The sequence below is a fragment of the Cyanistes caeruleus genome, unplaced genomic scaffold (genome assembly GCF_971803275.1).
Source record: "Cyanistes caeruleus unplaced genomic scaffold, bCyaCae1.hap1.1 HAP1_SCAFFOLD_65, whole genome shotgun sequence".
In the NCBI taxonomy this organism is placed as follows: Eukaryota; Metazoa; Chordata; class Aves; order Passeriformes; family Paridae; genus Cyanistes; species Cyanistes caeruleus.
Window position 1 is genome coordinate 4,350,534 of NW_028255884.1, and position 66,164 is coordinate 4,416,697.

Here is a 66,164-nt window from a genome sequence, read left to right on the forward strand (position 1 = left end):
GCTTAACTCCCTTCTACCTATTAGAAAGTGGGTGAGTAAAGGAAATTACCCTGGAGGAAGGAGACCAGAAATGGGGAAAAGGATGAAACATGTCTGAATTACAAATGAAATCTATTTCAATTTATTTCTTTACTACTAATCTATTACAAATAAAAACATGTTTCTGAGCTGATTGTTTGGATTCAGAAGAATTATTATTCAAGAAATAAACTTGTTCTTGTTGTTATTATTATTTATTAATATTACTTTTCACTGTCAAGACTTTTAAATCTTGGACATGAATAAAAATGGCTGGATGTCTCTCACTGGGAAAATTCCCTTGCTTTTCCCACTGGGTTTAAACTGTACAGTCATTTCCAAGTTGCCAGTGGATTCTAAAGATGGAAAATCCTTTTAATGGTGGGTTGGGGGTGGTTTGGAGCTGGGGAAGGGTCTCATCCCTTCCCAGAGGTGCCCCAAGCCTGCTCTGCTGCCACATCTGCACTCGCGGCCCCTCACGGCTGCTCTGCCCTGGGGACATGGTGGGACCCCCTCCTGCCAGGGCTGAGGCTCCTCATGGCCCCTCACAGCCCCTCATGACCCCACAGAACCTCTCATGGCCCCTCACAGCCCCTCATGGCCCCACAGAACCTCTCATGGCCCCATAGAACCTCTCATGGCCCCATAGAACATCTCTTGGCCCCTCACAGCCCCTCATGGCCCCTCACTACCCCTCATGGCCCCACAGAACCTCTCATGGCCCCATAGAACATCTCTTGGCCGCTCACAGCCCCTCATGGCCCCATAGAACATCTCTCATGGCCCCACAGAACCTCTCACAGCCCTTCATGTCCCTTCATGGCCCCTCATTTCCCCTCACGGCCCCTCACAGCCCCAGGGGCTCCTCCCAAAGGAGAAGGGGTCGGGCCCTGCTCACTCTCCTTTTATTTCAGTCCCTTCACAGCGCCGAGTAAAGAAAGGCTGAATGGAGCCTTTCCCCAGCGTTTCCCTCGGGGTTCATTGCGGGCTGAAGCTCTGTGCTGGCGCTGGCCCCAGCACCAACATCCCTGCAGCCCCCAAGGCCTTTGCTGTCCCCCCGTGTCCATTCCCTGTCCCCGAGTCCCGCCCGGCTCTGGCAGCAGCAGCAGCCGCAGCGCAGCGGGCGCAGGCCCGGCCCGGCCGGGGCTCCCGGCCAGGAGCAGCAGCAGCGCCGGCCCTTCCCACCTGCTCCTGCCTCGGCTTCCCAGGGCTTTTGCCAGGGCAATGCTGGACTACAGCAACAATCCCCCACAAACAGCCCTGATTCCTCAGGGCCCGCCTCTGCTGCCCTCAGCCAGCCCTCAGAGGAAGAAAGGATCGGGTTCCAGCGCTGTTTTCAGCCCTGTTTTACTCACCCTGAGGTGACAGCAGGAGGCTGTTGGTGCCTTGGCCTTGGCAATTGTAGATCCCGGCTGCTCTTGCCCCTCTTCTGCTTGCCACAAGAATTTTAGCAGTACAGCTGCAATTGCCTCTTTCAATCAGTGCTACCCACTGTGCTTTTGTCACAGGGAACTCAGGATTTTTGTTTCAGGCATCATGATCAGTAGAGATCAAAATGCTCCCAAGTCCCTGAGCACTAAGTCGAGGGGAATTAAAGCCACACAGGTCACATTTGCAGTGCTCAAACACAGCCCTGTTGCTGCTGCTGCTGCTGCTGAAATAGAATCAACTGACAGAGGCCATCACAGAAATTGCCTCTGCAGTGGCAAATAAAATGAAAAAATCCACCAGGAGAAAGAAAAACCAGAACTTCCCAACTCGCTTCATTGTTTCTTCTGAGCAGCAGAAGAAAAAGGAACAGGGCACCTTTCAGGCAGCTCCACAAGCTCAGGGTTCTCATTTCCTGGGGAATCTGAGATGCAATTGGCCTTGTTAAAAGGATAAAAGCAAAGGGAATGAATTGGGAATTATTAGGAAAAAATGACCCTTCTTACACACAAAGTTCACCAAGTCATTCCCTGCATTTCTCCTTTTCACATTCTTTCTCTCATCCACTGAGAGGTCCAGCTTATCATGTTCTGCTGCTTATCATCACCTGATTGTGCTCTTGATTTCTCCCAGTGCAAGAGATGTAGAATCATCTCAACTGAACACAGCAACAAACTCCCTCTGTCAGCCCATCTTCATGTTCCAGATCACTTTCCAGATGTCCATGGGGCTGTTGGAATGATGAGCTCTCCACTGCTGGCTGCAGGCTCTGGAGATTCTTTCTCCACATTCAGCCAGGCTTGTATTCCCTAACAATTCCTGGTAGCCCATCATGTTTTCTTTGGGTAGAAGAGGAACAATGAAAACCTCACCAATGGCACAACTCCCCTGTGCACAAGGAAAAGAGAGAACAAGTTGTCAAGTCCTTCAAATATTTGTCCTGCTTTGCTGCAAGAGTTGTGCTGCACTCACAGTGTGGGAAGCCAAGAGAAGCTGCAGCTGGGGGCACATCTTGTGACAGGAGCTGCGCCTTGTTCTCCAGGACAGGTTTTTGGAAAGAACAGATGGGAATGGGGAGAAGATTCTGGGAAAATGGAAACAGCTTTTTTAAGAAATGAAAATAAAATCCAAAGAAACAACCAATATGCTTTTCTCTATTTTTCTCTATTCTCTATTTTTATGTTCCCCTTTTCCATCTTGCACTGTTTCTCCATCCCATTCATTCCAAATGGCTCTCACCTCTAAGATCTGAGACTTGGCAAGTTTTAGACACTGTAAAATACCCTGAGCTATAGCCAGTTTGCCTTGCCCTGTTTTCCTTGGAAAGCAATGCTGGAGACACAAGTGCAGTGCTTGGCTCAGGTACAAATTCTGCATTCAGGGAATGTGCTCAGACGGTGTCTGAGCCTCAGCAGGGACAAGGCACAGCAGCAGCCAAGGGCATTGCTGTGCCCCTGTGCAGGAGTCCAGACTCTGGCTCTTGGCTCAGCAGGGCAAAGTTGCCGTGTTTGGCCAGGCTCAGGGGCTGCCCGGGGAGCGCGGGGCTCGGGGCGGGGCCGAGCGGGCAACGGACAAACGGACACGGGGACAAACGGCCCCGGGGCTTCAGTTGCAGCGGCAGCGGCGGCAGCAGCAGCAGCGGCAGCAGTGGAAGCAGACAAAAAGACAATTTCCTGACTCCGTCGATTCTCCTCTCCCTCTCCCACTGTCCCGCACCCCATCCCCGTCGCGCTTTTCCTGTGTCCCCTCCTCTTCCAGGTTCTCTCTCCCCGTGCCCGCCCGGGCCATGCCCCCGGTCCGCCCCCGGCCCCGGGTGGGGCTGCCCCGGCCCCGGCCCCGTCCCCGCCCATCCCGCCGAGGTCTCCTCTTCGCCTGGCTCTGGCTGTGCTGGGCGGGCATCAGTGCCTGGGGCTGGGGCGGCATCGCTGCCCTTTGGCTCCGCCTGGCCCGACCCCGGCCCCGGCCCCGGCCCCGGCCCCGGCCCCGGCCCCGGCCCCGGCCCCGGCCCCGGCCCCGGCCCCGGCTCCTCCCGGGGCCCGCGGAGGACACAGGCGGTGCGGCCGCTGCCGCCGCCTCCGCTGCGGCTTCCCCGGCCCGAGCTCCGCCGCTGTCGCGTTCCAATGAGGGAACGCCTGCGGGTGCCCGGCCCGGGGAGCTCGGGGAGCGCTCGGGGGCCGTTCCTGGCCCCGGGCCGAGCACTGACGGCCGCGTATCTTCCCCAGGGAAGGCGCAGCAGGCCCTGCAGCAGCGCTACCGAGTGGGTTCACTGCTGGGGCGCGGCGGCTTTGGCAGAGTTTTTGCGGCCACTCGGCTCTCGGACGGACTCCCGGTGAGCAGAGGGGCCGGCGGCGGGCGGAGGAGGAGGAGGGGGCGGAGGAGGAGGATGGGGCTGGACACGGTGGGCGGTGAGCTGAATCCGCTGTTCCCTTTGGCTTGCAGGTGGCCATCAAAAAGGTGCCACGGAACCGCGTCCGGCACTGGGGCGAGCTGGTGAGTGAGCGGGGCCAGCGGCAGAAGCCGGGCCGTGCCGGGCGGGGATGAGCCGGGGCCCGGCAGGGTGGGAGCCGCCAGGACACCTGGAGGGAGAGCGGGCGTGGGGCCAGCGGAGGGCACAGAGCATCCCGGGCTGGCTGAGGGCTTCCCGAGCCCTGGCACGGCCTCAGCCCCACTGACGGCACCGTGCTCCTCCCGCAGCCCGACGGCACCAGCGCACCCCTGGAGATAGTGCTGCTGGACAAGGTGTCCACAGGCTTCCCCGGCGTGGTGCAGCTGCTGGAATGGTTTGAGCTCCCCAACACCATCGTGATGGTGCTGGAGCGCCCGGAGCGGTGTCAGGACCTGCGGCGTTTCATTCGGGCACGGAGGTTCCTGTCCGAGGAAGAGGCGCGGGAGCTGTTCCAGCAGGTGCTGGCGGCCGTGCGGCACTGCACCAGCTGCGGGGTCCTGCACCGAGATATAAAACCTGAGAATGTCTTGGTAGACCTGGACACCGGCGAGGCAAAACTGATTGACTTCGGCTGTGGCACCTACCTGCAGGACACAGCCTACACTCAATTTGCAGGTGAGCCCACACAGGGGTGGTGATCCTGGTCCTGGCATCTCCTGGCCCAACCTGGGTGTGGCAGGAGGGATTCTCCCTTTGGCTGCCAGTCACAGCATTGAGTCTTCAGCCAAGTTGCTTCTGAGCAGAGCTGGGTGGGGACCCATCTTCCAGTCCTGCTGGCAGCCTTTGCCTGCCACTCTGCCCAGGACTGGGGCTGGGGCTGGGGCAGCCAGCCTGACAAAATCCCCCGTGGGTGGGAGTAACAGAGAGGGGGAACCAGAACCTGTGCACCTGCTGGTTTGGTGTGCAGGTGAGAATGGGCTTGGACTGCTCTGCTCACCTGATTTGCCTTGGTTCAAGATATTTTTTGGGCAATGCCAGCAGGGAGGATGTGGGTGTGGTTTTTCCCCAGCACTGAGTGGGTATTTCCCTTTGTGTGTCATGGTCGGGCCTTGCCAGGGTTTCTGCTGCCCTCTTCCAGCACCAGTGGCTTCTTTTCCAACCCCAAGTTTGTACCCAAGTCCCAGGTGCTGGTGAGAGGGCAGCAGGTCACCCCGTGTGCCACTGGGGCAGCCCCCACATGCCCAGGGATGCTGGGGCCAGGCTCTGGGAGCAGCAGCATCCCCCTGATGAGCTCCATCCATATTCCATAGGAACACCGTCATACAGCCCCCCGGAATGGAACGACTTCGGCTGGTACCATGGCGAGGCAGCGACCGTCTGGTCCCTGGGCATCCTGCTGCACGAGATGGTCTGCGGGGAGCACCCTTTCAGGAGGGGCAGGAACATCAGATGGGGCCAGCTCCCGCTGCCACAACGGCTCTCCCAAGGTGGATCCTCATCTCTGGGCACGGGGGGAACACCAGTGTTGGGAGACAGCAGCGGGCTCGTGAGCATCCCGCTCTGGCAGCTGCTGAGGAGGTGGCACATGTCCTGCTCTCCTGCTCTCCTCCAAAACAAAGAATTGATGGGAAAGTTTAGGCCCAGCTCAGCACATCCAGCGTGGCCTGGGCACGGGAATAGTGGGGCAAAGCAGACAGGAGCCTTCTCCAACTGACCAGTGGTTTGTGGTTTCTCTCCCCAGACTGCCAGATTCTGATCAGGTGGTGTTTATCCCTGAACTCCTTGGACAGGCCCTCATTAGAAGACCTGTCCTGTGATCCCTGGATGCAGGATATTCATCAGCCCTAGAAGAAGGGAGAGAGCCACAGGCACAGTGATGCAGGGACCTGGTAAGTTACAGCTCCACACATGCCCTGGCAATCAGCAGCAAAGAAACCCAGACTTTTTTGTCCTGCCTGTGTCACTGCACTGGGGTCATGGAATGGGAACACACAGCCCTTGTGCTGGAGCTGAGCTGCTCTGCCCAGCACTGGTGGGCACCATCTGAGCTGGTTTTGCTTGTCCTGCTTCACTGACAGCCGGGCCCTGGGCAGAACCCTGACAGCCTGGTGTCACCCCAGGGAAGAAGGAGCCCCTGGAGAAGCTGTACCAGGTGGGGCTGCTGCTGCTGCTGGAGACGTGGAGGACAGCAGCAAGGATGACAACCTCTTCCTCCACCTGGCCAGCAGGAGCTGGCGATGATGGACTTTGATTCTGGCACCTTCTTCAAAGCCAGGCTCCACAGTGAATTTTCAGGTAAGTCCAGACCCAGGGGGATGCTCCCAGATTTGTGCATTGGCCGGGAACCAAAGGTTTCCCCTTTGCTGGGGCAGATGCAGCTGATTCCTCAGTGGCTGCCCAGCTGGTTTTTGGCAGGGCTGGGGGCGTGGGCTGGGGTGGTTACGAAATGGGAGTGGGATCCTGGCCCTGCCAACAGCCCCCAGCACCCACCGTGCCCCGGGCTGGGGCTGGGGCAGCCAGCCCGACACAAACAAACCCCCATGGCAGGAGCACAGGTGGGACTCCAGAACCTGAGCACGGCTGCTTTGCTGTGCAGCCAAGGAAGGGCTTGGGCTGCTCCACTCCCCTGCTTTGCTTTGGGATCACCATGATTTTGGGGGACAGTGCAGGGGGAAAGGGAGAAAGCATGGGCTTCCCTCACCCGTGGGTGGGTTTTTCCCCAGAATGTAGGGGTTGGGCCTACCTCAAGCTCCAGTCAGAGATAAGATTTTTTACCATTTTTCTTGTTCCCCCTTTTTGTCTGTAACCTATTTTCATTAATTTGTTGTTTGTTTTTCTAAAGGAAGCGTTCCAGGTGGGGTCCAGTCTGGATCAGGAAGTGCTTGGGACCAGCTGTGGCGTGGATGGGCCGTGCCCTTGGAGAAGACTGAGGACATCGTTTGGGACCAGCTTTTCTTGTGGCAGCGGATGGTGTGAGGTGGGTCCTCATCTCCTTGGCATGGGTGGGACAAGAGCTTTTGGGAGATGGCAGCGGGCACAGGAGCATCCCGCTCTGGGCAGCTGCTGAGGGGCTGGATCTGCCGTGGCTGGCTGCAGGCTGGGCACATGTCCTGCCCTCCTGCTCTGCTCCCCAAGGCAGCAGTGAGGGGCAGCTTTGGGCCCAGCTCTGAGCACGGCCAGCATGGCCTGGGCACCGTGGCTGGCTGGGACAAGGGGACAGGAGCCTTCAGCTGACGGGCGGTTTCTGCTTTCTCTCCTTGCAGCCGGGCTCTGCGGATGCTGAGGCTGCTCTGGGCTCTGCCAGGGCTCTGCTGGGCTCAGCACCGGGCCGGGATCAGCCAAAGAAGAAACGCTGTGACCTGCAGCAGAGACTTGAGCATTTTGGCAATGCAGCTCAAGTCTGCAGAGTGTCCACCTCCAAGGGAAAACATGACACCCCCAAAAATTAAACTTGTTCCATGACTTCTGAAATGAAATCAATCTGGGATGACCCCAAATGACATTTTTCAGCTTGCTCAAGCTGTAGCTCAGCTCTTCTCTGAACACTTCTCTCCCCCACCTGCCTTTTACTTCACAACTGCTCCCTCCTTTCCCCCAGTGAGTTCCCAGCCCATCACAGTCTCCATCACACTGCAGCCTTCCTTGATGCCCCTCTCCACGAGGAAGGCCAAGCCCCAGTCTCAGGGACTGTTGGGGGTTAGGTGTCGTTGTTTTTTATTTCTGGCTTGCCCATAGGATTTTTACCCATTAGTTTGGGGTAAAACCTAACTGTGGGTACTTGGTGGGTGCTTGAAAAAAGACAAAGAGTTTGGCCGGGACCAAGGAGGGAAGGGGGCAGGAAAAAAAGGAGGGTGGCGACAGTTTGGTGGGCTTTCTTCAGTTTTGGAGAAGGACACTTCGGGCGCAGAGTTGTTGTGGTGGGGAGAAGGGAATTTCACCATCATCCAGATGGAGCTGCTGCTGCTTCTCCTCCTCCCCTCTTTGTTGGTGGCCTCACACCCCCTGTCCTGCCGGGATGTGTGGCAGTGCCAGGCACCGCCGTGGAGCTGCTGATCCACCTCAGCCACCGGCCCAGGATCTCAGCTCATCCCTGCTGTTCCAGCTGAGTGTTCCTCAGAGCCCTGCAGGAGCACCGGGACTGCCCGCCCGAGGGGGTTTGTGAAACAAAGCCTCTCCTCCATCCCGTCTCAGCCGAGAAAGCTGTCACGGGCCCCTGGTTCTGTTTTCTTGTTAATGCTGTAGTTATTGTTGCTTGTTTGCCTGGTTATAAATTCTAATAAAGAACTGTTATTCCTATCCTCAGATCTCTGCCTGAAAGCCCCTTGATTTCAGAATTATAATAATTCAGAGGGAGGGGGTCTACGTTTTCATTCCAGGGGAGGCCCCTGCCCTCCCTAGCTGACACCTGTCTTCCAAAACAAAGACAGATGGGGAGTTTCTCCATCCTCCTTACCCTTGTGGGGCCAGCAGTGCTCTTGGTTCCTCATGCTCTTTTTGTGGGGCCTTTTGTGTCTGTGCCCCTCCAACTTAGGGGGACAGGGGATATTTGCTGCCCCCTTTCTGCTTCTGGGAAGCCTGTGCGGGCTCTTTGTCCCTCTCTGATTTGGGGGGTGCCAGTGTTGTCACCATCCCAGCAGCCCCCGTCTGCTCTTTGCCATCTGCCAGGCCAGGGGTGTTCTCTGTCCCCTTGCAATTTGTGGGGCTGGCACAGGCACAATTCCCCTCCTCTTTGGGGGGGCTGGCAGTCTCCTCTTCCCCCTCTGACTTGGGGGATGCTCTGGGCTACATCCATCTCTTAGTTTGGGGGGGGCAGGTATTTATCTCCCTTCATTTTGGGGGGCCCGGGGATTGTCTCCATCCTCCTCCAGTTTTGAGGGACCTGGGAGAAGTCTCTGCCTCCAAGCAATTTGGGGGGACTGGTGCAGGCTCCACCCCCCTCTGATTTTGAGGGACAACCTGGAGGAAAGGCACCAAAATCTTGACAAAGGCTGAAGAGAACACTCTGATTACCCCTTTTGCCCAGAGGTTCCCTTAGCTGAAGTTGCTAACAAGGACCAGACTCGCCAGCCCGCCATGGGTTTCGAGTTCTTTTATTTCCTGGGCCCTCAGTCCTGCATGGGACACGGGAACTGGGTGCTGCAGAGGCTGCGCCAAGGCATCAGAAATGCCCGCCCAGCACCCAAGGGTGGTAGAAGATCTGCTCCAGCACCGGCCGGTCCATGGGGTGCTTGGACAAACAGCAGCGGATCAGATGTTGGCACTCTGGGGAGAGAAGGCAGAAAGCGGCGCTCACTTGCAGAAGGCTCCTGCCCAGCTGCTCCCGGCGCCTGCAGAAGCCGGGCCACGTTGCGTGTGCTGGGAGCTGCCCTTGGCGGGAGAGCGGCACGGCAGGACAAGCGTCCCCTCCTTCAGCCAAGCGTGCCACACCCAGCCTGCCACGGGCCACCTGCTGCAGCCGGCCCTTGAGGACACATGGACGTCCCGCGCAGCTGCGGGAGGGCCGGGCTGGGCTGCGCGGTGCCACCTGCCAAAGCCTGCCTGCTTCAGGCCGCGTACCAACCTGGAGAGACCTCCTGCGGGAAGAAGAGCTGCCCCAACACGGTGTCACACTCGTTCTCGAAGGGCAGGAACCCGCACACCATCTCCAACAGCAGCATGCCCAGGGACCAGATGGTCGCTCCATCGCCGTGGTAGCAGCGCAGGCCAATCCACTCGGGCGGGCAGTACGTGCGTGTTCCTAGGGGAGACGGGCGGCGCTGCTCAGGCGCAGGCTGCTGCCTTCCAGAGCCTGGTGCCAGCCTCCTGCCAGAGGCAGGGACTGCAGCCATGGCCACAACTTCCCCCCAAGGCCTGCCTGCCTCCCCCTGACAATGGGCCAAAGCCAAGAAACCATTCTGCAAGGCTGAGAACGCCAGTGGAGCAGCCCAAGGCCTTGTGGGCCTGCCAAGCCGAGGAGCCGGGGCCCGGCTTTTGCAGCCCCTTTCTGCCGGCAGGGCCTGCAGCCGGCTCCTGGGGCACAGCACCTGCCCCGTGCCACAGGGCAGCCGGCAGCCGGCTGAATGCCGCACCCCACGGCCCAGGAGGGAATGGGGCTGTGCAGTGCCTGGCACTGGGAGCAGGGCCCGCGCTCTGGGCTCACTGGCAAACTGTGTGAAGGCCCGCTCCTGGAGGAAGGTGCCACAACCAAAGCCGATCAGCTTCAGGTCGCCAGTCTCCGGGTTGACGAGGAGGTTCTCTGTCTTGATGTCCCGGTGCAGGACACCACAGGCGATGCAGTGCCACACGGCCTCCAGCACCTGCCAGAAAAGCCAGCGTGCCACCTCCTCGCTCAGGAACTCTTGCTCCAGCAGGATGTGCAAGAGATCCCGAGATTGCTCTGGACGCTCCATCACCAGAACGAAGCTGTCAGGCAGCTCGAACCAGTCGAGGAGCTGGATAATTCTGCGGCAGCCAAAGCCTACCTTTTCCATTAGCACGATCTCCAGTGGAACACAGGTGCCATCGGGCTGTGAGGAGAAGACAATGCCTCCATCACAGGGCCTGATGCTGCCAGGAACCCCCCAAGTGCCCGCCAGTGCAGTGGCCACAGCCAGCGCCGGCCACCTTGCTCTGACCTGCTTCTAGGCTGCTCTCAGAAGCCCTGGCCTGGCCTGCGAATGCCCCTCCAGAGCCCCATGGGAGCCTCAGACAGCTCCTCAGGTCTCACCTGCCGGTACAGAAGCCTTGTTGGTATTTGGTGGCTCTATGGGAGCAGCTTCCTGGAGATGGAGGAAACTCCCTGTTCCCTCGAGAATTGTCTCCTCTACCAGGCACGGGCTGTTGCCAGCTGGCACATCCAGCACCGTCACCTGGGAGCTGTGGTCCTGCAGCTGCTGGTTCCAGGACACTTGCTGCTCCTCCACCTGCTCCTGAGACGGCTCCCCTGGATCAGGCTGGGCTCCCACTTGGACCTGGGGGCTTTCCCTGGCCATGTCAGTGCTCAGGGTCACGCCCATGTTGTTGAAGTCCAAGGGTCCAAGGAAGCTGGGAGACCTGTCCCTGGGCTCTGCACCTTCTGCAGGCTGACAGGTCTGGCTGAGCCACTCCGAGGGATGGAGGCTGTCAGAGATAGCGGAGGCTCCTGGCACCATGGACGTTCTCTGACAGCCTGAGCTCCTTGCATGGATGGCGGGTCTTCTCTGCTGTGCCATCCTTGCAAGGCTTGAGGCTCTCCCAAGGATGGCCAGTCTTGCTGGGAGCAGCCTCCTAAAGGGATGGCGGCTTCTGGAGAAGCTGGGCGAGCCACAGCAGGGCAGGTGGCCTCACCTCATCAGCTTCTCCAGTTCTTTCCACAACGCCAGCCACATCCCAAAGAAGAGCGGCACAGATGTCCCATTGTGTGCCCAGTGCCGGATCATCACTTCCTGCAGCTCTTGGGCCACTGCCATGCAGGGACCGCAGCTGCTGGAGCTCTCCAGAGGGCTTCCGGGAGCACCTGGCCGCCGGCGAGGGGTGGCCCGAGGCCTGGAGAACCTGGGAGCCTCAGGGGCTGCTCGGTTCCTCCATGGGCCTCTGGGCCTAACCCTGGGGCACTTCCTCGTCTGCCGCCTCCGTGGTTGCCGGTGGCCACCGGCCCAGCAGACAGCCACAGCGGCCAGCAGCAGGACAAGGGCAGCCATCAGGACACCACCGTCACCCATGGCTACGGCACGTCCCATGGCGACTGCACTGGCAGCTGCGGGGGCTGGCCTGGTTTATATAGGGCTGGAGCAGTGATGTCACAGTGCTATGGCCAGCACAGCTGTGTGACATCACGGCCCTGCATCACCCCAGCGCTCAGCCCCTTTGTGACATCACGGCCCCACCCAATTCAGGGATCACAGCCCTGGCTCATCCCTGAAGATGAACATGGCCTGGAAAAGCCTGGAAATCAGAACCGGACCTCAGCCCCTTGCAATGAATCCTCCCCAGGAGCAAGCGGCAGCACATCAGGAAGAGTGCTGCTGTGTCAAGCCCTGGCTCCCAGGACGCTGCAGCGGCACCAACTTCAAACAATCACTACCCTGTGCCAGAGAAGATCCCCAAGAGGCAAAGGGAGGAGAAGTTCCTCTGTCTCTGGGGAGCTCTCCTGAAATGGCTGGCGAGGACAGCAAGAGTTTTCTCATAGCAGCTCACCAACTTCTGCAGAGCCTCCATTCTAAATAAATCAGGATTTTCCAAAGAGCGCTCATGCTTGTCCCACTGCTCTGGTTTTGACTGCCATGGGGTTCCTCTCTTCCCAAGAGCTGGCACATGCTGGGTTTGGATTCAAGATGGGAATGCTGTGGTTCAGTCAGGAGTGGTTTGGTTTCTGCTGAGCAGGGCTTGCCCTCTTCAAGGACTTTGCAGTGTGCCTTGGTACAATGCGTGTTTTCCTCTGGGAAGGGAGAGGTGAGTGTTGAAGACAGAGGCAATAAATGCATTAGAAAACCTGCACTGTGTCTGTGTCCATGTTTGTCAGGGGACCATCCACATCCTGGAAGGGGATGATGTAATTTCTAATTTATTTTTTTTTTATTAATGGATTTAACAAGTCAATTTTTATTGTGCCTCACATTTTTGGCCACCTTCATCTCCAGCTGAGCTTTCAGTGCACCAGATTTCTTGCTGCAGTGGCCAGAAGCATCTCTGTACTCTTCTCCTGACCTTCATTCCTTGTCCTCTACCCATCCCATCCCGCCCCAGGGAGCAGGGACCTTCCTGGGGCAGATCCAGGAAGATATCCAGGACCATCCCTGCCTGGGACGGGTGCCAAGGAGATCCAGGAGGGTTCAGTGTCCAGCTCTAAGTCCTGGGACACCCTGTGCCGTGCTCCCAACAGCCCAGATTTTCAGGAAGGAGCCACAGCAGTCACCTGACCATCCATGGATTTTTCTTCCAGGAATTCACTGTGGAGCTTGTTTCTGTTTTCCTGCTCTTTCTGAGCTCCTGTCAACATGGCATGGAGCTGGAAGAGGTGGAGAGGAGAAACGTCGGTAATGGGAAGACAGAGGGAAATTGCTGGGAAAAGGGAGAGACACACCCCTAACGGTGGCTGCGGAAAGCTCCACACGCTCCAGCCTGCCCCAAAACCAGGGAAGCCCTGGCTAAAATCCAGGAAAACACTGCTGAGGATCCAAGGAATCCGAGCCATGATCTGTGTGGAGAGTGTCCCTGACAGGAGGAACGTGAATGGAACCGAGCGAGGCTGGGGCAGGAGGGTCAGAGCGAGCAGAGAAGGGGGGCCCATCAACATCCTAATTTACTGCTCCAGAGAAAGAAAAATTCCCAGCTTTAATTCCAAGGAGGATAATTTAATATCTCCTTGGCATCTGCAGATCTATGACCTGAATCCAGTCATGAGTTTCCTTCAGGTCTCCACCCTTGGGACCAGTTAAACAGATAGTGGGGTTAAACTCTTTCCCACTTCTTAAATCTGGATCCTCCTGTTCCATGAGAGACTTTTAATTGTGTCCCTCACAGAATCCTTCTGGAGCAGAATTCCCAGTGTGAAATGAACGGGGACAGGGAGTGTTGGGTGAAGAACTGATTAATGTGATATGGGAATGTGCCTCGCTGGGGATCCAAGCCAGCCGAATTTCACCCAGGGAAAAAAAGAGGGATTAAGTTCAAGCCTTGGGAAGCATTTGTTTAAGTTATGGCAAAGAGAAAGGGATTATGGCAGTTAATATGTTAATCGACTCACCCCTTATAAGGTTATGTTTCTAGAATGTTCCTGGTTCTCTCCCCTGATTGGTTGTTATTTGTTGCAGTATTTTGCATATTTCTAACCCCAGTTTGTGGTTGGACCCATGCCCTCAGACTCTGCCCTCAGACCTACCCTGTATATTTCTGTGTCTGCCCATAGTCCTGGTCTTTGGAGTTTGTCCCTATACTGCGCACGGTTTATGGGAGTTGTGCTTATTTTATTTCTCATAAAAAGTGTTAATTTTAGGTGGACACAAACTCCATCATACCCTTTCATTTTATTTTCACCTCAATTCCCTGAAGTCAGAGATCCCTAAAGTATTAAAGGTACTGGTTTTCAATAGGATAACATCCATTTAATTCCCAGAAAGAGGCACAGAATTAGATTTGAATCCAAGTTCGGATTCAGCATGGGAATGTAGGGGACAGCACACCGATGGTTTCCATGTTGCTGAGCAGGGCTTGTCCTGTCCATTGACTTTGCAATCCCCGACTGGACAATCCATGTCCCATGCTCTGCCAGCAAGGAGGTGACACCATCACCGTTCCCCTCCTCATCCCCGTGTCCTATTTAGACAAGGATCTTCCTTCTCCTCTGCTCCAGAGGGTGCTCGAGTGCCCACAGGGAGCCCCTTCCTCGCTCCCGTGGAACTGGTGAGGGCTGGGGTGACGCAGGGCTGTGATGTCACAAAGGGGTTAAGCTCTGGTGTGATGCAGGGCCGTGATGTCACACAGCTGTCCTGGCCACAGCACTGTGACATCACCGCGCCAGCCCTATATAAACCGGGCCAGCCCCCGCAGCTGCCAGTGCAGTCGCCATGGGACGTGCCGTAGCCATGGGTGACGGTGGTGTCCTGATGGCTGCCCTTGTCCTGCTGCTGGCTGCTGTGGCTGTCTGCTGGGCCGGTGGCCACTGGCAACCATGGAGGCGGCAGACGAGGAAGCACCCCAGGGTTAGGCCCAGAGGCCCATGGAGGAACCGAGCAGCCCCTGCGGCTCCCAGGTTCTCCAGGCCTCGGGCCACCCCTCGCCGGCGGCCAGGTGCTCCCGCAAGCCCTCTGGAGAGCTCCTGCAGCTGCGGTCCCTGCATGGCAGTGGCCCAAGAGCTGCAGGAAGTGATGATCCGGCACTGGGCACACAATGGGACATCTGTGCCGCTCTTCTTTGGGATGTGGCTGGCGTTGTGGAAAGAACTGGAGAAGCTGATGAGGTGAGGCCACCTGCCCTGCTGTGGCTCGTCCAGCTTCTCCAGAAGCCGCCATCCCTTCAGGAGGCTGCTCCCAGCAAGATTGACCATCCTTGGGAGAGCCTCAAGCCTTGCAAGGATGGCACAGCAGAGAAGACCCGCCATCCGTGCAAGAAGCTCAGGTGGTCAGAGAACGTCCATGGTGCCAGGAGCCTCCACTATCTCTGACAGCCTCCATCCCTAAGAGAGGCTGTATGGCACTGCACGGCTTGCGGCGTCCTGCACCGGGACATCAAGCCAGAGAACCTCCTCGTCAACCCAGACACTGGGGACCTGAAGCTGATGGACTTCGGTTGTGGCACCTTCCTCCAGGAGCGGGCCTTCACACAGTTTGCCAGTGAGCCCAGAGCGCGGGCCCTGCTCCCAGTGCCAGGCACTGCACGGCCCCATTCCCTCCTGGGCCGTGGGGTGCAGCGTTCAGCTGGCTGTTGGAGAGGGTGTGCGGGTTCCTGCCCTTCGAGAACGAGTGTGACACCGTGTTGGGGCAGCTCTTCTTCCCGCAGGAGGTCTCTCCAGGTTGGTACGCGGCCTGAAGAAGGCAGGCTTTGGCAGGTGGCACCGCACAGCCCAGCCCGGCCCTCCCGCAGCTGCACGGGACGTCCATGTGTCCTCAAGGGCCGGCTGCAGCAGGTGGCCCGTAGCAGGCTGGGTGTGGCACGCTTGGCTGAAGGAGGGGACGCTTGTCCTGCCGTGCCGCTCTCCCGCCAAGGGCAGCTCCCAGCACACGCAGCATGGCCCGGCTTCTGCAGGCGCCGGGAGCAGCTGGGCAGGAGCCTTCTGCAAGTGAGCGCCGCTTTCTGCCTTCTCTCCCCAGAGTGCCAACATCTGATCCGCTGCTGTTTGTCCAAGCACCCCATGGACCGGCCAGTGCTGGAGCAGATCTTCTACCACCCTTGGGTGTTGGGCGGGCATTTCTGATGCCTTGGCGCAGCCTCTGCAGCACCCAGTTCCCGTGTCCCACGCAGGACTGAGGGCCCAGGAAATAAAACAACCCAACCCAAAACCCACTGCGGGCCTGGAAGTCTTGTCCATGTTAGCAACTTCAGCTAAGGGAACCTTTGGGCAAAAGGGGTAATCAGAGTGTTCTCTTCAGCCTTTGTCAAGATTTTGGTGCCTTTCCTCCAGGTTGTCCCTCAAAATCAGAGGGGGGTGGAGCCTGCACCAGTCCCCCCAAATCGGTGGGAGACAGAGACTACTCCCAGGCCCCTCAAGACTGGAGGAGGATGGAGACTATCCCTGGGCCTCCCAAACTGAAGGGAGATAAATACCTGGCAACACAAAATAAGAGATGGATGGAGCCCAGAGCATCCCCCAAGTCAGAGGGGGAAGAGGAGACTGCCAGCCCCCGCAAAAGAGGAGGGGAATTGTGCCTGTGCCAGCCCCACAAATTGCAAGGGGACAGAGAACACCCCTGGCCTGGCAGAGGGCAAAGAGCGGCCGGGGGCTGCTGGGATGGTGACAACACTGGCACCCCCCAAATCAGAGAGGGACAAAGAGCCCACACAGGCTTCCCAGAAGCAGAAAGGGGGCAGCAAATATCCCCTGTCCCCCTAAGTCGGAGGGGCACAGACACAAAAGGCCCCACAAAAAGAGCATGAGGAACCAAGAGCACTGCTGGCCCCACAAGGGTAAGGAGGATGGAGAAACTCCCCATCTGTCTTTGTTTTGGAAGACAGGTGTCTGCTAGGGAGGGCAGGGGCCTCCCCTGGAATGAAAACGTAGACCCCCCTCCCTCTATATTATTATAATTCTGAAATCAAGGGGCTTTCAGGCAGAGATCTGAGGATAGGAATAACAGTTCTTTATTAGAATTTATAACCAGGCAAACAAACAACAATAACTACAGCATTAGCAAGAAAACAGAACCAGGGACCCCGTGACAGCTTTCTCAGCTGAGACGGGAAGGGATGGAGGAGAGGCTTTGTTTCACAAACCCCCTCGGGCGGGCAGTCCCGGTGCTCCTGCAGGGCTCTGAGGAACACTCAGCTGGAACAGCAGGGATGAGCTGAGATCCTGGGCCGGTGGCTGAGGTGGATCAGCAGCTCCGCGGCGGTGCCTGGCACTGCCACACGTCCCGGCAGGACAGGGGGTGCGAGGCCACCAACAAAGAGGGGAGAAGGAGTAGCAGCAGCAGCTCCGTGTGAGTGACGGTGAAATTCTCTTGTGCCCACCGCAGCATCTCTGCACCCAACGTGTCCTTCTCCCAAGCTGAAGAAAGCCCCCCAAACTGTCCCCATCCTCCTTTTTCCTGTCCCCTTCCCCCCCTGGGACCGGCCAAACTCTTTGTCTTTTTTCAAGCACCCACCAAGTACCCACAGTTAGGTTTTCCCCACAACTAATGGGTAAAAATTCCACAGGCAAGCCAGAACTAAAAAAAAAAAGGGACACCTAACCCCCAACAGTGTGTCTTAATCCCTCTTAGAGTAAATATTATCAATTAAATGCAACTTCCTGTTTAATTGCAGAAGTGGAAAAAATGTTCCAGAATTCTAAAACTACTTTGAAAAATATGTTATTAATATGGAAAAAGGGAAGAAACATTTGGGGATTACTTCCTACTAAAAATAATTCTAAATATTTCAAAAATATTCTAATTTTTAAAAATAAAAAATAAAGATAACAAGGTGGGTTCCCCAAGTCTGTCTGCTGCCTGCCCAGCCAAGGCTGTGGCCAGCCAAGCAGCTGTGCCAGTGCTGCTGGTACCAGCCAGACCCCAGAGCAGAAGCCCAAAGGTGTTGCTCAAGCTCTGCCTTGGCAGGAGGGTCCTGCCTTCAGTCCTGTCCAGACACCAGGGCCAGCACTTTCAGGGACAGAGGGTCCTGTTCTGGGTGGTGGCCGCACAGCGATAAGCTGATAACGCAGCTTTGGCAAGGAAAACAGACACGGGCTTGGAGACTCAGGAAGAGAGGTGCAGTTCTCCCTGACCGAATGTAGTGCTTTACATTCACACTGTTATAAATGCATATCATATTATTGGCTTTTCTCAAATATTAAAAGGAATCTTATATGTATAAGATTAGAAAATTTTTTTGTATTAATATGGTTTCCTTTATTTCTGTTATTGATGAAACTTTGAAATAGTGGTATAATACATATATGTTAAGCTTTGGCATAGTACTAAAACAAAAACTACTTTAGTTTGTATAACCCAAAGACTGCAAAAGATAGCTGGAGATGCCCCCTACATTCAGAAACTACCTTATCCAGATGAAGACAGCAGTGACCAGAACTCTGGGGGAGGAATTTATTGCATTTCTGTTATCAGGAAATGTAAATCTCATTGGCGCCAAGAAGATTGATCTATTGGGAAGGGGGCAAGAGAAAACTAAACAGAAGAACACCAAAGATCCTAAGAAGAATGTATGAATATGCATGAGAATTTATGGATATGTAGTAGGATTCTGTTTTTAAGGGACAAATCCTTTGTTAGTAAGGTGTGCTCTCTTGGCTGAATGCAGAGACACCTGGCTGTATCTCTGTACTTAACTTTATTTTTAGATCCGAATTATCTTTTCATTAAACCTTTAAATTCTATAAGAAAAATATGTGAACCTCGTTTTTCACAACACTGAGCTGTTTGGCCGGACATCTGAAGCTGCAGAGGCGCTCCTGTAGAGAAAGAAAGTGGCTGAGGCCCCCAGCTGCCGCTGGCACACAGGGACCCTCCTGCACAGCAGGGCCCAGAGCTGCCAAGGCTCCCCAGCACGGCTGGAGCTGCTGGCACAGCTTGGCCCAGCTGGACAGCTGCCCCTCAAGGCCCTGGCGAGCAGGGGATGGCTCTGGGCAGGGTCCCTGGCCAGGAGCGGGCCCCAGAGCACCTCTGCCTTTCAAGGGCAATCTCGTCCCCGCTCTTTCTCCTGCCCACCTTGCTTTGCCTCTGCCCGCTGCTCCTGGGGCTGCTCTTGGCCAGGCAGCCTCAGTGGCAGCCAGCACTGGCTGCAGCCCCAGCGGGCTCCCCAGGACAAGGCCCAGCAATTAAGAGGCCAATGAAAGCCCTGGGCAGCAGCAGAACTCTCAGCAGAGTGTTTTGGGCAACCAAGGACTAGCCACAAGTCCACAGCAGCTTCACTGGGAATGTTTCTATTCTACAATAACTTTCAAAAGAAGCTGTTTGAGGGAAAAATGAACGAAACACTCACCGTTTTGTCTTCCAGACATACCAGATTCCAACACAGCATAAAATGAAGACAAGCACCAAACAAAGCAGGCCTGCCATTAATTCTAGCCAACAGTGTGTTCCCTGACAGAAACCTCTTCCGATGCCCTTCTGGGAATTGGGAACACGTGTTGTGCCGGCTGCATCTGTGGGAGCAATGGGCAGCGTGAGGCCTGTGCTGTGCTCCACTGCTGAGCTGGCAGCACCGTGGGTATGTCCAGGATATTCCCTGTTTCCCCCAGAGCTGGGGCCTGCAGGCACCTTGCCAGCCCTTGGCACAGGCTGTGCCACACAATAAAACCCAGAAAGCTGAGAGGGGGACCTAGGGACAGCACAGCTGCTTGGGCAGTGACTCCTTCCAGGGACACGGGCCAAACCCATCCCTGAGCAGCCACTGCCACCCCTGACCCTCCCTGCTCTATGACAGCTCCCCCAGCCCAAGGGGACAGAGCCAGGCCCTGTCAGGGGCCAGTGCAGCCCCTGCCCAGTTGGGAGCCAGGGCTGGCTGTGGCCCTGGGATCGCAGCAGGGCTCCCACTTGGGGCTGCTCCTGTGCCTTGGGCCTCTGGATGCTTAGGGCCAACTCTGGGAGCAGCTGCAGTGGGATGGACACTGGTGCAGGAATCCCGATTCCCAGGGGCTGGGAATGAGCTCCAGAGGCCTGGAAGCCGAGGCACCTCCAGCTTTGGCTGCTGCTCAGCCATGCAAGGAGAGGCCCTGTGGGAAGAGCTGCTGGCACACAGCCCCACGGAGGGCTGAGCCCAGCACAGCAATTACCTCCTGTGCCTGGGCCCGTGCCTGCAATTGCCTCCCTTCCTTCAGGAAATGCCGCCTTCCATAGAGCCTCTCTGTCCATCCCTTGAGAAAGGAAGAGGCACAGCTGGATCAGATGGAACCATTACATAGCAGGGAAGTGGCCTCTTCAGGAGGCAGTGCTTGTCAAAGACATGGAAGAGGATCAGGAAAAGGCCCAGGCTCTCTCTTGTCCAAACCACCACCTCTCCTGATCTGCTCAGAGACCAGGAAGTTGCAGAGGATCTCAAGGTGTGCATGGGCCATGGTGCAGTTTGGGCAGCCTGCCTGCTGATGCCAAATGCCTTCCTGCAGAGGCTGGGCAGAAACTGCATCCGGGCCAGGCTGGGAAACAGCCCTGCAGGGCTTGAAAGCAGCAGCAGGGCAGCGAGGCTGCCATGGATCCCTTCCCATGGTGCAGGGCATGGCATGTCCAGAGAAAGCCCCTGACTGCTGCATCTCAGGAAAGGCTGAGGGAAATGCACCCACCACGCCCTTTGAGCAGTTCCTTCTCTATTTCTTTCAGGATGTGGTGTGACTCAAGTGATTCTTTCTGTCCTGTGGCTTTGTTCTTCCCTCTCGGAGGACCTTAACAAAAAATAGTTCCATTTCTCAGGAATGGATCCCAGAAAAGCAATGCTCAGCCTGTGGGTACGGCAGGGACACACCACTCACCCCTGCGATGGGAGCCGGGCTTGCGGGCAGTGATCAGCAAAGGAGCTGGGAAAGTCCTCGCTGCAGACACACCTGTAACTCAACAGCCACAGAAGCTTCTGTCACCTGGTTCCTACCAGGTTGTCAATGATTATTCCTTGATGGGACACTGAGAACATACCTGCAGGAGGCTCCAAGGGCTTCAAAACTTTATCCAGCCAATCTAATGGAGAAGCCATCCTAGGAAACTCATCTGGAAGGGAGCACAGATGAGAACCTTTTTCGGGGTGTGCTGGGATCGCCTTCAGCCTTAGGGAACTGGGCACTGCCAGGGGGTTGGGTAAGACCATGGGAGCCAGATGTCAATGGACATGGCCAAAGCTGTAGAGGGGCCTGGAATGCTCTGGGCTGGCTCCTGGTCACTCTCAACACTCTTTCCATGCCCTGTGCAACATCCCTGAAGGGTGGGCGCTCCCCAGCAGCAGAGATGGCAGCTCAAGCCTCAGCAGGGCTCAGGCCCAGAGGCACAGCAATTACCTCCTGTGACTGTGCCTGGCATGGCCTCCCTTCCTGCAGCAGAGGCTGCCCATGAGCCACTGCTTCCTCCGGGAAACGCTGCCTTCAGCACAGCCTCTCCATCCACTTCTGCAGAAAGGGACAGTTGGATCAGATGGCAGCATTCCCCACTGGGGAGGTGGCATCTTCAGAAGGGAATGCTTGCCAAAGACTTGGTTAAGGACCAGGATATCATAGAAACTTTTGGGGTTGGCCAGGGCCCTCCCTTCTCCAAACAGCTGCCATTTTTGGTCTACCCGGACACTGGGGAATACTACAAGATCTCAGTGTGGGCATGGCCTATGCTGCACTTTGGGAACCCTGTCAGCTGATGACAAATGCCTTCCTGCAGAGGCTGGGGAGAAGCTGCAGCCAGGCCAGGCTGGGAAACAGCCCTGCAGGGCTTGAAAACAGTAGCAGGGCAGCAAGGCTGCCATGGATCCCTTCCTGCTGTGTTGGGCACTGCGTGTGCAGATGTGCAGAGAAAGCCCCTGGCTGCTGAGTCTCAGGAGAAGGCTGAGGGACATGGACCCACCTTGTCCTTCCTGCAGAATTTTCTTCAGCATTTGCCTCATGGGTTTGGATGGCTCATGGGGTTTCATAACTCCTGTAGCTTTGGTATTTCCTCTTGAAGGACCTTAGAGGAAAATAATTCCATTTCCCAGGAATGGATCCCAGAATGCCAATGCTCAGCCTGTGGGGTCAGCAGGGACACACCACTCACCCCTGTGACGGGAGCTGGGCTTGTGTGCAGCAACCAACCCAGGAGCTGGGAAAGTCCTCCCTGCAGACACACCTGTAACTCAACAGCCACAGAAGCTTCTGTCATCTCTTCTGATCTGAACAGGCAGCACTGAGCCACAGGAGCAGTGAGAGGATCACACAGGGCGAGGGCACACATGTGCATGGCTCTGTCCTGGCACATGCAGCGATGCTCTCCTGGCCAAGCCTTGGGCTCTGAGCTGGCAGCTCTCCCAGGGGGAAAGGCCTTCACCTACCCTCACCATCTTCCAGAGCCTCAGTCCTGGGTGTGGGTTGGGAAGCCAGATCACCTTCAGCAAGAGGTTTGGCTGAAAAAGAGGTAGGACAGAACAGCTCTCGTGGCTCTGTAGGAGACCCTCAGGCTCCCTGGGGCTGGCAAAGGAGCCATGCAAGGCACAGCCCCGGGACACAGCCCTGGGCCCGGCCCCTTCCCTCTCTGCTCTTCTCCGTGGCTGCACAGAGCACATGGAAGGAGACACTGGCATTGTACACGGGAAGAAGATTGACAGCTAAATGCTCCTTCTTCCCACTGGTAGTGACCTGTGGGATCCCTCAGGGCTCTAGAAGGGAGCAGGGCGAGGTTTCCAGAGCCCATCAAGCCTGAGATTATGTTAAGAGATATGGCAAATGCTCTTGCCACCTTGTCATTTTGTGTTCTGTCAGTAAAGGGAATAGAAGAACTTGCCTCCAGCATTCTCCAAGATATTCAAAGTATCATTCAGTAGCACTTCCAAATAATTGAGGTTGAGTTCCAAATCTAGAAGGGAGCACAGATCAGAACAGTTTCCATGGTGTGCTGAGATCCCCTTCTACCTTAGGGAACGGGGCAGTGCAAGGGAGTCGCACTAAGGCTGTGGGTGCCAGATGTCAGTGGACATGGCCACAGCTGCAGAGGGGCCTGGGGGCTCTGGGCTGGCTCCTGGTCACTCTCCACCCTCTTTGCAGGCCCAGTGCAGCATCCCTGGGAGAGGTGGCTGGAGCAGCCCAGGCCCCACTGGGGCCCTCTCTCTGCCACAGCTGAAAGAATTGTAAAAGCAATGGGGAAGAACTACAGCAGGCAGTGCCACAACTGTCCCTCAGGCCCTCCCTCCCTCCTGCCCACGTTCTGCTGGGACAGCTCTCCCATCCCATAGGGATAGAGCCAGGTTCTTTCAGGATACAGTGGAGCCTTGCCCTCCCCCTCTGCCTATTCCCCACCATGGGCACCCGTTTGCAGCTGCTGCCAGGATTTGGGACCTGTCTCCCATGGAGGGACCCCAGCAGGACTGCTCAGTAGCCGAGTGCCCTGAGCCTGCTGGGGATAATTCCACTGGGCTGTGCCGGTCTTGTCTGGGCTGTGCCTGCACTGCCAAGCAGCAGAGATGGCAGCTCGAGCCTCAGCAGGGCTCAGGCCCAGAGGCACAGCAATTACCTCCTGGGACTGTGCCTGGCATGGCCTCCCTTCCTGCAGCAGAGGCTGCCCATGGGCCACTGCTTCCTCTGGGAAACGCTGCCTTCAGCACAGCCTTTGGGTTCATCTCTGGAGAAAGGAAGAGGGATACATGCATCAGGTGGGGCTGTTTGTTCCCCAACATGAAGGTGGCATCTTCAGGAGGCAATAGTTGTCAAAGATATGGATAAGTTTCAGGAAGGCATCCAAACTTTGGAGCCAGGCCAGCCACATCTACCACAAGACTGGGAAATTGCAGGGGATTTCAGGGTGTGCATGGCCCGTGCTGCAGTTTGGGCTCCCTGTCAGCTGATGCCAAATGCCTTCCTGCAGAGGCTGGGGAGAAGCTGCAGCCAGGCCAGGCTGGGAAACAGCCCTGCAGGCTGTGAAAGCAGCAGAGGGGCAGTGAGGCTGACATGGATCCCTTCCTGCTGTGCCGGGCATGGCGTGTCCAGATGTGCAGAGAAAGCCCCCGGCTGTTGAGTCTCAGGAGAAGGCTGAGGGACATGGACCCACCACGGCGTCTCTCCAGATCACTCAACATCTTGTGTCCTGTAGGTTTGTTCCTCCCTCTAGGAGGATCTTAACAGAAAGTATTTCCATTTCAGATGAATGGATCCCACAGAACCAGGGCTCAGCCTGTGGGATCAGCAGGGACACACCACTTACCCCTGTGATGGGAGCTGGGCTTGCGTGCAGCAACCAGAAAAGGAGCTTGAAATGTCCTCGCTGCAGACACACCTGTAACTCAACAGCCACAGCAGCTTCTGTCACCTGCTTCCTGCCAGGGTGTCAGTGTTTATTCCTTGTTGGGACAGTGAGAACATACCTGCATGGGGCTCCAGAGGCAGAAAATCTTCATGAAGCCAAGCTGCTGGAGAAGCCTTCCTACCACCCTCATCTGGAAGGAAGCACAGATCAGAACCATTCCATGGTGTGCTGGGATCCCATTCTGTTTTAGGGAACTGGGCGCTGCAAGGGGGTCAGGTAAGGCTGTGGGTGTCAGATGTCAATGGACATGGCCAAAGCTGCAGAGGGGCCTGGGGAGCTCTGGGCTGGCTCTGGTCACTCTCCACCCTCTTTGCAGGCCCTGTGCAACATCCCTGGAAGGGCAGTGGGACCAGCCCAGGGCCCCTGAGGCCTCTGTCCCTCCCATAGAGAAAACCCTCCCTAAAGCCCTGGGGAAAACCATCCCCAACACTTCCCAGGGAGAAGGGAGCACTGTCCCAGGAAAGGGAAGCCAGGCCGCCGGCTCACCTGCTCGCCGTGCTCGCCACGGAGCAGCCTGGGCAGCCCTGTCAGGCAGGGCCACTGCCAGGAGGAGCAGGAGGAAGAGGCGCAGAGCAAAGGCCATGGTGCCTTGCCCACTGCCAGTCCTGCAGCTCTTGCTGCCACCACTGTCCTGACACCGCTGTCCCAATGTCAGCACCGCTGCTGCCGCCGCCGCTGCTGCCACAACAGTCGTGGTCAAGGACTGACTGCTCGGTCCTTGTGGTGCTGGGCAACCACGGGGCTCTGGGACCTCTGTGACCTCAGAGCCTGCTGTCACCTCAGCCTGCTGTCACCCCAGAGCCTTCTGTGACCTCATGGCCTTAAGTGTCCGCCCCAAGTGTACTCCCATCTGTACTAGAGGACTGCTCTGACTGTGAATCTTTGACTTCATCAAAGGGTTATTGCTAAACAAAACCTTGGTTTTGCCTGCTGACATTGCTGGACAGGCAGTGTCCCAGGAGATGCTCTTGATGGTTGCCTCTTTTCCTGGGCATGGCACTGGAGGAGGTCCAGGCCCAGGTGATGCCACTGAAGGAAATGTGCCCTCAGCCCAGGGACGCTCAACACAGACTCCCCCAGCCCCTCGGGGCCCTGCCTCTGGTCACAGCAGCCCCTGCCTGGCTCCTGCCTGCCCACACCAGGGTCAGCCCTGCCTGCTCCTGGACATGGAGCTCAGCCAGGGCTGGTGCTGTGTGGGCTTTGCTGGTGGTACCAGCCAGACACTGGGGTGAGAGCTCCATCTCTTTATTGGAACAGAAGAGCTGTGCTGGGCCCTGCCCTGGCAGGAGGGACCCACCTTCAGTCCAGGCCGCAGAGCAGGGCGGGTCCCTTCAGGGACACAGGGCCTTGCTTTGGGTGGTGGCAGCATCTGCACAGCAGCAAGCTGGTAATGCAGTGTCGTGGTTTTAAACCAGTAACTAACAAAAAAATGACTTCTTTTTTGCTGTGAGATATGGATTAGAACAAGAGCAAAACAGGCTTAAAACTTAAAAGGAATAAAGAAAGATTATTGACAAAATATAAGAATAAGAACACCAGAATAAACTTCCAGAAAACTCTTTTTATCCCCTACTACCCACCATTCTTTTGTTCACATGACAACACGGAGAACAAAGAACCTTGGAACTTTGGTGTCCAGAACAGTCCCTATTCTCGCTAGAGTCTTCTAATCAGTCTTTGTAGAGGAACAGAAGTCTCTTTCTGCTAATCTATAGAGTTTCTCACAAGAAAACTATTTCTGCTATAGTTTTCTATTGCCCTGATGTCAGCTGCCCAGAAATGATGCTACCAGAGCTCACTCCTCCCATTTCACATCACTCTGAGATGTGTATGGGCCATGAGTCTAGGGATGGCATTTAAAGGATGAGTTATTCAAAGGCAAAAGTCTTCTTCATCTGTCTTTGTGAGCTCTACTGGAAAACAGTTTTCTCATTGGCTCTCAAGGCCTCAAATTTTCACTTCACCCTGTTCCAGCACCTCACTGCACCACAATCACTCTATATCCAATCATAGTAATAGAATACTAGTACTATATACTCTAGGAGTGGCTCAGAAGAAGGGGCTGCAATCCCCCAAGGCCTGGGCTGCTCCAGGCCGCTCCTGGTGCCTTGGGCTGTTGAAGGGGTGCCGGGGTGGCCTTTGTGACACAGGCACAGGGTGCCGGGGTGGCCTTTGTGACACAGGCACGGGGTGCTGGGGTGCCCTTTGTGACACAGGCACAGGGTGCCGGGGTGGCCTTTGTGACACAGGCACGGTGTGTCAGGGGCCGTGGTGACACGGGACCTTGCGGTGCCCAAAGTCCATTGTGACATGGCAGAGCCCCGCCCCGGCTGGGGGGTATATAAAGGGCTTGTGGGGCCTGGGTCAGTCCCAGGACAGTGGCTGTGTCCAGGTACCTGTGTGCGCCAGAGGACTGCAGGCAAGGAGGAGGAGAAGGCGAAGCCCAAGTCCCAGCCCCCCAGGCCCTGGCCCGGCTCACAGAGAGCCCAGGCCTTGAGGGAGCAGCAGGAGGAGGCTGAGAGGGCAAGCAGAGGGAGGAGAGGAGCCGTGGAGTCCTGCGCTGAGGAAGAGCCAGAGCTCTGCCGAGGAGAAATGAACAAGTTCCAGCAAGGGACGCCAGGGGAAGCCTGCACTGAGCCACAGCTGTCCCCAGGAGAAGCCCAGAGCTGCCAGGAGCTCTCTGAGTGGGATGAAGGCCTTGAGCAAGAGCTGGTCCAAGTATGGGGGAGCTACTGGCATTTGTGGGACTGGGATGAGGGCAGGGAGCAAGAGCCCTCCCCAGTTGTCTCCGAGTGGGGCGAGTGCAGGGAGCAGGAGCCGTGGCAGGCGGACAGCGATCACTGTCAGGAATTCTCAGATTGGGAAGAATCTCCTGAGCAGCGGCTGTCCCCAGGAGAAGGCACGAGCCGCCGGGCACTCTTGGACTGGGAAGCTTGCCGCAAGCAAGAGCTGTGCCAGGATGGCCAGGAGGTGACTGGAGGCAAAGCAAAGAGAAAATCCTCCAGGTCCAGCTGGGATGATGACAGTGATGGAGAGCTGGCTCAGGACAGCAGGGAATACTGTGACATCCTGTGCAGCCAGCTCAAGGCCTGGCAGCGGGAGGATGATGACTGGGATGAGGTGAGCGTCCTGGAGCTGCACGAGGAAGGAGAAGAGGCCAGGCAGCAGAGACTGGCAGATTTAGCCCAGGAGGGAATCCTGCTGCCTGTCCCTCGAGAAGCTTGGGTGGAGTGCCAGGAGCCCAAGCTGTGCCCACAAGAGCAACTGTGTGCCGGGCCTGGCCCTCTGGCAGCCCAAGCCACGGTGGAAGATGTCTCTTCTCCTGGGCAGCTGCTTCCCCACAGGAAAGGCCGCTCGCTCTTGAGGTGGGCGCTGCAGGTGCTGCGGGGGCTGCGGGGGCTGCAGGGGCTGCGGGGGCTGTTCCGCTGCCCCTGCCTGGCGGCACAGCCACAGGATCAGCGCCCGCTGCCAGCAGCGCCGGGCTGCAGATGGCGGCTGCCCCGCGGCCTGCCCGGCGCCCCGAGGGAGCCGCACGGGCTGCCCCGGCCTGCGCTGGCCCTGTGGGCCGAGCCGGCCCCAGCCGCTCTGCAGCACCCCTGGGGCAGCTCCCCGAGGGCACACGGCAGCCCAAAGCGGCACCCGAAGGGGGACCCTCGCTGCCGAGGCTCAGCGCCGCATCCCGGCCCATCGTCCGGCCGGGAAGGCACCTGGAAAGTCATCGGCTCCCAGCGGCAGCCTGGCACCGCCAGTGGCACCCCTGCACCGGGTCCCCGAGGGCCACAGCCACACGGCTCTTGGCCCTTTGCAGGGACACTGGCTCCAGCTCCTCCCTGCTGGACTCCAAGGCCATTTCCTCTCCTCCGGAAAGGACTCCATGCTGATCCTGGGGCACTTTGGCCATGAGGAATGGACACAGACAGGAGGTGTTGCTCCCAGGACACGACGGCGGCCTGCTGGACTGCAACACACACAGTTCTAACAAAAGAAAAGAAAGTTGTGTTTAGAAAGTAGTAGTAGGAAAGAAAAAAACCCCAACCCCCAACACCCCACCCCCCCACTAAAACCTGCATAAGACCCTCCAGAAACCAAAAAATGATAAAGAATAAGAATAGGAATATTAGGAAGAAGAGGTAGAAGCTGAAGTAGATGAAGACATAGTAGTACTTAAAACATGGAAAATTAAGAATAAGAATAAAATGTTGGAGTCTGGAATACAGAGTGTGTGCCCTTGTTTCTGATACTTAGTTATAAGATCCAGGTATAGGTTCCCCCAGGCAGGGCAGGTCCCTGGGTGTTGCCCCTGGCCCAGATAGTTTTCAGATGGGAAAAACTATCAGAGGTAAGGTTTTAGAAGACAAAATGTCTTCCCTGCTGACAGCACCGTAAGGAATAGCTGCAGGGCAGAGTTTAAAAACAGAGGTTGTCTTGACCTCTCTATGGCCTTGCATGGTGCTCAGCATGATAGATCAGGGGAAAAAATATTATAGTGGTGTGGCAGCAGCCTCAGGGAGACAAAGAGTTACATTGTCCCACCCCAAACCCCTTGAGAAGGGCGGCCCAGGAGTTCTGATTGGGTTTGCATCCCTGAGGGGTTCTCCCTTGGTGTGCTTCTACTGCTCCCTGACCCTGAACTCCACCCTCAAAGGTGGAAACCCTCGGGGGTTCTGTCCCTCAAAAACCCCTGCTGTGCCTCTGTTCAGAGCTCTCTGTTCTGGACCTGACTTTGTTCCCATGCTGAATAAATGGTTTCATGAACGGGAGCCCGTCTCGGTTGGTGTTTGATGCTGGTTCCCAGAATCCTGCTGCTTCTCTGGACGAGATCCTGGAGTTGCGGACTGCAATAGCAGGGTATTGGATGAAATACACAAATTGACACATTGGGGGACGCAGGGTCTATGTGTCCACTCCTTGAGGGAGAACATCTGCATAGGGGTTTATGATATAGCAAAGGCCATCACTCAGGGCTGTGTAATGTGTCAAAGGGTAAACGAACGAGTGATGACGAAACCCGTACCAGGGGGGAGGGAACTAGCGGAGAGACCCTTCCAAAATGTGCAAATTGATTTCACAGAAATGCCTCTAGCACAGGGATACAAACACCTGCTAGTGATCGTAGATAACCTGACCCATTGGCCAGAGGCTTTTCCCACTTGGAATGAAACAGCGAGAGTAGTAGTCAAAATACTTTTGGAACATATTGTCCCCAGGTATGGGTTAATCAATAACATAGACTCGGACCAAGGCCCCCATTTCACTGCCCGTGTCCTCCAGGAAACCACTGAAGCCCCGGGGATAAAGTGGAGGTTACACACCCCATGGCATCCCCAGAGCTCCAGTCGGGTAGAACGCATGAATAAGACCATAAAAACGACCTTAACCAAGCTGACTCTGGAGACTAAATTAGATTGGATAAAATGTTTCCCTTTGGCTTTATTACATATAAGAACCCGACCTTGAGCAGATTTAGGGGTATCCCCCTATGAAATGTTATTTGGACTCCCCTTCCTAATTACTCCTTACAGCACTGCCCAGTATACTGAAGGGGAGGAAACCTCAAGGAGGTATTTGGAAACTGTTGTTAAAACTTTAGAAAACCTCAGGAAAAAAGGGTATCTCCCTCAAACTCCTCCCTTTGAGGTAGACACACACCATATTAACCCCGGGGATTGGGTATTGGTAAAATCTTGGGCTAACTCTCCTCTCACTCCAAAGTTTGAAGGACCCTACCAATTTCAACTCACCACACACACGGCTGTGAGAACCCGGGAAAAAGGGTGGACACACGTGACTTGAGTTAAAGGACCAGTGGCACCACCAGATGGGGAAGTAAACTCTGAAAAAGATCCCTCTAACTGGACTGTTGTCCCCAACACCAAGGACTTGAAAATAACCTTAAGAAGGAAACCCAGAGACTAAAGTCCCCAACCAGGAACTGGAATTACAACAGTTGTTGTTAAGTGTTCTCTTGGCTGCAACATTTGTGGTTAAGTGTTTCTTTAAAGTTTGTGAACTAATGTTAAAGTGTTTTCCAGTTGTGCTTAACTTGTAACTATATTATTATTATTATTATTTTAAAAAGTAAAATAACCCTCCCCTCCCCCCCGAATAAGGCTCCAATTTCCTAGCCAAGACTATATCCCTCCCTGGGCAACTTTTCCCAAGACCAAAACCGACAACAGTAAAAAGGAGAAGGACAAAAAAAATAATAAAGCTGTAAGCCTTGGACCCAGACTCCCAAAAAAGTGTGAGGAAAACCCCAAGAGGCAAGACCAGGGGAGATCAAACATGGTTCCTGCTGACCTCTTGGGAGTCACGGACAGGAGGGAGCCTAAAAGGATCATCACAAGGCTCATGGTAGGTCTGGTGATAGCAGTGCACCTCACCAATGCCATGGGGACAGACTCTTGCATGAAATGTTATTATCCCTTGTATGATGGGGAAAATCTAGGGTCCCTGGTAAGGGTCCACACAAATTTGAGTCCTTCTTGTTATAACAAATCACAATTAGAAGAATGCCAAGAAAACGGAAAAACATATTGGATTACCAGAAATACAGCCACTTTTAGAGAATGTCTTTTGGGAGACTGTCCCATGAGGGATACTTGGCTGTGCTTTGAAAAGAACGAACCAGTAAAAGGTGAACCTGATGTGGTAAAGGAGAAAAGAGTGGACATGAGCGTGGGAAATGAAGAATAGGAAAATTTGAGTGGGAAGAACTTGTTCATTGATTCAGCTGAAAAGATCAGCAAGGAATTAAATATAACTGATTGTTGGGTATGTGGGAGTACTAAAATGTCTGATATTTGGCCCTGGGAGGGAATTAGCTTAAAACCTCGAGAAATTTTAAGCATAAAACGAACTGGGGAAAACCAAAGAACACCAGGGTATAGGAGAAGGGAAAAATGGGAATTAAAGGCTAAGGTAATTGGGGAAGACTGTATTCTACAAACTGGAAAAAGATATAGAACCCTGGTGGGGCGGATGGCATGCAAAAGATATCTTATAATGAAGAATCTAGGAATTAAATGAGTTCCCCAAGAGCCCAACCAATATTGGTCCTTAGACAAGAGGGAAAAAGGGTGCATTCATCATGAAGGATATAACCTTTACGAATGTGCAGAAAAGGGGATCAATCCCTTCTGGGGAATTAGAAGCCTATCAAAGCATTGTTTTATAAATGCAAAGGCAATTTCGGGTTATATAAAAGAGAAATTTATTATAAAACAATAATAAATTCGAACAACGAGAAAAAACAACAATAAAATAAGCAGCGCAGCGCTGGGTGGACAGGGTCTATACACAAGGTATAGGTGCTCCCAAATCCACGCCTGAGAGTCACTTGGCCTGGGTTTTTATAGGAAGTTTGTGTCCCGAGGCCAAATTCCAAGCAGGCACCCTTCGCTAAGAGGTTCTTGATTGTTTGAAGAATAGATTTCCTGGCACCGGAGAATAGAGTCAATAGACGCTGGGCAGAGGCTCCTCATATGTAAAGAGGTCCAGGATGTCTTTTTGATATCATTTTGGTCCGGGCCATTAGGGTGGAGTGGTGGGACCCATCCTGGAGCCGATGGCTTATCTCGGCTGGCTCCTCTTCCTTTGTCTAGTTTTTTTTCCACTTCTCCAACACAGGCGGGCAGGGCGGAGGTGCTCAGGTCCGGCGATATCTCGTCCGGCCCGTTCTTTTGTTTGTTCGATGGCCTGGGCTGATGTGCCTGCTTGTGATCGTTATCTGGGTGTTTGGCTGCAATCTGTTGCCTCTCGGAGGAGAATCACGACCAGATCCGGAGAAGGACTTATTCCCACTACATGTTGTATTTTATGCCATTGGAATCACATATATATATATTTTATTTATACCCTTTACGAATTTTTACTCATAGATTAATTTATTACAGCATAGTATTAAAACAAAAACTACTTTAGTTTGTATAACCCAAAGACTGCAAAAGATAGCTGGAGATGCCCCCTACATTCAGAAACTATCTTACCCAGATGAAGACAGCAGTGACCAGAACTCTGGGGGAGGAATTTATTGCATTTCTGTTATCAGGGAATGTAAATCTCGTTGGCGCCAAGAAGATTGATCTATTGGGAAGGGGGCAAGAGAAAACTAAACAGAAGAACACCAAAGATCCTAAGAAGAATGTATGAATATGCATGAGAATTTATGGATATGTAGTAGGATTCTGTTTTTAAGAGACAATCCTTTGTTAGTAAGGTGTGCTCTCTTGGCTGAATGCAGAGACACCTGGCCGTATCTATGTACTTTATTTTTAGCTCCGAATCATCTTTTTATTAAACCTTTAAATTCTATAAGAAAAATATGTGAACCTCATTTTTCACAACACTGAGCTGTTTGGCCGGACATCTGGAGGTGCAGAGGCGCTCCTGTAGAGAAAGAAAGTGGCTGAGGCCCCCAGCTGCCGCTGGCACACAGGGACCCTCCTGCACAGCAGGGCCCAGAGCTGCCAAGGCTCCCCAGCACGGCTGGAGCTGCTGGCACAGCTTGGCCCAGCTGGACAGCTGCCCCTCAAGGCCCTGGAGAGCAGGGGATGGCTCTGGGCAGGGTCCCTGGCCAGGAGCGGGCCCCAGAGCACCTCTGCCTTTCAAGGGCAATCTCGTCCCCGCTCTTTCTCCTGCCCACCTTGCTTTGCCTCTGCCCGCTGCTCCTGGGGCTGCTCTTGGCCAGGCAGCCTCAGTGGCAGCCAGCACTGGCTGCAGCCCCAGCGGGCTCCCCAGGACAAGGCCCAGCAATTAAGAGGCCAATGGAAGCCCTGGGCAGCAGCAGAACTCTCAGCAGAGTTATTTGGCCAACCAAGGACTAGCCACAAGTCCACAGCAGCTTCACTGGGAATGTTTCTATTCTACAATAACTTTCAAAAGAAGCTGTTTGAGGGAAAGATGAACGAAACACTCACTGTTTTCTCTTGCAGGCATACCAGATTCCAACACCGCATAAAACGAAGAAATGCACCAAACAAAGCAGGCCTGCCATTAATTCTAGCCAACAGTGTGTTCCCTGACAGAAACCTCTTCTGATGCCCTTCTGGGAATTGGGAACACGTGTTGTGCTGGATGCATCTGTGGGAGCAATGGGCAGCGTGAGGCCTGTGCTGTGATCCACTGCTGAGCTGGCAGCACGGTGGGTATGTCCAGGATGTTCTGTTCCCCCAAAGCTGAGGCCTGCAGGCACCTTGCTGTCCCTTGGCACAGGCTGTGCCACCCAATAAAACCCAGAAGGCCAGGAGCAGAGCCCGGGGACAGCGCAGCTGCTTGGGCAGTGGCTCCTTCCAGGGACACGGGCCAAACCCATCCCTGAGCAGCCACTGCCTCCCCTGACCCTCCCTGCTCCGTGACAGCTCCCCCAGCCCAAGGGGACAGAGCCAGGCCCTGTCAGGGGCCAGTGCAGCCCCTGCCCAGCTGGGAGCCAGGGCTGGCTGTGGCCCTGGGATCGCAGCAGGGCTCCCGCTCGGGGCTGCTCCTGTGCCTTGGGCCTCTGGATGCTTAGGGCCAGCTCCAGGAGCAGCTGCAGTGGGATGGACACTGGTGCAGGAATCCCGATTCCCAGGGGCTGGGAATGAGCTCCAGAGGCCTGGAAGCCGAGGCACCTCCAGCTTTGGCTGCTGCCAGGCAGTGCAAGGAGAGGCCCTGTGGGAAGAGCTGCTGGCACACAGCCCCACCGAGGGCTGAGCCCAGCACAGCAATTACCTCCTGTGCCTGGGCCCATGCCTGCAATTGCCTCCCTTCGTTCAGGAAATGCCGCCTTCCATAGAGCCTCTCTGTCCATCCCTTGAGAAAGGAAGAGGCACAGCTGGATCAGATGGAACCATCACATAGCAGGGAAGTGGCCTCTTCAGGAGGCAGTGCTTGTCAAAGACATGGAAGAGGATCAGGAAAAGGCCCAGGCTCTCTCTTGTCCAAACCACCACTTCTCCTGATCTGCTCAGAGACCAGGAAGTTGCAGAGGATCTCAAGGTGTGCATGGGCCATGGTGCAGTTTGGGCAGCCTGTCTGCTGATGCCAAATGCCTTCCTGCAGAGGCTGGGCAGAAACTGCATCCAGGCCAGGCTGGGAAACATCGCTGCAGGGCTTGAAAGCAGCAGCAGGGCAGCGAGGCTGCCATGGATCCCTTCCCATGGTGCAGGGCATGGCATGTCCAGAGAAAGCCCCTGGCTGCAGAGTCTCAGGAAAGGCTGAGGGAAATGCACCCACCACGCCCTTTGAGCAGTTCCTTCTCTATTTCTTTCAGGATGTGGTGTGACTCAAGTGATTCTTTCTGTCCTGTGGCTCTGTTCTTCCCTCTCGGAGGACCTTAATAAAAAATAGTTCCATTTCCCAGGAATGGATCCCAGAAAAGCAATGCTCAGCCTGTGGGTACGGCAGGGACACACCACTCACCCCTGCGATGGGAGCCGGGCTTGCGGGCAGTGATCAGCAAAGGAGCTGGGAAAGTCCTCCCTGCAGACACACCTGTAACTCAACAGCCACAGAAGCTTCTGTCACCTGCTTCCTACCAGGTTGTCAATGATTATTCCTCAATGGGACACTGAGAACATACCTGCAGGAGGCTCCAAGGGCTTCAAAACTTTATCCAGCCATTCTAATGGAGAATCCTTTCTGGGAACCTCATCTGGAAGGGAGCACAGATCAGAACCATTCCATGGTGTGCTGGGATCCCCTTCTGCCTTAGGGAACTGGGCACTGCCAGGGGGTTGGGTAAGACCATGGGAGCCAGATGTCAGTGGACATGGAGGAAGCTGTAGAGGGGCCTGAAATGCTCTGGGCTGGCTCCTGGTCACTCTCAACACTCTTTCCATGCTCTGTGCAACATCCCTGAAGGGTGGGCACTCCCCAGTAGCAGAGATGGCAGCTCAAGCCTCAGCAGGGCTCAGGCCCTGGGGCACAGCAATTACCTCCTGGGACTGTGCCTGGCATGGCCTCCCTTCCTGCAGCAGAGGCTGCCCATGAGCCACTGCTTCCTCCGGGAAACGCTGCCTTCAGCACAGCCTCTCCATCCACTTCTGCAGAAAGGGACAGCTGGATCAGATGGCAGCATTCCCCACTGGGGGAGGTGGCATCTTCAGGAGGCAATGCTTCTCAAAGACTTGGTTAAGGACCAGGATATCATATCAACTTTTGGGATTGGCCAGGGCCCTCCTTTCTCCAAACCAACACCATTTCTGATCTACCCAGAGACCAGGGAATCCTACAAGACCTCAGGGTGGGCATGGTCCGTGCTGCAGTTTGGGCTCCCTGTCAGCTGATACCAAATGCCTTCCTGCAGAGGCTGGGGAGAAGCTGCAGCCAGGCCAGGCTGGGAAACAGCCCTGCAGGGCATGAAAGCAGCAGCAGGGCAGCAAGGCTGCCATGGATCCCTTCCCGCTGTGTTGGGCACTGCGTGTGCAGATGTGCAGAGAAAGTCCCCAGCTGCTGAGTCTCAGGAGAAGGCTGAGGGACATGGACCCACCTTGTCCTTCCTGCAGAATTTTCTTCAGCATTTGCCTCATGGGTTTGGATGGCTCATGGGGTTTCATAACTCCTGTAGCTTTGGTATTTCCTCTTGGAGGACCTTAGAGGAAAATAATTCCATTTCCCAGGAATGGATCCCAGAATGCCAATGCTCAGCCTGTGGGGTCAGCAGGGACACACCACTCACCCCTGTGATGGGAGCCAGGCTTGTGTGCAGCAACCAACCCAGGAGCTGGGAGAGTCCTCCCTGCAGACACACCTGTAACTCAACAGCCACAGAAGCTTCTGTCATCTCTTCTGATCTGAACAGGCAGCACTGAGCCACAGGAGCAGTGAGAGGATCACACAGGGCGAGGGCACACATGTGCATGGCTCTGTCCTGGCACCTGCAGCGATGCTCTCCTGGCCAAGCCTTGGGCTCTGAGCTGGCAGCTCTCCCAGGGGGAAAGGCCTTCACCTACCCTCACCATCTTCCAGAGCCTCAGTCCTGGGTGTGGGTTGGGAAGCCAGATCACCTTCAGCAAGAGGCTTGGCTGAAAAAAGAGGTAGGACAGAACAGCTCTCGTGGCTCTGTAGGAGACCCTCAGGCTCCCTGGGGCTGGCAAAGGAGCCATGCAAGGCACAGCCCCGGGACACAGCCCTGGGCCTGGCCCCTTCCCTCTCTGCTCCTCTCCGTGGCTGCACAGAGCACATGGAAGGAGACACTGGCATTGCACATGGGAAGAAGATTGACAGCTAAATGCTCCTTCTTCCCACTGGTAGTGACCTGTGGGATCCCTCAGGGCTCTTGAAGGGAGCAGGGCGAGGTTTCCAGAACCCAACAAGCCTGAGATTATGTTAAGAGATATGGCAAATGCTCTTGCCACCTTGTCACTTTGTGTTCTGTCAGTAAAGGGAATAGAAGAACTTGCCTCCAGCATTCTCCAAGATATTCAAAGTATCATTCAGTAGCACTTCCAAATAATTGAGGTTGAGTTCCAAATCTAGAAGGGAGCACAGATCAGAACAGTTTCCATGGTGTGCTGAGATCCCCTTCTACCTTAGGGAACCGGGCAGTGCAAAGGAGCCGTGCTAAGGCTGTGGGTGCCAGATGTCAGTGGACATGGCCACAGCTGCAGAGGGGCCTGGGGGCTCTGGGCTGGCTCCTGGTCACTCTCCACCCTCTTTGCAGGCCCTGTGCAGCATCCCTGGGAGAGGTGGCTGGAGCAGCCCAGGCCCCACTGGGGCCCTCTCTCTGCCACAGCTGAAAGAATTGTAAAAGCAATGGGGAAGAACTACAGCAGGCAGTGCCACAACCGTCCCTCAGGCCCTCCCTCCCTCCTGCCCACGTTCTGCTGGGACAGCTCTCCCATCCCATAGGGACTGGGCCAGGCTCTTTCAGGATACAGTGGAGCCTTGCCCTCCCCCTCTGCCTATTCCCCACCATGGGCACCCCTTTGCAGCTGCTGCCAGGTTTTGGGACCTGTCTCCCGTGGAGGGACCCCAGCAGGACTGCTCAGTAGCCGAGTGCCCTGAGCCTGCTGGGGATAATTCCACTGGGCTGTGCCGGTCTTGTCCGGGCTGTGCCTGCACTGCCAAGCAGCAGAGATGGCAGCTCAAGCCTCAGCAGGGCTCAGGCCCAGGGGCACAGCAATCACCTCCTGGGACTGGGACTGTGCCTGGCATGGCCTCCCTTCCTGCAGCAGAGGCTGCCCATGGGCCACTGCTTCCTCCGGGAAATGCTGCCTTCAGCACAGCCTCTCCTTCCGTCTCTGGAGAAAGGAAGAGGGATACATGCATCAGGTGGGGCTGTTTGTTCCCCAACATGAAGGTGGCATCTTCAGGAGGCAATAGTTGTCAAAGATATGGATAAGTTTCAGGAAGGCATCCAAACTTTGGAGCCAGGCCAGCCACATCTACCACAAGACTGGGAAATTGCAGGGGATTTCAGGGTGTGCATGGCCCGTGCTGCAGTTTGGGCTCCCTGACAGCTGATGCCAAATGCCTTCCTGCAGAGGCTGGGGAGAAGCTGCAGCCAGGCCAGGCTGGGAAACAGCCCTGCAGGCTGTGAAAGCAGCAGAGGGGCAGCAAGGCTGACATGGATCCCTTCCTGCTGTGCCGGGCACAGCGTGTCCAGATGTGCAGAGAAAGCCCCCGGCTGCTGAGTCTCAGGAGGAGGCTGAGGGACATGGACCCACCACGGCGTCTCTCCAGATCACTCAGCCTCTTGTCTCCTGTAGGTTTGTTCCTCCCTCTAGGAGGACCTTAACAGAAAGTATTTCCATTTCAGATGAATGGGTCCCACAGAACCAGGGCTCAGCCTGTGGGATCAGCAGGGACACACCACCCACCCCTGTGATGGGAGCTGGGCTTGCGTGCAGCAACCAGAAAAGGAGCTTGAAATGTCCTCGCTGCAGACACACCTGTAACTCAACAGCCACAGCAGCTTCTGTCACCTGCTTCCTGCCACGTTGTCAGTGTTTATTCCTTGTTGGGACAGTGAGAACATACCTGCATGGGGCTCCAGAGGGAGAAAATCTTCATGAAGCCAAGCTGCTGGAGAAGCCTTCCTACCACCCTCATCTGGAAGGAAGCACAGATCAGAACCATTCCATGGTGTGCTGGGAACCCCTTCTGCCTTAGGGAACTGGGCACTGCAAAGGGGTCGGGGAAGGCCATGGGAGCCAGATGTCAGTGGACATGGCCAAAGCTGCAGAGAGGCCTGGGGAGCTCTGGGCTGGCTCTGGTCACTCTCCACCCTCTTTGCAGGCCCTGTGCAACATCCCTGGAGGGGCAGTGGGACAAGCCCAGGGCCCCTGAGGCCTCTGTCCCTCCCACAGAGAAAACCCTCCCTAAAGCCCTGGGGAAAACCATCCCCAACACTTCCCAGGGAGAAGGGAGCACTGTCCCGGGAAAGGGGACTGAGGCTGCCGGCTCACCTGCTCGCCCTGCTCGCCACGGAGCAGCCTGGGCAGCCCTGTCAGGCAGGGCCACTGCCAGGAGGAGCAGGAGGAGGAGGCGCAGAGCAAAGGCCATGGTGCCTTGCCCACTGCCAGTCCTGCAGCTCTTGCTGCCACCACTGTCCTGACACCGCTGTCCCAATGTCAGCACCGCTGCTGCCGCCGCCGCTGCTGCCACAACAGTCGTGGTCAAGGACTGACTGCTCGGTCCTTGTGGTGCTGGGCAACCACGGGGCTCTGGGACCTCTGTGACCTCAGAGCCTGCTGTCACCTCAGCCTGCTGTCACCCCAGAGCCTTCTGTGACCTCATGGCCTTAGATGTCTGCCCCAAGTGTACTCCCATCTGTACTAGAGGACTGCTCTGACTGTGAATCTTTGACTTCATCAAAGGGTCATTGCTAAACAAAACCTTGGTTTTGCCTGCTGACATTGCTGGACAGGCAGTGTCCCAGGAGATGCTCTTGATGGTTGCCTCTTTTCCTGGGCATGGCACTGGAGGAGGTCCAGGCCCAGGTGATGCCACTGAAGGAAATGTGCCCTCAGCCCAGGGATGCTCAACACAGACTCCCCCAGCCCCTCGGGGCCCTGCCTCTGGTCACAGCAGCCCCTGCCTGGCTCCTGCCTGCCCACACCAGGGTCAGCCCTGCCTGCTCCTGGACATGGAGCTCAGCCAGGGCTGGTGCTGTGTGGGCTTTGCTGGTGGTACCAGCCAGACACTGGGGTGAGAGCTCCATCTCTTTATTGGAACAGAAGAGCTGTGCTGGGCCCTGCCCTGGCAGGAGGGACCCACCTTCAGTCCAGGCCACAGAGCAGGGCGGGTCCCTTCAGGGACACAGGGCCTTGCTTTGGGTGGTGGCAGCATCTGCACAGCAGCAAGCTGGTAATGCAGCTGTGACAGGGACATCACGTATGGGCATGGAGATGTGAAATGTGTGGTGCAGGTGTCCCTGAGGGAGGTGTTGGCCTTTCCTGTGAAGGTGCAGAGGGGAACCTGTTGAGAGAGGAGATGGCTGAGGCCCCAGCTGCAGCTGGCACACAGGGACTCTCCTGCACACTGGGAGATTCTCACTGTGCTCAAAGTTTCCCTCTGAAGACTAAGAGCTGAATGTGGATGGGCTTAGCAGCTGATCTGTAGGCCAAACAATTGAGGTAGCAAAAGAAGAAATTGAGAAAATACAAGTTTATCCATAGCAAGGAAGAAAGCAAGGCAGTTAGCATGGAAACCAATAAAAAGGGATATAAGGGGTATTTGCAGTTGTAATAAATGGAATTGGTTCGTGCTAACTAAATTGTAACTGTTATTAAAGTTATTATTAGAAACAATCAAGAATCAGTGTTACAAAGCAGATGTACCCCTTTGCAGATGTTACATGTCAAAATTAAGGTACAGGATGTAGTTTAGAAGATAAATGGTGTCTCAAGACCAAAATTGCCTTGAGATGGACCAAAATTAGAACAAATTTAGGCATTGGGCCTAAAGATGAGTAAACATAAGGCTAATTAATAGACTTACATAACACAATGCTCAGTATGTATGCACAAACCTGTAAGGTTATCCAAAGGACAACAAGGAAGAAGAGAAGCCTTCGCCAAAAGACCACCAAAAGAAGACTGAAGACCCCCTAACAACAACTGAGGCATGTGCCATGAAGAAAAGTGATGTAAAGTCAGAAAAACTTGAAATAGGAGGGAACTTAGAGGAAACATTAAGGAATATGTATAAGGATACAGTATATAAGTTTAGCTTGAAGTGCTTTGTTTTGAACATGAGGCAGGGTGGGAAGCCTCTGTACCCTGGTCAGTTTTGCTTATGCTTTAATCATACTTAATTACTAGCAGATTATTTATATAAATTTTAATTTTTATTAAACTGTAGTATTTTACTAAACTGTATTCTTTTATACCACATTACTATTCAATTTAGTAAATTGTATTCATTTTTAATTAAACTGCCATTAACCCAAGGGACCTAGTTGTCAAAATTCTAATTTCATTTATAACAATATTTTAACAAAGAAGGCTGTTACAACAACATTGGTATTTACCAAACATGACACAACATGAGCTATATTAACAAAGAAGGCCCCTTACGGTGACAACATTCTGCTGTTCAAACTGTAAAACATCTTTGTGTACTGATCAGGAGGTCACGATTTACTCTTTACAATCCTGATGCTGAATGTCTCCTGAGGAGATCTGGTCAGGGAGAAGAATGAGCCCCTTGTGGGCTGCCCCTGTTTGGACAACCTGCTCCTCACCCCGAGCCTCAGCATGTCTAAAATCGCCCACCTGGGACTGACATCCCAAAACATTGAAAACATTTCTCTTTATAATTTTTCTTTATAATTAAAAACTAATTAATTAATAAAAATAAATTTTTAAGTTTATAATACTATTATTCTGTATTTTTATAACCTAATTTTTATATTTATATAAAAGAATTGATACATTTTGCGCAACTAAAAACATTATCGGTCCTTGGTTCCAAGTTCCACAATTCCCTTCATTAATTAATTGGTCACTATTTCTCCCTCTTTATGCTAATTACACATATTTTTAGTCCTTTGATCATCATTTTTATCATTTTCTCAGACAGGGTAAAAGGGGCCACTTTGGGGTCCATGGGGACTTTTCTGAGGAACATTTGGGGCAGTTTTGGGTCGGGGGACGGAACTTAGAGAGAACTTGGGGGTCTGGAGGACACATGGGGAGCCGGGAGGGCACTTGGAGCGGCATTTAGGGATTCTGTGAGACAATTTGGGGTTCGGGGGAGCACTTGGAGGTCCAGGGGGGCACTTGGAGGTCAGGGAGGGGAATCTGGGGGCCCTTCGGGGTCCCGGCAGGCACTTGGGGGGCTGTAACAGGGAATCTCTGGGTCGCGGGGGATGATGGGAGTTGTAGGCGCCGGTATAATGAGGCTTAATGGGGCCGCGGAGCATCACGGGAGTTGTAGACGCAGCTCCAATGGGTTCCGGTGAGGCGCGTGGCATGACGGGAGATGAAGTCCCGCCTGGAATAGCGCTCTATGGGCGCCGCGGAGCATGATGGGAGCTGTAGTCCCGGAAGTGGCTCGGAAGGCGCGTTCGGCGGTGTGGGGAAGCGCTTGGAGAAGACTTCTGCGTCCGAGCTGCAGGTGCTTGGGGCGAATGTACACGGCTCGGGAGCACTTTGGGGGAACCTGGGGAGCTGTGACCGGGCTCTTTAGGTCGCGGGGCACGGCAGGAGGTTTGGGCGCGGAACTGTGTTGTGGGATGATGGGAGATGAATTCCCAGGAGTGGGTGGAAGGGGAATCTGTGGGGTTGGGAGCATTCAGCGATCCAGGGACACTTTGGGGGACATCGAACGGGCGCTGAGGGGGCACTCGGGGATCCTGAAGGGTCTGGGGGACACATGGGACCTATGGGAGGCGATCCCGGGGTTCTGGGGAGCGCAGGGCATATTCCCAGTTCCTCACAGCCTGGTCTCAATTGCCCCCTGGAGGCTCCTACTGACTGCCAGTCTGATCCCAGTATGATCCCAGTCTGATCCCAGAATGATCCCAGTATGATGTCAGTACACAGCCAGTGCAATCTCAGCCACTGCCAGGATGATCCCAGTCCAAACCAGTCCCTGCCAGTGCTGCCACTCCTGGGATCCCCCAGCCCTCTCTGTGTTCCCCGGTCCCACATCTCCCCAGAGGAGCCCCAAGGGCTGGCAGTCCCCAGCCAGGGTCCCCAGCCAGCCCCAGGTTGGATCTGCAGCCCCCAATTTTCCCAGTTTCCCTCTCCTTTTCCCCGGGCCGGGTTCCCCCCGTCCCCAGCGGGTGGGAGCAGCGGAGAGCCCCGCGCTGCCCATCCCGACCTGTCCCGGCTCCATCCCTGCTCCTGCCGTGGGCTGTGAGGGGTTTGGGAACGGGGCACCGAGGGTGTCACTGCTCCTGGGGGAGGAGGAGGAGGGATGGAAGAGGAGGGATGAAGAAGGAGAGGGAGAAGGGATGGAAGTAGGAGAAGGAGGTGGGGTTAGGGAGGAAGAGGAGGAGGAAGGATGGAAGGGGAGGAGAGGGAGGAAGAGGAGGGACAAAGGAGGATCACGGAAAGGAGAAGGAACCACAAGGTTGAGCACTCCTTGAATTCATAGCCCCCTCCTGTGGGATCATCACCCACCATCCCACAGGTGATGGGGGAGTGGGAGCTTTGCCCGGATATCCTGGGGGGGTCCCTGGGTTGGGTTTGTTTTGCGGGCGGGGAATGTTTGGAGAATGTGGAACTCCAAAGCTGAGTGGAAGATCCTACTTGGGGGGACATTGGGGGGTCTCACCATCCCTAAGTGGGGAAATGGAAACAGGGGGAACTTTTTGGATTCCTGGCACTCCCAGCTGCCTGGGGATGGTAGGGACTGAGCAGACAGGTTGTCCCTAGTACAAGCTTGACTCCCAGCAGCTGGGACAGGCGGGAACCCTTGAACCTTCTCTTCTTGAAGACAGGGGAGACTAGAGATGGGGAACTCCTGGGAGGCATTTTCAGAGCTGAATATTGGTGTTTTTTGGAGGTTTTATGGACCCCAGATGTCCGGTGACTTCTAGAGATGAGCTTTGACAGAGGGACCTGCAAACTCAATGTCCTCATCCCTTGTATTTCCCCAAACCAGGATTTCCCATTCCCAAACCTTGGCTGGATGGAGAAGGAGGCTGTGAGGAAGAGGAAGATGTCCCAGGACACCGAGGCAGGTGAGGAGGAAGTCAGTGCCCCTTTCCCCCTCTCTCCTGCTCCATCTCCCAGCCCAGCCTGGCCCCCGGCTGCAGGACAACCCCGCTGCCGACGCCGTCCTGCCGGGGACGCACTGGGGGGATCTCCTTCCCCTTCCCTCTGGCACGGAGGCAAATCCCATCCTCTCCTTGTCCTTCCTCCCCCAGACAAGGAGCTGAGGATGGAGACCAGGGAGGACAAATCCCCACAGGAGAAGCTCATGGAAGAGGCCGTTCTGAGCAGCTCCACGGCACAGGAATCCAATGGGGAGGAAAATCCCCAGAGATCCCGCAGGAGGAGGGGCTCCAAACGCTGCCTAGGGTGCTCTGAGGAGGAAAGACCCACCCTGTGCCGGGAAGGCGGCCGGAGATCCAGCCGGGGCTCTGAGCTGGTGGTCCATGAGCAGCTTCAGGATGGGGAGAAGCCCTACAAGTGCTTGGAGTGTGGGAAGAGCTTCAGCCAGAGCAACAGCCTGATCTGTCACCAGATGATCCACACTGGGGAATGGGCCTATGAGTGTGAGGAATGTGGGAAGGGCTTCAGCTGGAGCTCCCAACTCATCATCCACCAGCGCATCCACACTGGGGAGAGGCCCTATGAGTGTCCTGAGTGTGGGAAGAGGTTTCAGAGGAGCTCCACTCTCCTCAGGCACCAGCGGATTCACAGAGATGAGAGGCCCTTCTGCTGCCCTGACTGTGGGGAGGGCTTCAAGCAGAACTACACCCTCATCACCCACCGGCGCATCCACACTGGGGAGAGACCCTATGAGTGTGGGGAATGTGGGAAGAGCTTCAGCCGGAACTCCAGCCTGATCTGCCACCAGAGGATCCACACCGGGGAACAGCCCTATGAATGTGAGAAATGTGGGATGACCTTCAGCCGGAGGTCCCATCTGACCATCCACCAGATGATCCACACTGGGGAGAGGCCCTATGAGTGTCCCGAGTGTGGGAAGAGGTTTCAGACCAGCTCCCATCTCCTCGAGCACCAGCGGATTCACACAGATGAGAAGCCCTTCCGCTGCCCCGACTGCAGGAAGGGCTTCAAGCACAACTCCCACCTCATCACCCACCAGCGCATCCACACTGGGGAGAGGCCCTTTGAGTGTGGGGAATGTGGGAAGAGCTTCAGCCGCAGCTCCAGCCTCAACACCCACAAACGCCTCCACACTGGGGAGACACCCTACGAGTGTCCCCTGTGTGGGAAGAGCTTCACCTGGAGATCTAGCTTGACCCAACACCAACGGCAGCACCAGTAAGGGAAGCTCTGCAAATGCCCCATAGTACAGAAAGAGCTTTGTGCACTGCTCCAGCTTCATCCCCCCTTGGAAAATTCAAGTTTGGCAGAGACCTGGTGATCCATGTTCCCTGTGATCCATGCTGGGGAGACACCTGTACCTTTTCCTGCCTATGGCAATGACATGATGTGGGATCAAAGAACATGAGGGTCTGGGCATGGCCCTTTTGTTATATTCAATCCCATCTCAGGTCATTGCCAGCGGCAGGTGTTGGGGGTTAGGTGTCTTTTTTTTTTTTAATTCCGGATTGCCTGTGGAATTTTTACCCATTAGTTGTGGGGACAGCCTAACTGTGGGTAATTGCTGGGTGATTGACAAAAGACAAAGAGTTTGGCCGGGCCCAGGGAGGGAAGGGGGGCAGGAAAAGAGGAGAGCGGGGACAGTTTGGTGGGCTTTCTTCAGCTTCGGAGAAGGACACGTTGGGTGCAGAGCTGCTGCGGTGGGGAGAAGGGAATTTCGCCATCACTCACACGGAGCTGCTGCTGCTTCTCCTTCTCCCCTCTTTGTTGGTGGCCTCACACCCCCTGTCCTGCCGGGACGTGTGGCAGTGCCAGGCACCGCCGTGGAGCTGCTGATCCACCTCAGCCACCGGCCCAGGATCTCAGCTCATCCCTGCTGTTCCAGCTGAGTGTTCCTCAGAGCCCTGCAGGAGCACCGGGACTGCCCGCCCGAGGGGGTTTGTGAAACAAAGCCTCTCCTCCATCCCTTCTCGTCTCAGCCGAGAAAGCTGTCACGGGGCCCCTGGTTCTGTTTTCCCGTTAATGCTGTAGTTATTGTTGTTTGTTTGCCTGGTTATAAATTCTAATAAAGACCTGTTATTCCTATCCTCAGATCTCTGCCTGAAAGCCCCTTGATTTCAGAATTATAATAATTCAGAGGGAGGGGGTCTACGTTTTCATTCCAGGGGAGGCCCCTGCCCTCCCTAGCAGACACCTGTCCTCCAAAACAAAGACAGATGGGGAGTTTCTCCATCCTCCTTACCCTTGTGGGGCCAGCAGTGCTCTTGGTTCCTCATGCTCTTTTTGTGGGGCCTTTTGTGTCTGTGCCCGTCCAACTTAGGGGGACAGGGGATATTTGCTGCCCCCTTTCTGCTTCTGGGAAGCCTGTGCGGGCTCTTAGTCCCTCTCTGATTTGGGGGGTGCCAGTGTTGTCACCATCCTGGCAGCCCCCGGCCGCTCTTTGCCCTCTGCCAGGCCAGGGGTGTTCTCTGTCCCCTTGCAATTTGTGGGGCTGGCACAGGCACAATTCCCCTCCTCTTTGCGGGGGCTGGCAGTCTCCTCTTCCCCCTGTGACTTGGGGGATGCTCTGGGCTACATCCATCACTTATTTTAGGTTGCCAGGTATTTATCTCCCTTCATTTTGGGGGGCCCGGGGATAGTCTCCATCCTCCTCCAGTTTTGAGGGGCCTGGGAGTAGTCTCTGTCTCCCACCGGTTTGGGGGGACTGGTGCAGGCTCCACCCCCCTCTGATTTTGAGGGACAACCTGGAGGAAAGGCACCAAAAGCTTGACAAAGGCTGAGGGGAACGCTCTGATTACCCCTTTTGCTAAGAGGTTCCCTTAGCTGAAGTTGCTAACCAGGACAAAACTTCCAGGCCCGCAGTGGGTTTTGGGTTGTTTTATTTCCTGGGCCCTCAGTCCTGCGTGGGACACGGGAACTGGGTGCTGCAGAGGCTGCGCCAAGGCATCAGAAATGCCCACCCAACACCCAAGGGTGGTAGAAGATCTGCTCCAGCACCGGCCGGTCCATGGGGTGCTTGGACAAACAGCAGCGGATCAGATGTTGGCACTCTGGGGAGAGAAGGCAGAAAGCGGCGCTCACTTGCAGAAGGCTCCTGCCCAGCTGCTCCCGGCGCCTGCAGAAGCCGGGCCACGCTGCGTGTGCTGGGAGCTGCCCTTGGCGGGAGAGCGGCACGGCAGGACAAGCGTCCCCTCCTTCAGCCAAGCGTGCCACACCCAGCCTGCCACGGGCCACCTGCTGCAGCCGGCCCTTGAGGGCACATGGACGTCCCACGCAGCTGCGGGAGGGCCGGGCTGGGCTGCGCGGTGCCACCTGCCAAAGCCTGCCTGCTTCAGGCCACGTACCAACCTGGAGAGACCTCCTGCGGGAAGAAGAGCTGCCCCAACACGGTGTCACGCTCGTTCTCGAAGGGCAGGAACCCGCACACCATCTCCAACAGCCGGCTGAATGCCGCACCCCGCGGCCCAGGAGGGAATGGGGCTGTGCAGTGCCTGGCACTGGGAGCAGGGCCCGCGCTCTGGGCTCACCGGCAAACTCTGTGTAGGCCCGCTCCTGGAGGAAGGTGCCACAACCGAAGTCCATCAGCTTCAGCTCGCCAGTCTCTGGGTTGACAAGGAGGTTCTCTGGCTTGATGTCCCGGTGCAGGACACCGCAGGCGGTGCAGTGCCACACGGCCTCCAGCACCTGCCAGAAAAGCCAGCACGCCGCCTCCTCGCTCAGGAACTCTTGCTCCTGCAGGACATGCAAGAGATCCCGAGATTGCTCTGGACACTTCATCACCAGCACGAAGCTGTCAGGCAGCTGGAGCCAGTTGAGGAACTGGATGATTCTGCGGCAGCCAAAGCCCACCTTTTCCATCAGCACGATCTCCTTTGGAACACAGGTGCCATCGGGCTGTGAGGAGGAGACAATGCCTCCATCACAGGACCTGATGCTGCCAGGAACCCCCCGAGTGTCCGCATGTGCAGCATCCCCAGCCAGCGCCGGCCACCTTGCTCTGACCTGCTTCTAGGCTGCTCTCAGAAGCCCTGGTCTGGCCTACAAATGCCCCTCCAGAGCCCCATGGCAGCCTCAGACAGCTCCTCAGGTCTCACCTGCTGGTACGGAAGCCTTGTTGGTATTTGGTGGCTGTATGGGAGCAGCTTCCTGGAGAAAGAGGAAACTCCCTGGTCCCCCGGGAATCTTTTCCTCCACAAGGCACGGGCTGTTGACAGGTGGCACGTCCAGCACTGTGTCCTGGGAGCTGTGGTCCGGCAGCTGCTGGCTCCAGGACACTTGCTGCTCCTCCACCTGCTCCTGAGACGGCTCCCCTGGATCGGGCTGGGCTTCCACTTGGACCTGGGGGCTTTCCCTGGCCATGTCAGTGCTCAGGGATGCGCCCATGTTGTTGAAGTCCAAGGGTCCAAGGAAGCTGGGAGACCTGTCCCTGGGCTCTGCACCTTCTGCAGGCTGACAGGTCTGGCTGAGCCTCTCCGAGGGATGGAGGCTGTCAGAGATAGCGGAGGCTCCTGGCACCATGGACGTTCTCTGACCGCCTGAGCTTCTTGCACGGATGGCGGGTCTTCTCTGCTGTGCCATCCTTGCAAGGCTTGAGGCTCTCCCACCGATGTCCAATCTTGCTGGGAGCAGCCTCCTGAAGGGATGGCGGCTTCTGGAGAAGCTGGGAGAGCCACAACAGGGCAGGTGGCCTCACCTCATCAGCTTCTCCAGTTCTTTCCACAACGCCTGCCACATCCCAAAGTAGAACGGCACAGATGTCCCATTGTGTGCCCAGTGCCAGATCATCACTTCCTGCAGCTCTTGGGCCACTGCCATGCAGGGACCGCAGCTGCAGGAGCTCTCCAGAGGGCTTGCGGGAGCACCTGGCCTCCAGCGAGGGGTGGCCCGAGGCCTGGAGAACCTGGGAGCCTCAGGGGCTGCTCGGTTCCTCCATGGGCCTCTGGGCCTAACCCTGGGGCGCTTCCTCGTCTGCCGCCTCCGTGGTTGCCAGTGGCCACCGGCCCAGCAGCCAGCCACAGCGGCCAGCAGCAGGACAAGGGCAGCCATCAGGACGCCACCGTCACCCATGGCTACGGCACGTCCCATGGCGACTGCACTGGCAGCTGCGGGGGCTGGCCCGGTTTATATAGGGCTGGCGCGGTGATGTCACAGTGCTGTGGCCAGGACAGCTGTGTGACATCACAGCCCTGCATCACCCCAGCGCTCAGCCCCTTTGTGACATCACGGCCCCACCCAATTCAGGGATCACAGCCCTGGCTCATCCCTGAAGATGAACATGGCCTGGAAACGCCTGGAAATCAGAACCGGAGCTCAGCCCCTTGCAATGAATCCTTCCCTGGAGCAAGTGGCAGCACATCAGGAAGAGTGCTGCTGCCACCTGTGTCAAGCCCTGGCTCCCAGGACGCTGCAGCGGCACCAACTTCAAACAACCACTACTCTGTGCCAGAGAAGATCCCCCAGAGACAAAGGGAGGAGAAGTTCCTCTGTCTCTGGGGAGCTCTCCTGAAATGGCTGGTGAGGACTGCAAGAGTTTTCTCATAGCAGCTGACCAACTTCTGCAGAGCCTCCGCTCTATAAATCCGGATATTCCAAAGAGCGCTCATGGTTGTCCCACTGCTCTGGTTTTCACTGCCATGGGGTTCCTCTCTTCCCAAGAGCTGGCACGTGCTAGGTTTGGGTTCAAGATGGGAATGCTGTGGTTCAGTCTGGGGTGGTTTGGTTTCTGCTGAGCAGGGCTTGCCCTCTTCAAGGACTTTGCAGTGTCCCTTGGTACAATGCATGTTTTCCTCTGGGAAGGGAGGGGTGAGTGTTGAAGACAGAGGCAATAAATGCATTAGAAAACCTGCACTGTGTCTGTGTCCGTGTTTGTCAGGGGACCATCCACATCCTGGAAGGGGATGATGTAATTTCTATTTTTTAATTTTTTTTTTATTAATGGATTTAACAAGTCAATTTTTATTGTGCCTCACATTTTTGGCCACCTTCATCTCCAGCTGAGCTTTCAGTGCACCAAATTTCTTGCTGCAGTGGCAAGAAGCATCTCTGTACTCTTCTCCTGACCTTCATTCCTTGTCCTCTACCCATCCCATCCCACCCCAGGGAGCAGGGACCGTCCTGGGGCAGATCCAGGAGGATATCCAGGACCATCCTGACCAGGGATGGGTGCCAAGGAGATCCAGGAGGGTTCAGTGTCCAGCTCTAAGTCCTGGGACACCCTGTGCCGTGCTCCCAACAGCCCCGATTTTCAGGAAGGAGCCACAGCAGCCTCCCTGCCATCGATGGATTTTCTTCCAGGAATTCACTGTGGAGCTTGTTTCTGTTTTCCTGCTCTTTCTGAGCTCCTGTCAACATGGCATGGAGCTGGAAGAGGTGGAGAGGAGAAACGTCAGGAAGGAGAAGACAGAAGGAAATTGCTGGGGAAAAGGGAGACACACACCCCTAACGGTGGCTGCAGAAAGCTCCACACACTCCAGCCTGCCCCAAAACCAGGGACAGCCCTGGCTAAAATCCAGGAGAAACACTGCTGAGGATCCAAGGAATCCGAGCCATGATCTGTGTGGAGAGTCTCCCTGACAGGAGGAACCTGAATGGAACCGAGTGAGGCTGGGGCAGGAGGGTCAGAGCGAGCAGAGAAGGGGGGCCCATCAACATCCTAATTTACTGCTCCAGAGAAAGAAAAATTCCCAGCTTTAATTCCAAGGAGGATAATTTAATATCTCCTTGGCACCTGCAGATCTATGACCTGAATCCAGTCATGAGTTTCCTTCAGGTCTCCACCCTCAGGACCAGTTAAACAGATAGTGGGGTTAAACTCTTTCCCACTTCTTAAATCTGGATCCTCCTGTTCCATGAGAGACTTTTAATTGTGTCCCTCAGAGAATCCTTCTGGAGCAGAAATCCCAGTGTGAAATGAACGGGGACAGGGAGTGTTGGGTGAAGAACAGACTAATGTGATATGGGAATGGGTCTCGCTGGGGATCCAAGCCAGCTGAATTTCACCCAGAAAAAAAAGAGGCATTAAGTTCAAGCCTTGGGAAGCATTTGTTTAAGTTATGGCAAAGAGAAAGGGCTTATGGCAGTTAATATGTTAATCGACTCACCCCTTATAAGATTATGTATCTAGAATGTTCCCGGTTCTCTCCCCTGATTGGTTGTTATTTGTTGCAGTATTTTGCATATGTCTAACCCCAGTTTGTGGTTGGACCCATGCCCTCAGTCTCTGCCCTCAGACCTACCCTGTATATTTCTGTGTCTGCCCGTAGTCCTGGTCTTTGCAGTTTGTCCCTATACTGCGCACGGTTTATGGGCGTTGTGCTTATTTTATTTCTCATTAAAGTGTTAATTTTAGGCAGACACAAACTCCATCATACCCTTTCATTTTCTTTGCGCCTCAATTCCCTGAAGTCAGAGAACCCTAAAGTTTTAAAGGTACTGGTTTTCAATGGGATAACATCCATTTAATTCCCAGTAAGAGGCACAGAGCTGGATTTGAATCCAAGTTCGGATTCAGCATGGGAATGTAGTGGACAGCACACCGATGGTTTCCATGTTGCTGAGCAGGGCTTGTCCTGTCCATGGACTTTGCAATCCCCGACTGGACAATCCATGTCCCATGCTCTGCCAGCAAGGAGGTGACACCATCACCGTTCCCCTCCTCATCCCTGTGTCCTATTTAGACAAGAATCTTCCTTCTCCTCTGCTCCAGAGGGTGCTCGAGTGCCCACAGGGAGCCCCTTCCTCGCTCGTGTGGAACTGGTGAGGGCTGGGGTGACGCAGGGCCGTGATGTCACAAAGGGGTTGAGCTCTGGTGTGATGCAGGGCCGTGATGTCACACAGCTGTCCTGGCCACAGCACTGTGACATCACCACGCCAGCCCTATATAAACCAGGTCAGCCCCCGCAGCTGCCAGTGCAGTCGCCATGGGACGTGCCGTAGCCATGGGTGACGGTGGCGTCCTGATGGCTGCCCTTGTCCTGCTGCTGGCCGCTGTGGCTGGCTGCTGGGCCGGTGGCCACTGGAAACCATGGAGGCGGCAGACGAGGAAGCGCCCCAGGGTTAGGCCCAGAGGCCCATGGAGGAACCAAGCAGCCCCTGAGGCTCCCAGGTTCTCCAGGCCTCGGGCCACCCCTCGCCGGCGGCCAGGTGCTCCCGCAAGCCCTCTGGAGAGCTCCAGCAGCTGCGGTCCCTGCATGGCAGTGGCCCAAGAGCTACAGGAAGTGATGATCCGGCACTGGGCACGCAATGGGACATCTGTGCCGCTCTTCTTTGGGATGTGGCTGGCGTTGTGGAAAGAACTGGAGAAGCTGATGAGGTGAGGCCACCTGCCCTGCTGTGGCTCGCCCAGGTTCTCCAGAAGCCGCCATCCCTTCAGGAGGCTGCTCCCAGCAAGATTGGACATCGGTGGGAGAGCCTCAAGCCTTGCAAGGATGGCACAGCAGAGAAAACCCGCCATCCGTGCAAGAAACTCAGACTGTCAGGGAACGTCCATGGTGCCAGGAGCCTCCACTATCTCTGACAGCCTCCATCACTCGGAGAGGCTCAGCCAGACCTGTCAGCCTGCAGAAGGTGCAGAGCCCAGGGACAGGTCTCCCAGCTCCCTTGGACCTTGACAACATGGGCGCATCCCTGACCACTGACATGGCCAGGGAAAGCCCCCAGGTCCAAGTGGGAGCCCAGCCTGATCCAGGGGAGCCGTCTCAGGAGCAGGGGGAGGAGCAGCAAGTGTCCTGGAGCCAGCAGCTGCCGGACCACAGCTCCCAGGTGACGGTGCTGGACGTGCCAGCTGGCAACAGCCCGTGCCTGGTGGAGGAGACAATTCCCAAGGGAACAGGGAGTTTCCTCCATCTCCAGGAAGCTGCTCCCATACAGCCACCAAATACCAACAAGGCTTCTGTACCAGCAGGTGAGACCTGAGGAGCTGTCTGAGGCTGCCATGGGGCTCTGGACGGGCATTCGTAGGCCAGGCCAGGGCTTCTGAGAGCAGCCTAGAAGCAGGTCAGAGCAAGGTGGCCGGCGCTGGCTGGGGCTGCTGCACATGCGGACACTTGGGGGGTTCCTGGCAGCATCAGGTCCTGTGATGGAGGCATTGTCTTCTCCTCACAGCCCAATGGCACCTGTGTTCCACTGGAGATCCTGCTGATGGAAAAGGTGGGCTTTGGCTGCCGCAGAATCATCCAGCTCCTTGACTGGTTCCAGCTGCCTGACAGCTTCATGCTGGTGATGGAGCATCCGGAGCAATCTCGGGATCTCTTGCACATCCTGCTGGAGCAAGAGTTCCTGAGCGAGGAGGCGGCGTGCTGGCTTTTCTGGCAGGTGCTGGAGGCCGTGTGGCACTGCACCGCCTGCAGTGTCCTGCACCGGGACATCAAGCCAGAGAACCTCCTCGTCAACCCGGAGACTGGCGAGATGAAGCTGATGGACTTCGGTTGTGGCACCTTCCTCCAGGAGCGGGCCTGCACACAGTTTGCCGGTGAGCCCAGACCGCGGGCCCTGCTCCCAGTGCCAGGCACTGCACAGCCCCATTCCCTCCTGGGCCACAGGGTGCGGCATTCAGCCGGCTGTTGGAGATGGTGTGCGGGTTCCTGCCCTTCGAGAACGAGCGTGACACCGTGTTGGGGCAGCTCTTCTTCCCGCAGGAGGTCTCTCCAGGTTGGTACGCGGCCTGAAGCAGGCAGGCTTTGGCAGGTGGCACCGCACAGCCCAGCCCGGCCCTCCCGCAGCTGCGCGGGACGTCCATGTGCCCTCAAGGGCCAGCTGCAGCAGGTGGCCCGTGGCAGGCTGGGTGTGGCACGCTTGGCTGAAGGAGGGGACGCTTGTCCTGCCGTGCCGCTCTCCCGCCAAGGGCAGCTCCCAGCACACGCAGCGTGGCCCGGCTTCTGCAGGCGCCGGGAGCAGCTGGGCAGGAGCCTTCTGCAAGTGAGCGCCGCTTTCTGCCTTCTCTCCCCAGAGTGCCAACATCTGATCCGCTGGTGTTTGTCCAAGCACCCCATGGACCGGCCAGTGCTAGAGCAGATCTTCTACCACCCTTGGGTGTTGGGTGGCCATTTCTGATGCCTTGGCGCAGCCTCTGCAGCACCCAGTTCCTGTGTCCCACGCAGGACTGAGGGCCCAGGAAATAAAACAACCCAAAACCCACTGCGGGCCTGGAACTTTTGTCCTGGTTACCAACTTCAGCTAAGGGAACCTCTTAGCAAAAGGGGTAATCAGAGCGTTCCCCTCAGACTTTGTCAAGCTTTTGGTGCCTTTCCTCCAGGTTGTCCCTCAAAATCAGAGGGGGGTGGAGCCTGCACCAGTCCCCCCAAATCGGTGGGAGACAGAGACTTCTCCTAGGCCCCTCAAAACTGGAGGAGGATGGAGACGATCCCCGGGCCCCCCAAACTGAAGGGAGATAAATACCTGGCAACCCAAAATAAGTGATGGATGTAGCCCAGAGCATCCCCCAAGTCAGAGGGGGAAGAGGAGACTGCCAGCCCCCCCAAAGAGGAGGGGAATTGTGCCTGTGCCAGCCCCACAAATTGCAAGGGGACAGAGAACACCCCTGGCCTGGCAAAGGACAAAGAGCAGACGGGGGCTGCCGGGAAGGTGACAACACTGGCACCCCCCAAATCAGAGAGGGACTAAGAGCCCGCACAGGCTTCCCAGAAGCAGAAAGGGGGCAGCAAATATCCCCTGTCCCCCTAAGTCAGAGGTACACAGACACAAAAGGCCCCACAAAAAGAGCATGAGGAACCAAGAGCACTGCTGGCCCCACAAGGGTAAGGAGGATGGAGAAACTCCCCATCTGTCTTTGTTTTGGAAGACAGGTGTCTGCTAGGGAGGGCAGGGGCCTCCCCTGGAATGAAAACGTAGACCCCCTCCCTCTATATTATTATAATTCTGAAATCAAGGGGCTTTCAGGCAGAGATCTGAGGATAGGAATAACAGTTCTTTATTAGTATTTATAACCAGGCAAACAAACAACAATAACTTCAGCATTAACAGGAAAACAGAACCAGGGGCCCCGTGACAGCTTTCTCGGCTGAGACGGGATGGAGGAGAGGCTTTGTTTCACAAACCCCCTCGGGCGGGCAGTCCCGGTGCTCCTGCAGGGCTCTGAGGAACACTCAGCTGGAACAGCAGGGATGAGCTGAGATCCTGGGCCGGTGGCTGAGGTGGATCAGCAGCTCCACGGCGGTGCCTGGCACTGCCACACGTCCCGGCAGGACAGGGGGTGCGAGGCCACCAACAAAGAGGGGAGAAGGAGAAGCAGCAGCAGCTCCGTGTGAGTGATGGCGAAATTCCCTTCTCCCCACCGCAGCAGCTCTGCACCCAACGTGTCCTTCTCCGAAGCTGAAGAAAGCCCCCCAAACTGTCCCCGCTCTCCTCTTTTCCTGCCCCCCTTCCCTCCCTGGGCCCGGCCAAGCTCTTTGTCTTTTGTCAATCACCCAGCAATTACCCACAGTTAGGCTGTCCCCACAACTAATGGGTAAAAATTCCACAGGCAATCCGGAATTAAAAAAAAAAAAGACACCTAACCACAAACACCTGCCCCTGGCAATGAGCTGAGATGGGATTGAATGTAACAAAAGGGCCATGGCCAGACCCTCATGTTCTTTGATCCCACATCATGTCATTGCCATAGGCAGGAAAAGGTACAGGTGTCTCCCCAGCATGGATCACAGGGAACACGGATCACCAGGTCTCTGCCAAACTTGAATTTTCCAAGGGGGGATGAAGCTGGAGCAGTGCACAAAGCTCTTCCTGTACTTTGGGGCATTTGCAGAGCTTCCCTTACTGGTGCTGCCGTTGGTGTTGGATCAAGCTAGATCTCCAGGTGAAGCTCTTCCCACACAGGGGACACTCGTAGGGTGTCTCCCCAGTGTGGAGGCGTTTGTGGGTGTTGAGGCTGGAGCTGCGGCTGAAGCTCTTCCCACATTCCCCACACTCAAAGGGCCTCTCCCCAGTGTGGATGCGCCGGTGGGTGATGAGGTGGGACTTGTGCTTGAAGCCCTTCCTGCAGTCGGGGCAGCGGAAGGGCTTCTCATCCGTGTGAATCCGCTGGTGCTCGAGGAGATGGGAGCTGGTCTGAAACCTCTTCCCGCACTCGGGACACTCATAGGGCCTCTCCCCAGTGTGGATCATCTGGTGGATGGTCAGATGGGACCTCCGGCTGAAGGTCATCCCACATTTCTCACACTCATAGGGCTGTTCCCCGGTGTGGATCCTCTGGTGGCAGATCAGGCTGGAGTTCCGGCTGAAGCTCTTCCCACATTCCCCACACTCATAGGGCCTCTCCCCAGTGTGGATGCGCCGGTGGGTGATGAGGGTGTAGTTCTGCTTGAAGCCCTCCCCACAGTCAGGGCAGCAGAAGGGCCTCTCATCTCTGTGAATCCGCTGGTGCCTGAGGAGAGTGGAGCTGCTCTGAAACCTCTTCCCACACTCAGGACACTCGTAGGGCCTCTCCCCAGTGTGGATGCGCTGGTGGATGATGAGGTGGGAGCTGCAGCTGAAGCCCTTCCCACATTCCTCACACTCATAGGCCCATTCCCCAGTGTGGATCATCTGGTGGCAGATCAGGCTGTTGCTCTGGCTGAAGCTCTTCCCACACTCCAAGCACTTGTAGGGCTTCTCCCCATCCTGAAGCTGCTCATGGACCACCAGCTCAGAGCCCTGGCTGGATCTCCGGCCGCCTTCCCGGCACAGGGTGGGTCTTTCCTCCTCAGAGCACCCTAGGCAGCGTTTGGAGCCCCTCCTCCTGCGGGATCTCTGGGGATTTTCCTCCCCATTGGATTCCTGTGCCGTGGAACTGCTCAGAACGGCCTCTTCCATGAGCTTCTCCTGTGGGGATTTGTCCTCCCTGGTCTCCATCCTCAGCTCCTTGTCTGGGGGAGGAAGGACAAGGAGAGGATGGGATTTGCCTCCGTGCCAGAGGGAAGGGGAAGGAGATCCCCCCAGTGCGTCCCCGGCAGGACGGCGTCGGCAGCGGGGTTGTCCTGCAGCCGGGGGCCAGGCTGGGCTGGGAGATGGAGCAGGAGAGAGGGGGAAAGGGGCACTGACTTCCTCCTCACCTGCCTGGGTGTCCTGGGGCATCTTCCTCTTCCCCACAGCCTCCTCCTCCATCCAGCCAAGGTTTGGGAATGGGAAATCCTGGTTTGAGGAAATACAAGGGATGAGGACATTGAGTTTGCAGGTCCCTCTGTCCAAGCTCATCTCTAGAAGTCACCGGACATCTGGGGTCCATAAAACCTCCAAAAAACACCAATATTCAGCTCTGAAAATGCCTCCCAGGATTTCCCCAACTCTAGTCTCTCCTGTTTGGGGTTCAAGGGTTCCCCCCTGTCCCAGCTGCTGGGAGTCAAGCTTGTACTGGGGACAACCTGTCTGCTCGGTCCCTACCATCCCCAGGCTGCTGGGAGTGCCAGGAATCCAAAAAGTTCCCCCTGTTTCCGTTTCCCCACTTAGGGATGGTGAGACCCCCCAATGTCCCCCCAAGTAGGATTTTCCACTCAGCTTGGGAGTTCCACATTCTCCAAACATCCCCCCCCGCAAAATAAACCCAACCCAGGGACCCCCCCAGGATATCCGGGCAAAGCTCCCACTCCCCCATCACCTGTGGGATGGTGGGTGATGATCCCACAGGAGGGGGCTATGAATTCAAGGAGTGCTCAACCTTGTGGTTCCTTCTCCTTTCCGTGATCCTCCTTTGTCCCTCCTCTTCCTCCCTCTCTTCCCCTTCCATCCTTCCTCCTCCTCTTCCTCCCTAACCCCACCTCCTTCTCCTACTTCCATCCTTTCTCTCTCTCCTTCTTCCTCCCTCCTCTTCCATCCCTCAGGAGCAGTGACACCCTCGGTGCCCCGTTCCCAAACCCCTCACAGCCCACGGCAGGAGCGGGGATGGAGCCAGGACAGGTCGGGATGGGCAGCGCGGGGCTCTCCGCTGCTCCCACCCGCTGGGGACGGGGGGAACCCAGCCCGGGGAAAAGGAGAGGGAAACTGGGAAAATTGGGGGCTGCAGATCCAACCTGGGGCTGGCTGGGGACCCTGGCTGGGGACTGCCAGCCCTTGGGGCTCCTCTGGGGAGATGTGGGAGGGGGGAACACAGAGAGGGCTGGGGGATCCCAGGAGTGGCAGCACTGGCAGGGACTGGTTTGGACTGGGATCATCCTGGCAGTGGCTGAGATTGCACTGGCTGTGTACTGACATCATACTGGGATCATACTGGGATCAGACTGGGATCATACTGGGATCAGAGTGGCAGTGAGTAGGAGCCTGCAGGGGGCAATTGAGACCAGGTTGTGAGGAACTGGGAATATGCCCTGCACTCCCCAGAACCCCGGGATCGCCCCCCATAGGTCCCATGTGTCCCCCAGACCCTTCAGGATCCCCGAGTGCCCCCTCAGCGCCCGTTCGGGACCCCCCAAAGCGTCCCTGGATCCCTGAATGCTCCCAACCCCACAGATTCCCCTTCCACCCACTCCTGGGAATTCATCTCCCATCATCCCACAACACAGTTCCGCACCCAAACCTCCTGCCGTGCCCTGCACCCTAAAGAGCCCGGTCACAGCTCCCCAGGTTCCCCCCAAGTGCTCCCGAGCTGTGTACATTCGCCCCGAGCACCTGCAGCTCTGACGCAAAAATATTCTCCAAGCGCTTCCCCACACCGCCGAACGCGCCTTCCGAGCCACTTCCGGGACTACAGTCCCATCATGCTCCGCGGCGCCCATAGAGCGCTATTCCGACCGGGACTGCATCTCCCGTCATGCCCCGCGCCTCACCAGAACCTATTGGAGCTGTGCCTATAACTCCCGTGATGCTCCGCGGCCCCATTAAGCCTCATTATACCGGCGCCTACAACTCCCATCATCCCCCGCGACCCAGAGATTCCCTGTTACAGCCCCCCAAGTGCCCGCCCGGACCCCGAAGGGCCCCCAGATTCCCCTCCCTGACCTCCAAGTGCCCCCCTGGACCCCCAAGTGCTCCCCCGAACCCCAAATTGTCTCACAGAATCCCTAAATACCGCTCCAAGTGCCCACCCGGCTCCCCCAAGTGTCCTCCAGACCCCCAAGTTCTCTCTAAGTTCCGTCCCCCGACCCAAAACTGCCCCAAATGTTCCTCAGAAAAGTCCCCATGGACCCCAAAGTGGCCCCTTTCACCCTGTCTGAGAAAATGATAAAAATGATGATCAAAGGACTAAAAATATGTGTAATTAGCATAAAGAGGGAGAAATAGTGACCAATTAATTAATGAAGGGAATTGTGGTACTTGGAACCAAGGACCGATAATGTTTTTTGTAATAAAGAATTGAATGAATAAAAATTTGAAGAAAAAGTTTAAATAAAGTATATGTAATTGTAAATGATGAAAAATATGAAATGAGAAATCCTCCTCCGGGTCGAGGCAGGATTTCTCTACAAAAGTTACAGATTGCAAAATCCACCCAGATAACGAACCCCGGCAGGCACATCAACTTGGAGGAAAAGACAGGACAAAGGCCATCATAAGGACAAAGAGCTAGCCTGAAAGTCCACCTCCGGACCTGGGCAACGCCCGGCCGACTTCTGCCGGAGACAATCAAGTTAAACAAAAGAGACAAGTCCCAGGAAGATAGTCGTCGCTAGAACTGAACACCCCACCCGCCAAACCTATGCTGGAGTAAAGCAATCAAGAAAGACAAAAGGGGAACAACCCCGCCGAGATATCCATCGGCACCAGCCCGGATCCCTCGATTCTGCCGTGATGATATATGTTAAAATACATACAGAATCACTTTGCATTTGAGGAGGCTCTGCCCGGACACTTAGTAACTCTATTTTCCAAGTCAGGAAATCCATTCACCTGACAATCAGAGACACTTGGTGAATGGAAACTGATTGGAATTCTAGCCTGGGGACACAAAATCTCTATAAAACCCCAGGTCGTAAAACCCTCGGACGTGGATTTGGGAGCACCTATACCTTGCGTATAGACCCCGTCCACCCAGCGCTGCGCTGTCCATTTATTGTGGTTTTTCCTCGCTGTTTTGCTGTTTATTAATTTATAATAAATTTCTCTTTTTTATCCTTAATCGGCTGTTGCATGTATAACATTTTTAGTTGCGCAAAATGTATCAATTCTTTTATATAAATATAAAAATTAGGTTACAAAAATTCAGAATAATAGTATTATAAACTTAAAAATTTATTTTTATTAATTAATTAGATTTTAATTATAAAGAAAAATTATAAAGAGAAATGTTTTCAATGTTTTGGGATGTCAGTCCCAGGTGGGCGATGTCAGACATGCTGAGGCTCGGGGTGAGGAGCAGGTTGTCCAAACAGGGGCAGCCCACAGGGGGCTCATTCTTCTCTGTGACCAGACCTCCTCAGGAGACATTCAGCATCAGGATTGTAAAGAGTAAATCGTGACCTCCTGATCAGTACACAAAGATGTTTTACAGTTTGAACAGTAGAATGTTGTCACCGTAAGGGGCCTTCTTTGTTAATATAGCTCATGTTGTGTCATGTTTGGTAAATACCAATGTTGTTGTAACAGCCTTCTTTGTTAAAATACTGTTATAAATGAAATTAGAATTTTGACAACTAGGTCCCTTCGGTTAATGGCAGTTTAATTAAAAATGAATACAATTTACTAAATTGAATAGTAATGTGGTATAATACAGTTTAGTAAAATACTACAGTCTAATAAAAATTAAAATGTATATATATAATCTGCTAGTAATTAAGTATGATTAAAGCATAAGCAAAACTGATCAGGGTACAGAGGCTTCCCACCCTGCCTCAAGTTCAAAACAAAGCACTTCAAGCTAAACTTATATACTGTATGCTTATACATATTCATTAATGTTTCCTCTAAGTTCCCTCCTATTTCAAGTTTTTCTGACTTTACATCACTTTTCTTCACGGCACATGCCTCAGTTGTTGTTAGGGGGTCTTCAGTCTTCTTTTGGTGGTCTTTTGGCGAAGGCTTCTCTTCTTCCTTGTTGTCCTTTGGATAACCTTACAGGTTTGTGCATACATACTGAGCATTGTGTTATGTAAGTCTATTAATTAGCCTTATGTTTACTAATCTTTAGGCCCAATGCCTAAATTTGTTCTAATTTTGGTCCATCTCAAGGCCATTTTGGTCTTGAGACGCCATTTATCTTCTAAACTACGTCCTGTACCTTAATTTTGACATGTAACATCTGCAAAGGGGTACATCTGCTTTGTAACACTGATTCTTGATTGTTTCTAATAAGAACTTTAATAACAGTTACAATTTAGTTAGCACGAACCAATTCCATTTATTACAACTGCAAATACCCCTTATGTCCCTTTTTATTGGTTTCCATGCTAACTGCCTTGCTTTCCTCCTTGCTATGGATAAACTTGTATTTTCTCAACTTCTCCTTTTGCTAACTCAATTGTTTGGCCTGCAGATGAGCTGCTAAGCTCATCCACATTCAGCTCTTAGTCTTCAGAGGGAAACTTTGAGCACAGTGAGAATCTCCTAGTGTGCAGGAGGGTCCCTGTGTGCCAGCTGCAGCTGGGGCCTCAGCCATCTCCTCTCTCAACAGGTTCCCCTCTGCAGCTTCACAGGAAAGGCCAAACACCTCCCTCAGGGACACCTGCACCACACATTTCACATCTCCATGCCCGTACGTGATGTCCCTGTCACAGCTGCATTACCAGCTTGCTGCTGTGCAGATGCTGCCACCACCCAAAGCAAGGCCCTGTGTCCCTGAAGGGACCCGCCCTGCTCTGTGGCCTGGACTGAAGGTGGGTCCCTCCTGCCAGGGCAGGGCCCAGCACAGCTCTTCTGCTCCAATAAAGAGATGGAGCTCTCACCCCAGTGTCCGGCTGGTACCACCAGCAAAGCCCACACAGCACCAGCCCTGGCTGAGCTCCATGTCCAGGAGCAGGCAGGGCTGACCACGGTGTGGGCAGGCAGGAGCCAGGCAGGGGCTGCTGTGACCAGAGGCAGGGCCCCAAGGGGCTGGGGGAGTCCGTGTTGAGCATCCCTGGGATGAGGGCACATTTCCTTCAGTGGCATCACCTGGGCCTGGACCTCCTCCAATGCCATGCCCAGGAAAAGAGGCAACCATCAAGAGCATCTCCTGGGACACTGCCTGACCAGCAATGTCAGCAGGCAAAACCAAGGTTTTGTTTAGCAATGACCCTTTGATGAAGTCAAAGATTCACAGTCAGAGCAGTCCTCTAGTACAGATGGGAGTACACTTGGGGCAGACATCTAAGGCCATGAGGTCACAGAAGGCTCTGGGGTGACAGCAGGCTGAGGTGACAGCAGGCTCTGAGGTCACAGAGGTCCCAGAGCCCCGTGGTTGCCCAGCACCACAAGGACCGAGCAGTCAGTCCTTGACCACGACTGTTGTGGCAGCAGTGGCGGCGGCAGCAGCGGTGCTGACATTGGGACAGCGGTGTCAGGACAGTGGTGGCAGCAAGAGCTGCAGGACTGGCAGTGGGCAAGGCACCATGGCCTTTGCTCTGCGCCTCCTCCTCCTGCTCCTCCTGGCAGTGGCCCTGCCTGACAGGGCTGCCCAGGCTGCTCCGTGGCGAGCAGGGCGAGCAGGTGAGCCGGCAGCCTCAGTCCCCTTTCCCGGGACAGTGCTCCCTTCTCCCTGGGAAGTGTTGGGGATGGTTTTCCCCAGGGCTTAAGGGAGGGTTTTCTCTGTGGGAGGGAGAGAGGCCTCAGGGGCCCTTGGCTGGTCCCACTGCCCTTCCAGGGATGTTGCACAGGGCCTGCAAAGAGGGTGGAGAGTGACCAGAGCCAGCCCAGAGCTCCCCAGGCCCCTCTGCAGCTTTGGCCATGTCCATTGACATCTGGCTCCCACGGCCTTACCTGAGCCCCTTGCAGTGCCCAGTTCCCTAAGGCAGAAGGGGGTCCCAGCACACCATGGAATGGTTCTGATCTGTGCTCCCTTCCAGATGAGGGTGGTAGGAAGGCTTCTCCAGCAGCTTGGCTTCATGAAGATTTTCTCCCTCTGGAGCCCCATGCAGGTATGTTCTCACTGTCACAACAAGGAATAATCATTGACAACGTGGCAGGAACCAGGTGACAGAAGCTTCTGTGGCTGTTGAGTTACAGGTGTGTCTGCAGCGAGGACATTTCAAGCTCCTTTTCTGGTTGCTGCACGCAAGCCCAGCTCCCATCACAGGGGTGAGTGGTGTGTCCCTGCTGATCCCACAGGCTGAGCCCTGGTTCTGTGGCATCCATTCATCTGAAATGGAAATACTTTCTGTTAAGGTCCTCCTAGAGGGGAGAACAAACCTACAGGAGACAAGAGGCTGAGTGATCTGGAGAGACGCCGTGGTGGGTCCCTGTCCCTCAGCCTCCTCCTGAGACTCAGCAGCGTGGGGCTTTCTCTGCACATCTGGACACACCGTGCCAGGCACAGCAGGAAGGGATCCATGTCAGCCTCACTGCCCCTCTGCTGCTTTCACGGCCTGCAGGGCTGTTTCCCAGCCTGGCCTGGCTGCAGCTTCTCCCCAGCCTCTGCAGGAAGGCATTTGGCATCAGCTGTCAGGGAGCCCAAACTGCAGCACGGGCCATGCACACCCTGAAATCCCCTGCAATTTCCCAGTCTTGTGGTAGATGTGGCTGGCCTGGCTCCAAAGTTTGGATGCCTTCCTGAAACTTATCCATATCTTTGACAACTATTGCCTCCTGAAGATGCCACCTTCATGTTGGGGAACAAACAGCCCCACCTGATGCATGTATCCCTCTTCCTTTCTCCAGAGACGGAAGGAGAGGCTGCGCTGAAGGCAGCGTTTCCCGGAGGAAGCAGTGGCTCATGGGCAGCCTCTGCTGCAGGAAGGGAGGCCATGCCAGGCACAGACCCAGGAGGTAATTGCTGTGCCCCTGGGCCTGAGCCCTGCTGAGGCTTGAGCTGCCATCTCTGCTGCTTGGCAGTGCAGGCACAGCCCGGACAAGACCAGCACAGCCCAGTGGAATTATCCACAGCAGGCTCAGGGCACTTGGCTACTGAGCAGTCCTGCTGGGGTCCCTCCATGGGAGACAGGTCCCAAATCCTGGCAGCAGCTGCAAAGGGGTGCCCATGGTGGGGAATAGGCAGAGGGGGAGGGCAAGGCTCCACTGTATCCTGAAAGAGCCTGGCCCAGTCCCTATGGGATGGGAGAGCTGTCCCAGCAGAACGTGGGCAGGAGGGAGGGAGGGCCTGAGGGACAGTTGTGGCACTGCCTGCTGTAGTTCTTCCCCACTGCTTTTACAATTCTTTCAGCTGTGGCAGAGAGAGGGCCCCAGTGGGGCCTGGGCTGCTCCAGCCACCTCTCCCAGGGATGCTGCACAGGGCCTGCAAAGAGGGTGGAGAGTGACCAGGAGCCAGCCCAGAGCCCCCAGGCCCCTCTGCAGCTGTGGCCATGTCCACTGACATCTGGCACCCACAGCCTTAGCGCGACTCCCTTTCACTGCCCGGTTCCCTAAGGTAGAAGGGGATCTCAGCACACCATGGAAACTGTTCTGATCTGTGCTCCCTTCTAGATTTGGAACTCAACCTCAATTATTTGGAAGTGCTACTGAATGATACTTTGAATATCTTGGAGAATGCTGGAGGCAAGTTCTTCTATTCCCTTTACTGACAGAACACAAAGTGACAAGGTGGCAAGAGCATTTGCCATATCTCTTAACATAATCTCAGGCTTGTTGGGTTCTGGAAACCTCGCCCTGCTCCCTTCAAGAGCCCTGAGGGATCCCACAGGTCACTACCAGTGGGAAGAAGGAGCATTTAGCTGTCAATCTTCTTCCCATGTGCAATGCCAGTGTCTCCTTCCATGTGCTCTGTGCAGCCACGGAGAGGAGCAGAGAGGGAAGGGGCCGGGCCCAGGGCTGTGTCCCGAAGCTGTGCCTTGCATGGCTCCTTTGCCAGCCCCAGGGAGCCTGAGGGTCTCCTACAGAGCCACAGGAGCTGTTCTGTCCTACCTCTTTTTTCAGCCAAGCCTCTTGCTGAAGGTGATCTGGCTTCCCAACCCACACCCAGGACTGAGGCTCTGGAAGATGGTGAGGGTAGGTGAAGGCCTTTCCCCCTGGGAGAGCTGCCAGCTCAGAGCCCAAGGCTTGGCCAGGAGAGCATCGCTGCAGGTGCCAGGACAGAGCCATGCACGTGTGTGCCCTCACCCTGCGTGATCCTCTCACCACTCCTGAGGCTCAGTGCTGCCTGTTCAGATCAGAAGAGATGAGAGAAGCTTCTGTGGCTGTTGAGTTACAGGTGTGTCTGCAGGGAGGACTCTCCCAGCTCCTGGGTTGGTTGCTGCACACAAGCCCAGCTCCCATCACAGAGGTGAGTGGTGTGTCCCTCCTGACCCCACAGGCTGAGCATTGGCATTCTGGGATCCATTCCTGGGAAATGGAATTATTTTGCTCTAAGGTCCTCCAAGAGGAAATACCAAAGCTACAGGAGTTATGAAACCCCATGAGCCATCCAAACCCATGAGGCAAATGCTGAAGAAAATTCTGCAGGAAGGACAAGGTGGGTCCATGTCCCTCAGCCTTCTCCTGAGACTCAGCAGCTGGGGACTTTCTCTGCACATCTGGACACGCAGTGCCCAACACAGCGGGAAGGGATCCATGGCAGCCTTGCTGCCCTGCTGCTGCTTTCAAGCCCTGCAGGGCTGTTTCCCAGCCTGGCCTGGCTGCAGCTTCTCCCCAGCCTCTGCAGAAAGGCATTTGGTATCAGCTGACAGGGAGTCCAAACTGCACCATGGGCCATGCACAGCCTGAGATCTTGTAGAATTCTCTGGTCTCCGGGTAGATCAGAAATGGCAGCTGTTTGGAGAAAGGAGGGCCCTGGCCAATCCCAAAAGTTGATATGATATCCTGGTCCTTAACCAAGTCTTTGAGAAGCATTGCCTCCTGAAGATGCCACCTCGCCCAGTGGGGAATGCTGCCATCTGATCCAGCTGTCCCTTTCTGCAGAAGTGGATGGAGAGGCTGTGCTGAAGGCAGCGTTTCCCGGAGGAAGCAGTGGCTCATGGGCAGCCTCTGCTGCAGGAAGGGAGGCCATGCCAGGCACAGTCCCAGGAGGTAATTGCTGTGCCTCTGGGCCTGAGCCCTGCTGAGGCTTGAGCTGCCATCTCTGCTGCTGGGGAGCGCCCACCCTTCAGGGATGTTGCACAGGGCATGGGAAGAGTGTTGAGAGTGACCAGGAGCCAGCCCAGAGCATTTCAGGCCCCTCTACAGCTTCCTCCATGTCCACTGACATCTGGCTCCCATGGTCTTACCCAACCCCCTGGCAGTGCCCAGTTCCCTAAGGCAGAAGGGCGATCCCAGCACACCATGGAATGGTTCTGATCTGTGCTCCCTTCCAGATGAGGTTCCCAGGAAGGATTCTCCATTAGATTGGCTGGATAAAGTTTTGAAGCCCTTGGAGCCTCCTGCAGGTATGTTCTCAGTGTCCCATCGAGGAATAATCATTGACAACCTGGTAGGAACCAGGTGACAGAAGCTTCTGTGGCTGTTGAGTTACAGGTGTGTCTGCAGGGAGGACTTTCCCAGATCCTTTGCTGATCACTGCCCGCAAGCCCGGCTCCCATCGCAGGGGTGAGTGGTGTGTCCCTGCCGTACCCACAGGCTGAGCATTGCTTTTCTGGGATCCATTCCTGGAAAATGGAACTATTTTTTGTTAAGGTCCTCCGAGAGGGAAGAACAGAGCCACAGGACAGAAAGAACCACTTGAGTCACACCATATCCTGAAAGAAATAGAGAAGGAACTGCTCACAGGGCGTGGTGGGTACATTTCCCTCAGCCTTTCCTGAGACTCTGCAGTCAGGGGCTTTCTCTGGACATGCCATGCCCTGCACCAATGCGAAGGGATCCATGGCAGCCTCGCTGCCCTGCTGCTGCTTTCAAGCCCTGCAGGGCTGTTTCCCAGCCTGGCCTGGCTGCAGTTTCTGCCCAGCCTCTGCAGGAAGGCATTTGGCATCAGCAGACAGGCTGCCCAAACTGCACCATGGCCCATGCACACCTTGAGATCCCCTGCAACTTCCTGGTCTCTGAGCAGATCAGGAGAGGTGGTGGTTTGGACAAGAGAGAGCCTGGGCCTTTTCCTGATCCTCTTCCATGTCTTTGACAAGCACTGCCTCCTGAAGAGGCCACTTCCCTGCT

General features: G+C 55.5%; 6 protein-coding genes and 1 long non-coding RNA gene across 13 annotated transcripts in view; 3 read left to right on the forward strand and 4 right to left on the reverse strand.

Annotated features, from left to right (window-relative positions):
• The first annotated feature begins 3,829 nt into the window (after window positions 1–3,829).
• Window positions 3,830–6,597, forward strand: LOC147647246 (serine/threonine-protein kinase pim-1-like). Its single transcript, XM_086872443.1, has 5 exons — window positions 3,830–3,844; window positions 3,886–3,936; window positions 4,141–4,507; window positions 5,143–5,378; window positions 6,556–6,597. Exons 1-5 carry the CDS (start codon window positions 3,830–3,832, stop codon window positions 6,595–6,597), a joined length of 711 nt encoding a protein of 236 aa, XP_086728569.1.
• A 2,778-nt stretch (window positions 6,598–9,375) lies between these two features.
• LOC147647247 (serine/threonine-protein kinase pim-1-like) lies at window positions 9,376–10,827 on the reverse strand. Its single transcript, XM_086872444.1, has 3 exons — window positions 10,735–10,827; window positions 9,972–10,338; window positions 9,376–9,569 (listed from the first exon to the last, which is right to left on the reverse strand). Exons 1-3 carry the CDS (start codon window positions 10,825–10,827, stop codon window positions 9,376–9,378), a joined length of 654 nt encoding a protein of 217 aa, XP_086728570.1.
• Window positions 10,828–18,015: 7,188 nt separating this feature from the next.
• On the reverse strand, window positions 18,016–26,019 carry LOC147647248 (uncharacterized). Of its 4 annotated transcripts, XM_086872555.1 has the most exons (16): window positions 24,388–26,019; window positions 23,960–24,031; window positions 23,800–23,871; window positions 23,647–23,712; window positions 23,113–23,220; window positions 22,387–22,458; window positions 21,938–22,009; window positions 21,664–21,735; window positions 21,475–21,576; window positions 20,922–21,029; window positions 20,566–20,637; window positions 20,406–20,477; window positions 20,220–20,318; window positions 19,716–19,796; window positions 18,923–19,085; window positions 18,016–18,392 (listed from the first exon to the last, which is right to left on the reverse strand). In XM_086872555.1, exons 1-16 carry the CDS (start codon window positions 24,482–24,484, stop codon window positions 18,344–18,346), a joined length of 1,377 nt encoding a protein of 458 aa, XP_086728681.1. In that variant the 5' UTR covers window positions 24,485–26,019; the 3' UTR covers window positions 18,016–18,343. The 4 variants fall into 4 exon arrangements, with proteins under 4 accessions (XP_086728681.1, XP_086728683.1, XP_086728682.1 ...); XM_086872557.1 differs by lacking the exon at window positions 23,647–23,712 and having other exon boundaries at window positions 20,922–21,026; XM_086872556.1 differs by lacking the exon at window positions 23,647–23,712.
• A 6,148-nt stretch (window positions 26,020–32,167) lies between these two features.
• On the reverse strand, window positions 32,168–38,516 carry LOC111945812 (uncharacterized). 4 transcript variants are annotated; one of them, XM_086872544.1, is made up of 11 exons: window positions 38,289–38,516; window positions 36,282–36,353; window positions 35,832–35,903; window positions 35,558–35,629; window positions 35,369–35,470; window positions 34,815–34,922; window positions 34,460–34,531; window positions 34,300–34,371; window positions 34,114–34,212; window positions 32,820–33,690; window positions 32,168–32,289 (listed from the first exon to the last, which is right to left on the reverse strand). In XM_086872544.1, the coding sequence occupies exons 1-11, from the start codon at window positions 38,383–38,385 to the stop codon at window positions 32,241–32,243; spliced, it is 1,686 nt and encodes a 561-aa protein (XP_086728670.1). In that variant the 5' UTR covers window positions 38,386–38,516; the 3' UTR covers window positions 32,168–32,240. The 4 variants fall into 4 exon arrangements, 3 of the variants coding, with proteins under 3 accessions (XP_086728670.1, XP_086728671.1, XP_086728673.1); XM_086872545.1 differs by lacking the exon at window positions 34,815–34,922 and having other exon boundaries at window positions 32,168–33,690; XM_086872547.1 differs by lacking the exons at window positions 32,168–32,289; window positions 32,820–33,690; window positions 34,114–34,212; window positions 34,815–34,922 and adding exons at window positions 37,008–37,121; window positions 37,701–37,772; window positions 37,861–37,932 and having other exon boundaries at window positions 34,333–34,531; window positions 38,289–38,505.
• Window positions 38,517–44,617: 6,101 nt separating this feature from the next.
• On the reverse strand, window positions 44,618–47,453 carry LOC147647249 (serine/threonine-protein kinase pim-1-like). The gene is made up of 3 exons (XM_086872446.1): window positions 47,361–47,453; window positions 46,598–46,964; window positions 44,618–44,634 (listed from the first exon to the last, which is right to left on the reverse strand). The coding sequence occupies exons 1-3, from the start codon at window positions 47,451–47,453 to the stop codon at window positions 44,618–44,620; spliced, it is 477 nt and encodes a 158-aa protein (XP_086728572.1).
• Window positions 47,454–51,683: 4,230 nt separating this feature from the next.
• Window positions 51,684–52,735, forward strand: LOC111922623 (serine/threonine-protein kinase pim-1-like). The gene is made up of 3 exons (XM_086872447.1): window positions 51,684–51,734; window positions 52,173–52,543; window positions 52,576–52,735. Exons 1-3 carry the CDS (start codon window positions 51,684–51,686, stop codon window positions 52,733–52,735), a joined length of 582 nt encoding a protein of 193 aa, XP_086728573.1.
• A 13,306-nt stretch (window positions 52,736–66,041) lies between these two features.
• LOC147647250 (uncharacterized) overlaps window positions 66,042–66,164 on the forward strand; it is a 1,681-nt gene continuing 1,558 nt past the window's right edge. Inside the window, exon 1 of the long non-coding RNA XR_015281653.1 lies at window positions 66,042–66,164. This exon is cut by the window's right edge and continues 127 nt beyond it. This is a non-coding gene — a long non-coding RNA (uncharacterized LOC147647250).

What these genes read in the sequence shown, in the direction of transcription:
- LOC147647246 (XM_086872443.1), top strand. An exon ending in AGCCTACACTCAATTTGCAG is followed by an intron (nt 4,508 to 5,142) that starts GTGAGCCCACAC and finishes CATATTCCATAG; the next exon opens with GAACACCGTCATACAGCCCC. An exon ending in TGGGAGACAGCAGCGGGCTC is followed by an intron (nt 5,379 to 6,555) that starts GTGAGCATCCCG and finishes GTTTTTCCCCAG; the next exon opens with AATGTAGGGGTTGGGCCTAC.
- LOC147647247 (XM_086872444.1), bottom strand. Translation starts at nt 10,827, where the DNA reads ATGGGCGTGACCCTGAGCACTGACATGGCCAGGGAAAGCCCCCAGGTC. An exon ending in GGGAGCCGTCTCAGGAGCAG is followed by an intron (nt 10,339 to 10,734) that starts GTGGAGGAGCAG and finishes TTCTCCTCACAG; the next exon opens with CCCGATGGCACCTGTGTTCC. An exon ending in GGCCTTCACACAGTTTGCCA is followed by an intron (nt 9,570 to 9,971) that starts GTGAGCCCAGAG and finishes CGTCTCCCCTAG; the next exon opens with GAACACGCACGTACTGCCCG.
- LOC147647248 (XM_086872555.1), bottom strand. Translation starts at nt 24,484, where the DNA reads ATGGCCTTTGCTCTGCGCCTCTTCCTCCTGCTCCTCCTGGCAGTGGCC. An exon ending in GTGGCGAGCACGGCGAGCAG is followed by an intron (nt 24,032 to 24,387) that starts GTGAGCCGGCGG and finishes GCTTCCTTCCAG; the next exon opens with ATGAGGGTGGTAGGAAGGCT. An exon ending in GGAACTGCTCAAAGGGCGTG is followed by an intron (nt 19,797 to 20,219) that starts GTGGGTGCATTT and finishes TCCTTTCTCAAG; the next exon opens with GGATGGACAGAGAGGCTCTA.
- LOC111945812 (XM_086872544.1), bottom strand. Translation starts at nt 38,385, where the DNA reads ATGGCCTTTGCTCTGCGCCTCCTCCTCCTGCTCCTCCTGGCAGTGGCC. An exon ending in GCCAGGCACAGTCCCAGGAG is followed by an intron (nt 34,532 to 34,814) that starts GTAATTGCTGTG and finishes GCTCCCTTCCAG; the next exon opens with ATGAGGTTCCCAGAAAGGAT. An exon ending in GCCCTTGGAGCCTCCTGCAG is followed by an intron (nt 34,372 to 34,459) that starts GTATGTTCTCAG and finishes GTTGAGTTACAG; the next exon opens with GTGTGTCTGCAGGGAGGACT.
- LOC147647249 (XM_086872446.1), bottom strand. Translation starts at nt 47,453, where the DNA reads ATGGGCGCATCCCTGAGCACTGACATGGCCAGGGAAAGCCCCCAGGTC. An exon ending in GGGAGCCGTCTCAGGAGCAG is followed by an intron (nt 46,965 to 47,360) that starts GTGGAGGAGCAG and finishes TCCTCCTCACAG; the next exon opens with CCCGATGGCACCTGTGTTCC.
- LOC111922623 (XM_086872447.1), top strand. Translation starts at nt 51,684, where the DNA reads ATGGGCGCATCCCTGACCACTGACATGGCCAGGGAAAGCCCCCAGGTC. An exon ending in GGGAAAGCCCCCAGGTCCAA is followed by an intron (nt 51,735 to 52,172) that starts GTGGGAGCCCAG and finishes TTCTCCTCACAG; the next exon opens with CCCAATGGCACCTGTGTTCC. An exon ending in TGCACACAGTTTGCCGGTGA is followed by an intron (nt 52,544 to 52,575) that starts GCCCAGACCGCG and finishes TCCCAGTGCCAG; the next exon opens with GCACTGCACAGCCCCATTCC.